Below are 72,089 nucleotides of genomic sequence, written 5' to 3' on the forward strand. Positions count from 1 at the left end.
TAACTAATTTCATATACTTTTATTAGTTTAAAAATAAGAGATAATATTATTATTTTTTGTATTTTATATTAATCAATAAAACAAAAACAAAAAGACAAAAAAAAAAGAAGAGAAAACATAAATATAGAAAAAGCACAAAGAGTGAGGAAGATAAACAACCAAAAAAAGGAAAAGAAATTAAGAGAAAAGGGACAAAAGGGAAACAATACCACAGATTAGGATTTGAGGAATTGGAGCCGTATAAATTTATATCTATAGATATATAATATAAAGCTAGGCAAGAAAAGTGATGTGACACCTTTTTACAGTGGCGGATCCAGAATTTTCATTCAGGGTGTTCGGAAAAAAGAAGAAACTAAATATACACTGTAATTTTTTGCTGAGGGTGTTCAAAAGTTAATATATGCACATAAATACAGAAAATTTACCCTATATATACACTGTAATTGTTTGCCGAGGGTGTTCGGGTGAACACCCTCGGCTCTTGGTGCATCCGCCCCTGCCTTTTTATGGCCAACATCCCTATTTATCTTTTTTGTAATTTTTTTGCCATTTACCCTCTCATTCTTCCTATTAAGTTTATGAATAATTCAATTTAGCGTGTAAATGACGTGTAAATTCCTAAGTGTCGTTAGAGGCTTTTTGGCTAAAGGATAAACCGTTTCATTGTATGAACGTGTATTAAATTCGTTACTCATGATTCTTATTCAAAAAAAAAAAAATTCCTTACTCAATTAAAGAGGGTAGCCTTTAAGAAAAATGAATGATGGAATTATCAAATTTCAGTTTCAAAACCTCTCATTTTCAGTAACTGTTCGTTTTTGGGTACTAAATGAACGAAATTAATGATGATCTTGCAAACTATATTTCGACACGGTGAAAAGATTGGGAATATCGATGGAGCAAGAAATATTTGCTGTTGTGATGGAAGCAACAGCTATTAGTACGAAGAAATTTGCAAGCAACGATTCCAGCTTCTCCAATATCAAGTGAATATCTCCTAAGCAGTGACCTCTTGCCACCACTGGCAGCACCAATAGGTGTATTAGAGCATCTTCTTTCCTTCAATTTCGTCTTACCTTACTTTGCCTCCTACGCAGGACTTTCTTTGTTTTGAGTTTCAGTACATGCATTGTAGGAAGAAGCAATCCAGGTGAGATTACAGCACGAACTGAAAGAGATTAATTCCGTGATTATTCTCATTGATTGAGTTGGTAAATATACCATAGTTACAATGTCCTATTAGGATACAAACTATACTAACCTAAAATAGAAGATTTACAAAATATTCTTTTACTACATATTTACACTATTTATCACATCCCCGCAGTCGAAACGGAAGGTTTACGAACGCTGAGACTGTCCCGAAAATCTTCAAATAAGACCTGTGGCAGTCCTTTAGTGAAAATATCGGCGAGCTGATATCGGGACGGAACATGAAGGACACGGACGTGGCCGCGCGCCACCTTTTCACGAACAAAATGTATATCCATCTCAATGTGCTTGGTGCGCTGATGTTGGACTGGATTTCCTGACAGGTAAATGACACTGACATTATCACAATAAACTAAAGTAGCCTTAGGGATCGGACAATGTAGTTCCAAGAGGAGGTTACGTATCCAGCATGATTCAGAGACAACATTAGCAACCCCCCTATATTCTGCTTCCGCACTAGAGCGGGAAAGAGTAAGTTGGCGCTTAGATGACCAGGATATCAAATTATCTCCCAAAAACACGCAATAACCCGACGTCGAGCGTCTGGTGTCTGGACATCCCCCCCAATCAGCATTAGTGTATGAAACCAAATCAGTAACTGAAGATGAGTAGAGATGCAAACCATGATCAAGAGTACCCTGAATATACCGAATAATCCGCTTAAGAGCAAGCATATGCGTATCTCGTGGAGCATGCATATGAAGACAAATCTGCTGTACGACATAAGAAATATCCGGTCTGGTGAAGGTAAGATACTGAAGAGCACCTGCAAGGCTCCGGAAATGAGTGGGATCGTCACACAGATCGCCAGAAGAGGCACTGACCTTCGGTTTAGTGTCAACCGGAGTGGAAGAAGGCTTACACGAGGACATTCCTGCACGTTCAATAATGTCCGTAGCATAACTTCGTTGTGATAGAAACATACCACCCTTGTGACGGGTCACCGCAATGCCAAGAAAATAGTTTAAAGGACCTAAGTCCTTCATAGCAAATTCTGAGCCAAGAAGGCCCATAATAGAACAGCGGAGAGCATCTGAAGAAGCAGTAAGAATAATATCATCCACATATAGTAAAATGTAAGCCAAGTAGTGCCCTTTGCGATAGATGAACAAGGAGTGGTCAGACCTGCTATTAGCAAAACCAATAGAAGAAACAAAGTCAGCAAATCTTTTATACCAAGCTCTCGGTGCCTGTTTAAGCCCATATAAGGACTTGCGCAACAAACACACATAATCGGGACGAGATAGGTCTCTAAAACCCATAGGCTGATGCATATAAACCGTCTCCTTGAGCTCGCCATGAAGAAATGCATTTTTGACACATCCAACTGATGAATGGACCAATGTTTAGATAGAGCTAGACTTAAGACAGTGCGGATCGTTGCTGGCTTCATGACCGGACTGAAAGTCTCACCACAATCAATGCCAACCTGCTGTGTTTTGCCATCACCTACAAGACGGGCTTTATGTCTCTCAAAATCACCATTAGACTTTTCTTTATGAGTAAAAATCCACATAGACCGAATAACATTCACATTAGGTGGACGGGGTACCAACTCCCACGTCTTATTTTTAATAAGAGCATCATATTCATCATCCATGGCCAATTTCCAATTCGGGTCACGTAGCGCATCCAACGGTTTACGAGGTATGGGGGACTTGGTAACCGCCGCATGTAGATTAAATGGGTGCTTGGGTTTGAAAATCCCGCGCTGACTACGAGTGACCATGCGTGTGTGGGTATTGGGCTGGACAGGTGGAGAAATGGTCGAGTTTTGCGGGGTGGTGGGAAGCTGGTGGGGGAGAGGGGCGGACTGGTCCTGCGTAGAGGACGATGGAGGCTGCTGCCCAGGTGGGGAGGGGTCGGCGTGGTCCTGAGTCACGGGCAGCGGCGGAGGGGGACAGGGCAGCGGTGGAGGGCTGGCGGCTATATGATGGATCAAGTAAGGAGAGAGGCCATCATCAAGGAAGTCATAAGAGGTGAGAACCGGAGTATGGATTTTGGAAAACGGAAATTGAGTCTCATCAAATAAAACGTGACGACAAATAATGATTTTATTTGAGGATAAATCAAAACATTTGTAGCCACGATGGTTTGGTGGATATCCCAAAAAGACACATGGAGTTGACCGAGGGTGCAACTTGTGAATAGTAGTAGACGGAAAAAGGGGATAACATAAACACCCAAAGACTCGGAGATGAGAATAAGATGGTTTCCGTTGGTAAATGACCTCTAAAGGTGATTTGTGACCCAATAGCTTACTTGGTAAAATATTAATGAGATACGTCGCCATTTGCAATGCATGATGCCAAAAAGACGGAGGAATGGAGGCATGAACAAGAAGAGTCCGGATGACATTATTTAGTGAACGAATTTTTCTTTCTGCTTTCCCATTCTTAGAGGATGTATGAGGACACGAAAGACGGAAAGACATCCCATTGGATGCACAAAATTTTCCGAATTGACTATTAGTATATTCCCTCCCATTATCACATTGGACATTCTTGATAGGACGTTTAAATTGAATAAGAATATGGGTCTTAAAATCCATGAATTTTGAGTAAACATCAGATTTTCTAGCCAAAGGGAAAGTCCACAAATAGTTGGTAAAATCATCCAAAAACAGAACATAATAACGATGGCCCATAGAACTCAAAATTGGAGAAGTCCACAAATCACTATGAATAATGTCAAATGGAAACAAAGTTTCGGAAATAGAACTAGCAAATGGCAACTTAACATGTTTACCAAGAACGCAAGAATGACAAATACTAGATGAACTAGAACTATTACATTCAATGCTTTTATTACGCCTAAGAAAATCCAAAATAGAAGCTCCCGGGTGGTCCAAACGATCATGCCAACGGGTAGAAGACAAGGCAGCAAAAGTCGACGGTGAATTGGTGGAAAATTTGAAGGTGGACAATGGATAAAGAGCACCCATACTATTACATCTCATGAGAGCCATCCCCGTCCGGAAATCCTTCACAGAAAACCCATAAGGATCAAATTCAACACTCACATAGTTATCAGTAGTAAATTTACGAACCGATATCAAATTCTTTATGAGTTTTGGCGCATGAAGGACATTGTTTAACAATAAAGGAGGGTTCGAGGGAGGCAATTTAGCATGACCACAACCTCGAATTGGAATTGAATTACCATTACCAACAACAATGCCAGTATTACGATTGCTCAAATTAAAATAAGACGAGAGAGTACCTTTTGTGGATGTCATATGGGACGTGGCGCCGGTATCCATATACTAATTCGAATCGGGTTGGTTCAACGTCATCGTGTGCATGGCCGATTCAATATCCGTCGGAGTCCATTGCGTCGGGGGGTCCGTGGCTGCATATGCCTGCTACTGTGGTCGCGAGCCCAAAATGCCAGGCTGAGCCAGCGACCTCGGGCCAGACGAAGAAGATGGCGGCTGCCACTGCTGCTGTTGCCAAGCCCACTGCGTGGTAGGATACGGGCAAGGGGGAGCCCACTGAGGCATCCAACCCCACTGCCACGGTGAGGAGGGCTGTTGCCACTGCTGCTGGTCACCTGAAGGGCGTCCTCCACGGCGTCGGCTGCCACTGCCGCCGCCCGAACCACGGCCACCGCCGTTATTATTCCCGCCGCTAAAGCCGCGGTTTTTGTTGTTATTTTTGCCCCGATGATGGTGAGAACGACCAGAATTTTCCAGATGAGAAGAGTCATCAAAATCACGTTTGGAATTAGCCACCATAGCCGCGGGCGAGTCATCGTGCATTTCAGCCAACGCCTTTTCCTCAAGGCACAAACTTGACCAAGCTTCGGAGAATGGCGGAAGAGGCTTACTTTGGCGGATGTAGGTACCCAAATTCTTGTATGCCTCTGGGAGTCCAGCCACCAGTTGGAGAACGAGGCGGTTGTCGGTCACCGGGGCCCCCACACTCTTAAGTTGATCGACCAAGGTCTTGAGACGTTGGAAATACGCCGAAGCGTTTGGAAAATCCCGCATCTTAACATAAGAGAAATCATGTTCCAAAGCAACGGCACGGGAGTTTTTGTTGTCTTGAAAAAGATTACGGAGGCGATCCCAGGCCTCCTTTGCCGATAGGTCTTCTTCGATGATTGTATGCAATAAGTCCGTGGAGATGGTTGCATATACCCATTGAAGTACCGTGGCATCCAAAGTGGACCACAACTCCTTTTCGTCGTCGGTGGTAGGAGCCTTCTCCTTTCCGGTTGGCAGAATGTGGGAAAGGACACGGTGAGACCGGGCATGAAGTTTGAATAATTCGGCCCAAGACGAATAATGATCCGTTTCCATCTCAAGAATGATTGGGATGTGATTCTTGATGTTGGAGACAGCCAAAGCAGGATGGAACTTGGTGTCTGCCATTGATGGAAGGGAAGAAAAATAGACGGAAATCGAAGAAGAAGACGTCGGAAAAGTGGGTAGAGGACGTCGGAGAATTAGGGCAGCGGAAGAGAAGGAAAAGAAACCCTAGTATCTGATACCATGAAAGAGATTAATTCCGTGATTATTCTCATTGATTGAGTTGGTAAATATACCATAGTTACAATGTCCTATTAGGATACAAACTATACTAACCTAAAATAGAAGATTTACAAAATATTCTTTTATTACATATTTACACTATTTATCAGGAACCTCTAATTGAAATTCAAAGAGTGATTTTCTCTATTGAACTTAAAAAAAAAAATTACTCTTAGCGTGTCGTCTCTGTGTGATGTTATGTGGGCTTTCCCTAAATTTGTGCAGACAAATTCGAATTTATGTGAGTGCGACTAATATTGACTTGTATAATGTCTACAGTTAGAAGTGAGTTTTCAGTATGTGTAACTGAAATTGTGCCAAAATATGTATGCATGTCAAGAATGTGCATGGAGGTGACGTGTGTGTATATGAATGTGAGAACGTGTGAGATTGTTTGGAAAGGATAACAAAGTATCTCAAGTAGGTGGCAATATGATTGACTATTTTTGTTCCTTTTCGTTTGTTTTCTTTTACTGATATCATAATAAGAAGATGAAAATTTTAATTAATTATTTCTATGACAAAGCATACAAGAAAATCAAATAGCTAGGCTCAGTTAAATGTCACTAAGGAGAAATATAAAAGTCAGTAACGTATTTATTTCATAGTTTAAAAAAATAAAAAATTCGCTTGAAAATAATATAAAACTAGTGAACTTCCCGCGCTTCGCTCGGTTAAAAGGACCTGATTATGTTTACGGAATGATCTTCTTCTAATAGTTAAATAGTTTAAAAATGATCAGACAATGGGTTGTATATAACTATGTTTTCAGCATATCCAAATTAGGGAAAAGCATCCCAAGCCAGCCACAGACATTATAAAACACATGACAATTTATAAAAAGTCATAAATTTAGCTCACCAAACTAATTAATTAGGTCGACCTGCATCATATAGTAATTACTCCTTAGAAATAAAGAAAGAAAAAGGTTGGAAGTAGAGAGATTTCAGGAAAAATATTTTTTTGATATAAATAAAGGAAAAAAATTAAAAATGTCAGAAAATAAATAAATGGACTTAAAAAACATATTTAATTTGTTTATTGCAAATTTAAAAAATGTTTTAAGCATATCCAAATTAGGAAAAAATATCCCAAGCAAGCCACAGACATTATAAGAAATACAGTAATAATATTATTAACACATGGCAATTTATAAAAAGTCATAAATTTAGTTCATCAGACTATTTAATTAGGTCGAGTTGCATCATATACTAAGTACTCCGTAGAAATAACGAAAGAAGAAAGGTTGGAAGGAGAGAGATTTCGGGAAAAATATTTTTTAGATATAAATTAAGGAAAAAAGTTAAAAATGTGAAAAACTAAATAAATGGACTTAAAAAAACATCTTCAATTTTGTTCCTTGCAAATTAAAAAATTTATACTTTTATAACTTTCTCCTAAAATGTATAACGTCATTAAAAAGATTAAAGAAAGAAAAGAAATCTTTGAAACGAGCTAGTATTTAGTAAACAATATCACGTCAAATTTTGGTATGCCCCTTCTTCTGTTCTTCTGTTTATTTTTTTTTTGGGTTGTTTAATTTTCACTGCCTGCTTCTTCTTCCCTTATTTTCCGCTTTACATGCCACTTCTCCAACAAAATTCAAAATCACTCCGTCATCTCAAAAAATTATCCTTACCAATTATTATATATTTGTTCACATTTTTCCCAATAAAATCTCAACCGAAGAATTAAAGAAAATGTCACAAAAGTTAAATATATCCAAATTAAAACCCAACACATACCATGTGAAGTTCTACTCAATGGAATGTGAAAGGATAAAAGAGTTACCATTGCAAAAGGCTTCAAGTAAGGAAAGAAAATAGGAGTAATAGAAACAGGGCATTTCAACCACGTTACATGAGTATGGCATTTCAATAACCACAAAAGCAACATCCATGAAATGGAACTATGTCTCTCTGTTTGCGATGAAGAAAATCGGCCAAACCAAATTAATGTGGATGATCTTGGCCATCAGGATCCTTGCATCTTTTTTCTTTTTTTTTGCTTTCTTATAGAAGAAATAAGTTGACAGAGAATTGGTTAAACCTCTTTTTTTTGGATTTTAATGTATATATCACGCAAAAGACATCCATAGTCATCTGATACAACAATAAGTAAAACAAATATGTATTCATTATGGGTCTCAAGAAAAAAAGTGCAAACCTCACAGATTTTTTTTTTTTTTGAAATTAACTTATGTATCAAGAACATCATATGTAAAATGGTCAAGCACATATTTTAATCTTGTCCACTAAAAGAATATATAAAACATATAACACAACTTTCACATGTATATAGTTGTGACAGTGCTCTGAAAAACTGCACTTGTGCTGAACTTGAAAAAGATAAAAGAGAAGTCCAAGGATATTGTTAAAAAAATACTCTAGTAAATTATAAAAGAGAGAAGAGTGTAACCTTAAATGAAAAGAAGAGATGGAGAAGTAGCATGAATGAGTAGACAATAAGGGGAGGAACGTTGCTAGAAAAGTCATTGCAAGAGTATTGTAGATTGCAGGGGTTCTTTTCCCCGTAAATGAGGAATGGATGCAACAATAACAACTACTCTTGGGACAGTTTCTTTCTTTAATGAACATGAAAAGACACGTTTTTTAGGCTTGTTAAATTTAAACAATTATAGAGGAAAAAAATAAAGAGAAAAGACAAAAAAAGGAGAAAATAGATAAATTGGTTTCTTGGAATTTTAGAGCGCCACATCACCGGGCCTAAGTCTTGCTTTTATATATATATATATATATATAGATTTGTATATAAAATATGACTTTTTAAATTTTATTTTTCACAAGTGAAAAAAGGGCAGCCGGTGAACAATGCATTCCGTGTTAGGGTCCGTGAAAGGGCCGCATGTCAGGAGTGTGATGTAGACAACCTACTTCAATGCAAACATTAGTGACTGCTTCTACGACTCAAACTCTTGACCTTTACGTCACACGGAGAAAACTTTACCGTTCACCAGTGAAACTTATTTAGTACTAAATATTAAAACAAGACCTAAAATGTTTTAAACAATAAAATTAACCAAGGAGAATAAAAAAAATGAGATGTTTACACCTTTTCTGACTAAATGGTCAAAGATTACAGTGTTAGTTAAAGTTCGAACTAATAGTGATAAACATTAACTGTGACTTCAAATTTTCTCCCTTATCTTCAACTCGAAAACAGATTGCATGGGAGTAATATTTCAATCATGCAAAGGAAAAGAAATCTATTACCAGAAAAATATATGTTCGAGCCATGGAATTATAAGACAATGGCGAAAGACTCTCTTTTCATTTAAAATTCTTTACTAAAGGAGAGTATCAAATTTTACTCAATGAGGATTTTCCATCGCTCTGATCAATTATCAAGAAAATACCAAATAACTCAATTGTTACTAAATTTCTCCTACTCTTTACTAATGCAGAAAAACAAAAGAATTTCTGAGATCACCGATCGCTACTCGCTAGGCTTATAAATATCTCTTATACCTTTATATTTCTTTTGGTTGTTCTTTATCTTTTTTCACATGATGTCCTTTTATTTAATTAAGGTTGAAATGTTTTTATATCTTTCAATTTTTACAAAATCTACTTTTTTGTTATTTAAACATTTAGATATTAATAAAGATCATTTCGTTAATTTTAATAGACTCTTTCATGATGATGCGAAGCGCAATCAAATTCCCTAGTAGGAAACTAAAACCAATTGTCCTCCGCATAAAAAGGCTGCTGGGACCTGCGAGCAAAGAACCTCGGGTAAATATTTTCAAGTGAAGGATCATTACGGGTAAATAAAATCATTGTGGCGGCAAATATATGTAATTAGTTTGCCTATAGAGGACAATTTGTGTTATTTTCCCAAAAAAATGAACTGGTACTCCCACTAAAATCAAAACATTTTTTTGCGCGGATTGTTCTTCTTTTGGGGTGGTCTTTAATTTTTGGCCCTCAAATTGGTGGTCTTTAATTTTTTGCCTTCGTGGAATACTCCAAAGTTCTGAGTTCGAACCCCAGCTCAGTAAAAAAAAAAAAAAAGAAATTTCGCAAAGCAGAGATTTGCCCATAGGCAAGCTATGACCGATGGGGCAGAGTTTGTAGGCAACCTCTGCCTAATGATTTTTTTTTTAAATTTTCGCCTGAGCAGGGATTTGAACCCAGAACCCTAAGGACAATAGTTGAATACTTTTATTTTGATGGACAAAAATTAAAGACCACCCCAGAATCAGACATTACTGCGAATTGCCCAAATCAAAACCCAATTATTTTGGGCTTTTGGGTCAAAGGCGGTTCCAGATCCATACTAAGGCCCATATCTTATAACACTGAAAAAACTAAAAATGTTCCTTCCAACACTACAAGCAGTAACTTGGGAGCTGCTCGTTCGAACCACCGCTACTTCCGCCGCCGTCACGTCGTTATCTCCGGCAACTCTTTGAGTTAACGGTAACAGTTCTCTTCTTCCATCCAGTTAGTAATTTACTCATTTAACCCTTTCAAACCCTATGCTTTTAGCACCCAATAATATAATGCCATTTGTGGTTTAACACGTCTAAGATATAGCTTAGCAATGAGAGAGGTTTTATTTCTGAAAGGGAGAAAATACAGTCTTTTAGCTGCATCTCAACGTTGCCTGTTAGAATTGTGTTCTAATGCAGTTTATTTTTGTTTAATTTAGTTGAATACTCGATTAGGTGGCTAATTATTTTGTTCAATCAGGAACTAAAGAGTCATGGATGATAACTTATCTGATGAATTTGGGAACTATCTTGGCCCTTTAAAACCCTATGTTTTTGTAGCCAACTATTATATTTTTAAACGTTAAAGAAATAGTTTTCTGCAGTTGATTTTTGTTATTAATTTATTAATATGGTGGGTGGGTGTGTTATTTTTGTCTAATCAGGTAGCAATTAAAGAGTCATGGATGATAGCTTATATGATGAATTTGGGAACTATATTGGTCCTGAAATAGAGTCGGATCAGGAAAGTGATAGGGAAGAGGAAGATGATGAGCTCCCCGATAGGAGTGAAGATGAGAGAGCTGCATCTGATGGTGAGCAGCCTGGTGCATCAAATGGATGGCTGGCTACTCAAGAAGACGTTGACATGGATAACCAAGTTGTCCTTGCTGAAGACAAGAAATACTACCCGACAGCTGAAGAGGTTTATGGTGAAGAAGTCGAGACGTTAGTCATGGATGAAGATGAACAGCCTCTCGAAATGCCTATAATTAAACCGGTGAAGAATCTCAAGTTTGAACTTGGGGTAAAGGATTCATCCACCTATGTTTCGACTCAGTTTCTCTTAGGTCTGATGTCGAACCCAACGTTAGTTCGGAATGTTGCTTTAGTGGGACACATACATCACGGGAAGACCTTGTTTATGGATATGCTGATTGAGCAAACACATCATAATTCCACGTTTGATCAGAACAGTGAGAAGCATATGAGGTATACGGATACAAGAATAGATGAGCAAGAGAGGAGGATATCGATTAAGTCCGTCCCTATGTCACTAGTCCTCGAAGACAGTAATTCAAAGTCTTACCTTTGTAACATTATGGATGCTCCTGGTCATGTTAACTTCTCCGATGAAATGACAGCTGCTCTGAGACTTGCTGATGGGGCAGTTTTGATTGTTGATGCCGTTGAAGGAGTGATGGTAAGTTCCTTTTCATTTCTCCGGTTAATTCACCTGTAGATGATAGCCTAGCAGCTTTCGTGTTTCAGAGAATGAGGCAAAGTTTCTATAGGATGCTATAAGGTATAGCCATCAAAGCATATGCTTCTAAAAGCTAGTTTTGTTTTATACGGGTGGAAACCTTGATTTGGCAGCCTCCGTTGTGTGTGGTGGAGTTTGTTTATGACCATATTGCTATGGTGAATTTGTAACCAAATATATGGTTTTCAACTCGTACGTATATTATGCAGACAGTAAATATTAGCAGAACTACCTGGATAGTCGAGTTATATTCCTTGGGATTACTCTACTGTAATAATAGTTAGTCTTTATACATTATAAGTTAGTAATTTTATTTCTGCCCTGCAGCATCCAGTACAGTGCTTCTGAATTACCCATCTTGACATCTGCTGGAGTTCATACATTTGTTGTGGGAATCACATAGCTGCTAGATAAGATCTAACAAAGGTCTTCATAACTAGTTAGTCATGTAAAAGAGTACTAAACCTCCACAAATGGGAGTAATAGCATACATTTCTACACCTTATTCTTAATAAATACATGAAGCACGATTTACATTTGAAGATAATATCAGAAGTATTGTCAAATAGAAATTGGTATTTTATAAGCAATGTTTTGGAATTTTTTCCCCTTAATGCCAGGGAGTTGGGAGTATAGAGTTTAAAGCGAGGTATAGAGATTTAAATAGCCTGGTAAAACATTCAACTACTGGAGTGCCCCATTTATTACTATATGATCTAGCATTGCCTGCCCGATGGAGAGTGTGAGCCCTTTAAACTAGCTGGTATGTGGCCAGGTGTGTAGAACAATGGAAGTTGTCTGAAAGGAAGTGATCATCATCATTGGGTCTTGATGTAAGCTGCTGAGGCTTTATGTGTTCTGGGAAGCTTTGCAATTTAAGGAAATGTAATATCGAAGCTTTGAGGTTCATATGGGGTATGGGTGGGTTTTTGTTGGATTAAGTTAATCAGGTAGACGAGCTGGGCGGTACAGTTTCATCTTTTTATTTAGTTTTTATATATATTTTTTGAAGCTGTACTGCTACAATTGAGTTCTATCTGAACTTTTTCTGGTACATGTACTCTGCATAGCTAGACAACTTACATTTGTTGCTTGTGTCATTCGTGACAGGTAAATACAGAAAGGGCCATTCGGCATGCGATTCAAGATCGTATTCCGATCGTTCTTGTGATAAACAAGGTATCTCGTCTCTTATATAAAACTGGTGAAGAGTCAAGTGATGTTGGCACACAATTTATTACCTCTAAAATTGCTCAAAAGTCCAGCAATGTTGGGACACTATTTATTATCTCTAATAATAATAATTTTTATTGTCCTTTTAGGTTGACAGATTGATAACTGAGCTTAAACTGCCTCCGAAGGACGCCTACTTCAAATTAAAGCACATAGTTGAAACTGTCAACAGTCAAATTACAGCTGCCTCGTCTACAGCTGGAAATGCACAAGTAATTGATCCTGCATTAGGGAATGTCTGCTTTGCAAGTGCAACAGCAGGATGGTCATTCACATTGCAGTCATTTGCCAAACTGTATGTTAAGCTTCACGGCGTTGCATTTGATGCCAGCAAGTTTGCATCGCGGCTTTGGGGGGACTTCTACTATGATCCTGACACGAGAGGTTTCAAGAAGAAACCACCTGCAAGTGGGGTCGAAAGATCTTTTGTGCAGTTTGTTCTTGAACCTCTTTACAAAATCTATAGCCAAGTGATTGGAGAGCACAAGAAGAGTGTTGAAGCAACCCTGGCAGAACTTGGAGTGACACTTAGCAATGCAGCTTACCGTCTAAATGTAAGGCCTCTGCTGAGGTTGGCTTGTAGTGCTGTTTTTGGCACTGCCACTGGGTTTACTGACATGTTGGTTCATCACATTCCTTCTGCTAAAGCTGCTGCAGCTAGGAAAGTGGAACACATATACACGGGTCCAAAGGATTCAGCAATTTACAAAGCAATGGAAGATTGTGATCCCACTGGCCCTTTGATGGTTAATGTGACCAAGCTGTATCCCAAATCAGATTGTAGTACTTTTGATGCTTTTGGTAGGGTTTACAGCGGCGAAATAATGACAGGGCAGACAGTACGAGTTCTGGGAGAGGGCTATTCACCTGATGATGAAGAGGATATGACTGTAAAAGAAGTTACAAAGCTGTGGGTATATCAAGCTAGATACAGGATACCCATAAGTAAGGCACCTCCAGGTGCTTGGGTTCTGATTGAAGGAGTGGATGCTTCAATCATGAAAACTGCTACTCTTTGTAATCTGGAATTCGATGAGGATGTATACATATTTCGGCCCCTTCAGTTCAATACTCTTCCCGTGGTGAAAACAGCTACCGAGCCTTTGAATCCTAGCGAGTTGCCCAAAATGGTGGAGGGGCTTAGGAAAATCAGCAAGAGTTATCCTCTTGCAATCACAAAGGTTGAAGAGTCCGGTGAACACACAATATTAGGTACTGGTGAATTGTACCTAGATTCCATAATGAAGGACCTTAGAGAGCTTTACTCTGAGGTGGAAGTGAAGGTGCTTCTATAACTTTCTCTTCATATATTTACCTTTGTTAGTTCTCTACTTGATTCAAGAGATAAGACTTACTTTATTGACATTAAGGACTCATATATCGAACTTAACTAATCTTGAGGTGCTTTATTGTTATGTGTGCAATATTCAGGTGGCTGATCCAGTTGTCTCGTTCTGTGAAACTGTCGTGGAGTCATCTTCAATGAAATGTTTTGCTGAAACACCTAACAAGAAAAATAAAATCACCATGGTGAGTCAGTTATTTTTTTTCATCTGTGCAAGCTGTGAAAATTGTTTCCCTCGCTGCTTACTTATATTGCTTGTAGATTGCTGAACCACTGGAGAGAGGACTTGCTGAGGACATCGAGAACGGTGTTGTAAGCATAGATTGGCCAAGAAAGAAACTTGGTGACTTTTTCCAAACCAAATATGACTGGGATCTGCTTGCTGCACGGTCTATTTGGGCATTTGGACCTGATAAGCAGGTCAGTTGTTACATAATTTAGATTACCACTTAGTTATTTTGAACTTTTGCTAATGGATCATTTAGTTGAACATATTCTGAACATATATACAGGGGCCTAACATCTTATTGGATGATACACTCTCTAGTGAAGTGGACAAGAGCTTGTTGAATGCTGTCAAAGACTCTATTGTTCAGGGGTAACTGGATTTTTTTTAGTTTTGTGGTTTTCTTCCTGCCCCAGATAATGGACTAACAAAATTTTAACAGGTTCCAATGGGGAGCTCGGGAAGGACCCCTCTGTGATGAGCCCATTAGAAATGTTAAATTCAAAATAGTCGATGCAAAGATTGCACCGGAGCCATTGCATCGTGGAACGGGTCAGATTATTCCAACTGCACGTCGTGTAGCCTACTCTTCTTTCCTCATGGCAACACCCAGGCTTATGGAACCTGTATATTATGTGGAGGTATCCTGTTTGTCTCAGAGTTTTTTCTTTTTTCTTTTTTTTTTTGGGGGGGGGGGGGGGGGGTGGTTAATGTTTGCAGCACACTTGGGTGAATGCATTTGTGATAAACTGTTTATTAAGTTCTTTGGATCACCATGTAAGAAAAGAAGGGGAGAGGGGTTTAGAACTGGACCTATGAGCTGTATAAAACACATTATTTTACTTACTAGAGCTACTGCTCTATGCACATTCATATTAGGAAAAAAGTTAACAGCGGGACTGTCACAACAGGATACTAGTGATACTCTTGCTGGGTTTATACTATGTTCAAATTGACAAGAAAGTACAATTGTTAGAGTGTTGGTTAGGTTTAATTAGTTACAGAAATAGGGATGAAATTTCAACCTTTTTTTTTTTGAAAGATGTTTTCTTATGTGAAACTAGGGCTAACTTTGTGGTGTCTTGCTTCAGATCCAAACGCCCATGGATTGTCTCTCTGCTATATACACCGTGTTGTCTCGCAGGCGTGGACATGTTACTGCTGATGTTCCTCAACCTGGGACCCCTGCCTACATTGTCAAGGTTTGATTTCAATTATCAATAGCACCTTGGGTTATTGATAGTGTTTTCGTGTTATAGCATCAGAGGTTTCTCATTTGCACACAACTTCTTTGTCCAGGCATTTTTACCTGTCATTGAGTCCTTTGGTTTTGAAACGGACTTGAGGTATCACACCCAAGGGCAGGCGTTTTGTCTTTCGGTGTTTGATCATTGGGCTATTGTCCCTGGGGATCCTCTTGACAAGAGCATTGTTTTACGACCACTGGAGCCTGCCCCAATTCAGCATCTGGCTCGTGAGTTCATGGTGAAGACAAGGCGTAGAAAGGTATACTTTCTTGCAGGGTTAATTTGAAGTTATTTACCCTTGAGGTTTTTATGGAAAACCTGATTTGATAAATCTATCCCTTTTCTTTTTAGGGAATGAGTGAAGACGTGAGCATCAACAAGTTCTTTGACGAGGCTATGATGGTGGAGCTTGCGCAGCAGGATGCTGATCTTCACCTGCAGATGATGTAGATGTCACGTAGTTGAAATGGTTTTGTGTTGAACTTGGGCGCATTCCTTTGTATGTAATGTTGCCGATAGCCATTTGAAAGGTCTTAGATCATTGAGCTCCTTGAACGACAATATATGTAATATTCCAGTACAAATTGGCAGTCCAGGATCGTGAATGGTTCCTGCCTGTCTTGCCTCTTTGAGCTGTTCGACCAACTAATATTCCAGTACAAATTGGCAGTCCAGGATCGTGAATGGTTCCTACCTATCTTGCCTCTTTGAGCTGTTCGACCATTTGTTGGTTGAACCCTTGCTATCACATTCAATTTTGCGTCTGTTTCCTCTGATCAGTAGACATTGTAGCATGACCGACATTGAGTATGAGGTTTCGGTATGCTGAAATGTAGTGAATTATTGGGCACTGGTGCAATTCTTACAGTATTTTATGGAATCACACTAAGTGTTGTTGCATCTTCTTTGGATTCTATGTATGCCTAAAGCTTGAGCTCATTCTTCGAGTTGCCAGAATTTCTTCTTTTATTTACTTTTATTTATGTATAGCATGTGATATCTTTAACTGAAAAGGCCATTGTTTGCAACCTCATTGATTCTGTCCTATAATGAGTATTCATTTTTAAACTATATAGAAGCATGAGTTTGCACCCATGTTTCGTCGTCCGTTTTCCACTTTAAAAAAAAAGTGTGGGCCCTAATTAAACATCAATCAATATTTTTTTTAAAAAAAGTGTGGGCTCTAACTAAACACCAACCAATATTAAAAAAAAAAAAAGTGAAACTCACCATTTTCAATTTCACGGAAAAAAAAAGTGGACTCCATATTAACAAAATCAAGCAATATAAAAAAAAAATGAATCCCATATTAAAAAAACAAACAATGTCAAAAAACAAAAAAGTGCATTCCATATTAAAAAATCAAACAATATTTATGTAATTTCCAAAGTATCTCATTAAATCAATAATGATGGATTCATTGCCACATGCGTATCAATCCGTTAGTGGGAGTAAATAAAATTGTTATACAGTAACATACTTAAAATACTTATATATTAAAATAAGATAGAATTTAATTACTTTTTCATTTTTTTCTTACTCTAATAAATGTGAAAAGAGATTAATGTCATAAAAGAAAAAATAATATTAAATGGAGATCAAATAATTAATAAGGTAAATTAGTGAAATTATAATTCTAATTGACGTTTCCTTAAAAACCCGTGCAAAAGAAAACATGACAAGTAAAATGAGTTAAACAAAAAATATTTACCAAAAATTAAAAAATAGTAGTTCTTCATTTAAATAGAAAATCAAATTTCTACTTTGTTTCATTTTAAACATGTAAAAACAAAATCAAGCAATATAAAAAAAAATGAATCCCACATTAAAAAAATAAACAATGTCAAAAAAAAAAAAGTGCATCCCATATTAAAAAATCAAAAAATATTTATGTAATTTCCAAAGTATCTCATTAAATCAATAATGATGGATTTATTGCCACATGCGTATCAATCCATTAGTGGGAGCAAATGAAATTGTTGTACAGCAACATACTTAAAATACTTATATATTAAAATAAGATAGAATTTAATTATTTTTTTATTTTTTCCTTACTCTAATAAATGTGAAAAGAGATTAATGTCATAAAAGAAAAAATAATATTAAATGGAGATCAAATAATTAATAAGGTAAATTAGTGAAATTATAATTCTAATTGACGTTTCCTTAAAAACCCGTGCAAAAGAAAACATGCCAAGTAAAATGAGTTAAACAAAAAATATTTACCAAAAATTAAAAAATAGTAATTCTTCATTTAAATAGAAAATCAAATTTCTACTTTGTTTCATTTTAAACATGTAAAATTAATATAATAATTTGAATTAGAATTATCCAAATCAAAATTTGATAAAAAATAATAGGTATTGTTTAGGCCCAATCTACATACATTAACAATAGAATATTTTACACCTTTAAATTAATCGAATTAAAATTCAAAGTATCAACTGATGCTTAAATATTGCTATTGTTTTATCTCAAAGAGAGGAAAATGGTTTCCTTTTAAATAGGTCTATTAATAAATTTTTGCCAACTTTGTATTCGTAACAAACACTAATATAATAAAGTTTTGGATACGAAGCACAAACTACAATGTTATATTACTCGTGTTTTGAACAATATATATATTACTTTACTACTATATAGAAGAGCCGGTTTATAAGCAAGATCGTCGTCCGTCCTTTGGTCCCACTTTTTTATTTAAGGGCAAAAAAATGACATTTTATACTTTATATTACCAACTCTTTTAAAAAATAGATAGAAATACTTTATTATATTTCTATTTTTCTACTATATAGAAGCATCGATTTACCCATGCTTCGTCGTCAGTCACTCTTAAAAAAAATGCTTCTATATACTTAAAAAAAAAAAAAAGGAAAAAAGTGGATCCCACCCTCTCCTAACTCATAAAAAAAAAGGTGGACCTCACCCTCTCCAAACTCATAAAAAAAAAAAAAAAAGTGAACCCCATATTAAAAAAAACAAGCAATGTCAAAACAAAACAAAAAAACGTGCACCCCATATATTAAAAAATCAAACAATATTCATGTAATTCCCAAAGTATCCCCATCAAGTCAATAATAGTGGATTCATTGCTACATGCGTATTAACCCATTAGTGGGAGCAAATGAAATTATTGCACAACAAAAAATATGGACACCATATTATTGTTTTTCTTCAAAAGGTTTAGTAGGCAAATACATACAATTTCCTTTCTTTTCTTATATTAGCTTGAGATCTAATCTAGATATTTAATTGCTGTATTTGTTATTCTGCTATGTCATTTATTTGTTATGATTACTAAAATAAATATACTTAAAATATTTATATTTTAAAATAAGATAGAATTTAATTACTTTTTCATTTTTATTCTTACTTTAATAAATGTGAAAAGAGATTAATATCAAATGGAGATCAAATAATGAATAAGGTAAATTAGTCAAATTATAATTCTAATTCACGTTTCCTTAAAAAACCATGCAAAAGATAACATGACAAGTAAAATGAACTAAACCGAGAATATTTACCAAAAATTAAAAAATAGCATTTCTTCGTTTAAATAGAAAATCAATTTCTACTTTGTTTCGTTTTAAACATGTAAAATTAATTTAATAATTTGAATTAGAATTATTCAAATCAAAATTTGATAAAAAATAATAAGTATTTTACACCTTTAAATTAATCGAATTAAAATTGAAAGTATCAACTGATGCTTAAATATTGCTATTGTTTTATCTCAAAGAGAGGAAAATAGTTTTCTTTTAAATAAGTCTTCTCTTTTAAAAAGTATTAATAAATTTTCGTAACAAACACGAATATAATAAAGTTTTAGATACGGAGCACAAAACCCATACTTCGTGTGTATATATATATATATATTATCACTATCCAAACACAACTACATATACATAGATACACTATAATCTAAAGTGTTGAGCCCGTGCCCAGCACGGGCATAGGTCATCTAGTTGATGTTATATGTGTGACAACACCATGTTAGATCTCTGTAGCAAGATGTAAAATTTATAATTTTTGATACTTTATAGGCACCTTATTCCTTTCTTTTATTTTCTCTTCATTTTTCCTCCCCTTTTGAGCCAAGCGTCTTTTGGAAACAAACTTTCAGCTCCACTAAGAAAGGGGTAAGGTTTGGATACATCCTAACCACCCCAGACTCCATTTGTGGAATTACACTGGGCATATTGCTATACTTTATAGGCACCAAAATTCAGCAGAAACAAAATTGTAAAACTTGCAACAATTAATTGGGAACTTTAAGCACCATTATTGGCAACAAGTTCGTTTCCCCATTAGTGACTGCAAAGCCGCCTCAGTGCATCTGTTTTCTTGCTCGTTAGTACTGTTGGTTGAAAGAAGAGGGAGCTTGAATAAACGGAGGCGCATGCATGAAGGTTTGGAACTCTTTCTATTAAACCATTCACAACAACCAAGGCATGTAGCAAGTACATAAACTTTGTTATGACATCAAAAAGGTTGGAACAAACGAACAATTCAATTTTGTCTCACCAGAAGGTGACGTTCAGTTTGAGTTTCCCTTTAGTCAGGGAACCATACAAATAGAAGAATAGTGTTTAATTTATGCACAAAAATTTGGCCACTTTGGTTGCTTCTATCTTCCTCAAGCTTTATTTCATCTTGGACTAGGTCTAAATGGGAGAATTACAAGAAAAGAACATAACCTTACCTCTTATGTATTTACAAAGTTGTCCACAAGTAACAAAGTAATCGTCATTATCGCTGTTGTTTAGCTGCAAAAAATGATATTAGCCTTGAAGCAAAGATCTTAGATTCTCAAGCCCCTCGGCAGATATACTTTTCCTTATTCTTGATCTTTGAAAAACAATTGGAGGTGGAGGCTCGGAGTGAAAACAGACCATAACTACCGTCAAGTTGTCTATGGCACCGCGTTTTTTTGCCTCGTCTACTATTTCCTTGCAACATAGCTTTACATTGTTATGCTCCTGCAGTCGTCTCCGAGCAAAATTGACAGCATTTTGGCTTAGGAAAACATCCCATATTCCATCACTACCGATAATCAGGAACTCGTCCTCCTTTGTCAAGGTCAGCAATTTCAGTTCTGGTTCCGCGCTCAATGGCCCACCCTTTTCGACCTCCTTCAGTCCTTTAATGTGCCAGTCACCTAATGCCCGGCTCACACCTAGCTGTCCATTCAAATAGCCATCATCAACAAATCCACCCAGGGATTCGATGCGAGTTCTTTCAATAACACAACAAGGTCTGTGATCCTTTGACATTTCTATAGCCAGTCCACGTCGAGATACAACTGCTCGACAATCACCAGCATTTGCCACAAGTAATGATCTGTTAATAAGACAACACATCAGTATAGAGAATTTATGAAAGCGACAAATCTTGGAATATATATATTTCTGAATGTAGCGTAGTGAGATGACTATGCAAGGGCAAAAATGATATCAACCTAAAAATTAGCTTAGTCAAAGAAAGATACATCTCAAATGTCAACTTATTAAGGCCTGTTTGGACATGAATATTTTTCTTTTTCCTTATTTGAATTTTTCTTTTCAAAATAGTGTTTGGTTATACATTGGACTAACTTTTTGAAAATGTTTTTGAAGATGAGTTCTCAAGTTTGCAAAAATGGTTTTACCATTTTTTCAAGTGAGTTTTTTTTTTTTTCCCCAATTGCAACTCTACTTTTTTCAGGTTAGAAGTTAAATACATGTCCGAACACAACTTCAACTCCCAAATATCCTTTTTCAGCTTTTTTCTAAAATAATACCTTTTTTTTTTTTGATGACATGGGAACCCGCAGCCGCTACCCTTCGGGTGCGCACAGGGTAAACCCAACTCCTGTACAATAGCTCGCAAACCACACCGGAGAGGTAAAAAATAATACTTTTTTTTTTTTTTTCAAATATCACAATTTTTTTGTCCAAACGCCTACTAAGTTTGAATCGGACTTTGATTTTTGATAGAATTAATGATACCCCTTGCTGGATATGAAATGATATTCTCCCCTAGTACCGACTACTTAGATAGGAATTAACGACTAACAGAAACCTCAAGCAAACTTCAGACTCTGTCACTTCCCAATTGAAACATAAAACCAACATAAAAAAAAAAGGAAAAAGATAGTGAATGGAACAAAATAAAAACAAGGGAAAGAGAATAAATTACCTTCCAAATATCATTGCAGTGAGTGCAGTAGTGCCCGAGGACAAAGCTGAGTCAACAGAGCATGACTTGGCAAAAGCAGCATCCGTCTCTACGAAAGATCTTGTAACCACTTTCTCAAGTTCCAGAGGAAAATCAGCATCCTCGACAATGATCTTCGGTAAGTAGTCACGAACAAACTGTGATGCTCCTTTCCCTCCATGTCCGTCAAAGACCTGTTATTAGAACCGGTTACATAACACATCATCTCAGTAAGAATAAGAATATCAAACAGAAGAAATTCCCAAGCCTGCCTAGAGAACATGGCTTATGACCTCTTCCAAACACCCCCACCCAAAAAAAAAAAAAAAAAAAAAAAAAGACCCCCTCTCTCCTCTGCTGCCCCCTCATTTTTTTTAGGAAAAAAAAAAAAAAAAAACCGAATTAGAACGACAAAGGGCTGAATATCAACAGATCGTGGCAACAAGGCCACTCTGCCACTTACAATATCACATCCACTCCCTCCTCATACAAAAGAGAAAAAAAGGAACTCGATCGCATTCTGTTCTAATTCCTATAAATTGAAGGCAACAATTACACGTGGTCGTAAGTAGGAACTAAGATATGCATTTTGTGCAGCAGTAGTTCAATTAATGGAGCTCTACTACTGCTGTTCAACATGTTCATTCCAAGTCTACTAGAAGAAAAACACATTTGTGATTCCATGGTATATTTGGTCGGATGATACCCCTAGGATTTTTAAGGGCCAACCTAGGAGAAATTTGGTCCCTTAAGTTTTTTTATAGTTCCTATAAGAGTCATTGCCTGATATGCGACTGAGTAGATTGGAGATCTCAAAACTATAGAAGTCAGTTGTCGCATAAGCTTTTCATACTTTTCTTTGATAAGTATAGTATCAGTCTTTTTTACCCAAGCTTCCCATGTTCATGGAGAAAGAGCTAAGCTAAACTTTACTGAGAGTTAAATTCAGCCTAAAAATATATGGAATAAATAGTCAAGAAAGACGTATATGATGTTCTATGAGGTGAAAGAACTTACTCCATAGAAGGAAATAGCATCCTCACCAAGTATATTATGGCCAAAATTCTTAGCTAGGTCCGAAATACAGATGTGAGTGTCTTCCATGTGAAGGCGACCTCCAATATCGGACCAATCTCCAGACCTAAGGGTCGGGAGGAAATTACTAAAGAGTATCTGTTTCCGATCTGCAATAGTTGTGTCTTCCGAAATACTTTCCAACTGCATAAAAGGAAAGAAATTAATTGAAGCAAAGAAATAGTTTGTATTCAAGCAACAATTAGCTTAGATGATGTGACAATAGAAGTGAACTTCATTGCTGATTCTGTTTAGGAAGCTACATGAGTTTGTTAGAAGCACCAAACAACCGCTAATGCAAACTCTAAATCAATCACTACATATGTTGAGAAACGAAAAGGTTCCATGGATCATACGAGACATATCTTGAAATTGTTTTTATAATGATTGAAACTATCATCAGGAAATTTCAAAGTCCACAAAAAATAGGAAAAAAGATGTACATGAAATTTAGGCTCACTGTAGCTCTGATGTAATAAGATACAAAGGTCAATCTACTAAGTTATCCAGCCAGTTTCCTACTTCAACCAAATGAAGGGTGCCTACATATGCAAATTACAAAAACATAAAACACCTACTATTCATAAATGGACCATCTAACAGGAGAGTGTGGTAAAAACACACATGACACAGAGGTGGATGGCGTCTATTACTAAAATTTCAACAAATACTAAACATTGAAACCATAATTTCGAAATCGCAACGGGTTAAATGGTAAAAACTCAGAGATTGAATCCATCAAGTAAATTATGGATCACTTATGCTGACACACACAAAGTGACAAAGAAAAAAGAAAGATTGGGAAACAAACAGTACTCAAGCATGAAATTTTCAGCATGATATCAAATGAAAAGAGACAAATAGCCATAGCTTTATAGTACTGTCCTAAGACATAAGTACACCAGAAAAATCAAATCTTTAATAATATCAACCAAAACTACAAATTAACCAAAAAAAATAAAATAAAAAAATTAATAGTATCAACCAAAGCTCCAAATTAACCAGGAAAATCAAATCTTTAATAGTATCAACCAATAAAACTCCAAATTGACCAACTTTTATGACACAAAAAACTACTAATACCAATCAACATCCATATGCAAACCAAAAAAGTCTTCCCCAATAGCTCAAAACTGAATACAATCAATACTACAGTAAAAAAAGAAAGTTCAAGAAAAATCAAATCTTGTAATAATATCAACATCACACACACACACACACACACAACACCCCCCCCCCCACCCACACACACACACACACACACACACACCCACCCACCCACCCACCGCCACACCGCCACATCAAATCTTGTAATAATATCAACATCACACACACACACACACACAACACACACCACCCACCCCCCACCCACCCACACACACACACCCACCCCCCACCCACACACACACACACACCGCCACACCGCCACACCGCCACACGCCAGCCCGCCCGCCCGTCCACACACACACAAAAAAAAAAAAAAAAAACTACTAATACTAATCTTCATCCATATGCAAACCACAAAAAAGCCTTACCCAATAACTCAAAAATGAATACAATCAATACTACATAACAAAAAAATGAAAGTACACCAGAAAAATCAAATCTTTCAACAGTATCAACTAATAAACTCCAAATTAACCAACACCGGAAAAAAAATTACTAATACTAATCAACATCCATATGCAAACCAAAAAATTCTTTCCCCAATAACTCAAAAATGAATACAATCAATACTACATAAAAAATGTTAATTACCAAAAAACTAAAAAAATGAAGGCACACCAGAAAAATCAGTACTACATAAAAAAAAAGATCCTTACTGGTAATGAATTTCTCATCAGACAAGGGCTAGAAGATGTAATTTTTTCCAAATTCTCAATTTGGGTACGTTGAAATTCAGCTTCTTTATGTAAAGTTTGGTTCTTGAAATTGTTATCAGTGTTTGAAATGTCCAAATTCTCCATACCTTCATTCACTTGCTCTGACTCTAAATCTTGAATGCACATGTTTATTTTAAGGGGGCAAGTTAAGGGGCAAAAATATAAAAATAAATAAATAAAGATTATAAAATGACTGGAATATTTAGACCAAGTAGATGAATGGATTGTTTTTATGAGTTTAAGTTGAGCAAGTTGTTTGGTATTGAGAGACAAGTGTGAAATTGTTGATGAAAGAGAAGATTCTTGGGAATATGTGATTATGGGGTTCTTGAAAAAAAAGGTTACAATTTACTTTAGTTTCTTTTTATTTTATTTTTAATTTTTTTAGGAAATCCCAGCACAACATAACCTATTCATTTTGCAATAGCTCATAAAATACACAAGATATATAATTGTATGGGCAAAATCGGTGCGACGAGCTCAGACTGAAAAGGCTGATGAGAAAAATAGATATCAGATCTTTATGTGAGAAACCAGTCACCAAACCTACTTTAATTGTAATGCATTTTTTTGTTTGTTTGTGCATAGTTCAGAAAAATATAGATATTTATGTGATATGAGGTTCTTGAAAGTTGAAAGAATAGGTTCCATTTACTTATTGTAAGGGATTTTTTTTTTTGCATAGTACAATAAAAAATAAATATTTATTCTGGATTTAAGTTATGTATACTAGTATTGTAAAGAATTTTGTACTATATTTATTTTGTATTTTTTGTTCCAGTTCATAAGAAATAGTGAGATATTTCAGGATTAAGTTTGAGATTATGTAGGCATTTCGCCATAGAAATTAAAAAAAAAACTCATTTTTTTTGAATTTTTAATATTGGAGTTGTGTTTGATCATAGTTTTAAAATAATATGTGGTTGTTGAAATATACTTATTTTAAAAAACATGGCAAAACCACCCAAAACAATTAATAAACTTAACTAGTGCGAGAAATGTAGCAACTATACTCGAGATAAGCTTATAGAGTGTTCAAAACTGATGGTTTCTTTCCATCAAAAGGCTGCAACTGGAAGGTTTACTGGTGTACACAGAAAAAATATAACATCTCTAAATATGGCTTTGTTGCAAAATTTCCACCTATTTCTTTTCTTTTAGAGGCTTTTTAGCACATGATGTTGCATGTTGTTGGAATGGAGAGCAACTGAGCAACATAAGTTACCTCTGAGCAGTGGAAAAAATTGTATGAACTTTTAGAGTAAAACTTGAACAACATAAAAACTTTTAGGGTAAAAATTGAAGGCAGAAAAACAAAAGCAATGGCCCAAAATAGAAAATGGAAAAAGTGAAAAAAGTGAAAAACAAGATTTTGGTTATTTTTCCAATTCCAAATACAACTTCGAAATGTATTTGAAATTTATATGGCCAATACACCATAAAATGAAAAAAGTGAAAAAAAATTCTAGAAAAAAGTGAATAATTCTCATGGTCAAACAGGTCCTAAACTTATCCTTTAGCCGGTTGATGGTATAACTAATTAAATTATATCTCACTTTATAGGTGGGATAAATTAGGCCTAAAATTATAATTTTGGATAACTTTGTCCATAAATCAAATGACCCCTAAGTGTTGGACGTGCATTCAGGATTTGAAATCTATAAATTCGGATTCGAAATTCTACCTTTTCCAATGATCCTACCTAACTTAGTGGATTAATTTAAAATATTTGTAATTATTTAGAATTTTTCGAGCACATACACAGGATCTAAATCAAAACTTTTGAATTAAGATGAATTCATAGGTAGACCTGACACGTATGATTTAATATGAAATAGTAAGTTAATTACAATTTTATCAGTTTATTTAATAATATTTATTATGTTTTTTTTTTTTGTGTAATTAGCAATATATACAATTTAAATTCTTTACATAGAAAGATGTTGGAATTTTCAGTTCCAGATTTTCCCATCCGAGGGTTAAAGCGTGGCTATAGCTGTGAAAGAAAAAAGTTTTTTTTTTTTTTTTTTTTTGTGTTTTTCTCTTTTGGAGATTTTAAGTTAGATATTTTTAGTTTATTGTCGGTTCATAGTTCATACCAACTTACCACAAACTTCGGGACATTTACTAGTCTTATTTTCCACTTAATTAAAAAAGATGACTTTTTGTCAACATCTGTTATCTGGATTTTTCCTTTTTATTAAATGAGAGAAAACTTCCAAAACATTGATCAATGGAGTATGTCATTTTCAAAAGAAAAAAAAGCAGCTTCTAGGAGCAAATCATTTATCTTCAAAAGAAAAAAAAGAATTTAATTAGATAAACGAAGAAGAATTTCTTTTTTCAGATTTCTTAACCATTTGTTTGTTCAATTTGAAATTCAATAAAATTATAAACAGGATAATTGGTGATTTGGTGGTTGGCTAAAATATTTTTAGGCCTATTAAACTTCATATTGTTTAATCTTTATAATGGTTCCAGTAGTAGATAATATCATCATACTATAATAAGGAAAAAACGAAGACATAAATGTACAAAGAAGGAGTTAGAATAGCAGTCTCTTTCTATGGAACTTGAAAGGAAAAAAGAGGAACTATAAAAATAATGTAGAAGTAATAACTAAAAAATAAAGACATAAATGGACAAGGAAGTAGTCAGGATGACAATTTCTTTCAAAGAAATATTCTTAAAAAATAAGAAGAATTTCAAATAAATAATTTAATATTCTCATTTCTTGCGTGCTTTTTATACTTATTCGGTTTCGCTATTTCTGTTTTTCGTACTACTTTGTATTGCTTGTCATTGTGCCGAGTGTCTACCGAAAATAGTCTTCTACCTCTCAAGATAGAAATAAAGTCTGCGTACACTCTACCCTCTCTAAACCCATTTTGTGAGATTTAACTGCGTATAACGTTGTTGTTACTTTAATTTCTTATTCATGATGGGTGTTCTTTCATATAATTAAATATAAATAAAATAAAGAGAGCTTTATCACTCCCTCAAAATAATATACAAATTAATTTAAAAGAAGAGTGTAGAAGAAGAACTTAGAAGTGGAAGAGGAATGAGATACGTGTTGCTGAGAAAACCGTGGTAAATTGAATTGCAATATACAATTGATTTTAAAAAACTATTCTACACCTATTTATTAAGAGTCAGACAAATAATTGTCACCAGAATTTTCTCTAAACGCAGGCATGTTTACTGATTTATTAAAAGCAAAGCAAAAGAAAAAAAGGAGAAGAAAAGTTAGGTAGTACTAATCCCTCTTATCATACGTTGTTATATATAGTTACTTAATAATGATACAACATAAATTTATTTGTACGGCTATCGAGTATTTATATCAAGTCAATAAATGCAAAATACATATTCACTACCTTTTATATATATATATATATATATATATATATATATATATATATATATATATATATATAACACTTAATCATAATTAAGTAATACATTCATTTTCATTTGATTTATTAATTCTTAAAATTAATGTTTAATTGGTGTAAACATCTGGTATGTAGGTAAGTATTGGAAAGAGAGTCCGGAGCCTAAAGGGTATAAAAATACACGGTATAAATCAAAAGGGGTAGCCTTTTTAGTTACAGACCAAAACGGGTATAACGTGTACCAGTCCACGTTATACCCCAATTTTTTTTCAATTGTCAGACTGATCACGGAAAAATTAAAAAAAAATTAAAAGGTATAACGTGGATCAGTCCACGTTTTACAAATATATGTTGTAAAACGTGGACTGATCCACGTTATACAAAATTATTTGTATAACGTGGATCAGTCCACGTTATACCTTTCATTAATTTTTTCCCCAACGTTTTACAAATAGTTTGTACGACGTTGCCTCTATTTAAATCATATTCGGCTGTGTTTTTAATAAAAAAAAAATTATTGATTTTTTTAATTTTTAAAGCATATAGTTAATTTCAGTGATTAACTCAAATAAATATTTTAACACATGCAATAATTAAATATGTGTTATATATGCGAACAGAAATAAAAAATAAAATATAAGTTAAATAAACGTCACACATTAACTGAGTAGTAAATGTTAAATTACATACTAACTATTAAACGGCACAAGACATGTTATATATTCTTGGAAGATTACATAAGGAAACAACGATAGTACAACTTAAGAAAAAACATAAAAACCAACAGGCAACAAGAACTACTGATTTCTGTCGGGGCAGCGATTCTTGTTATGACCTGTTTGCTTGCACGTACTATACTTTCTAGCCATGCGAGCAGGAGCTATATCCATTTCATTCCTCCTTCTAGTTGTAGTCCGCGCTCCTGAACCCGAAGTAAGTTTTGTTTGAAAAAACTTAGTGCTTGATTGTAAGGTTATTTTAGTCAACTTTATATGTACGTCGAGAAAATTAGTCAGCTTTATTTTCAAAAATTGAAACCACAGAAGTGAAATTGACATTCACAGCTACATTACCCCGGGATTTTTACGTTGAAATCTATTGCGTATCATCATATTATAAGTAAATAAAACTGAAAATTTCATGCCAATTTGGGGAAAAATTGAAATTGAACGGGATAAAAGGTGTTTTTTTTAAAATCGGCTCGGCCAAGACAAGATCTCAAAAAAATACGCAAGTTAAAAAAAAAAAACGCGTAAAACAGACGTCCGAGAGCAAATTTATGACCATCTAAAGTTTGACCACTTTACAACTAGTGTTTCAAACAAAACTTACTTCGGGCACCTTTTCAACCCCTAAAATGACGATCCGAACTTTTACGTATCCTTGATGTATTGAGCCTACATTATTGTACGTAGAAAAAAATATCAGGTTCTATATAAAATATTGACGTTTCGGAGTCTTGACACACGACTAATCATTGGTCAAAGTATGGAAAAAAACACTAAGTTTTTTCAAACAAAACTTACTTCGGGCACCTTTTTTTTAGTGCTTGCTATAGTGCAATATTTTACTGCGCTATGCAAAAAAAAAAAAAAAAAACTTTTGCACAGTATTTAGTACTTAACGTCTCCGTCTCCGGTATTTTTGTAGCATTTTTTTTGTTGGAGTATTTTGGTTCAAAATGATTTTTTGGGGGGCATTTTGGTTCCGGACTCCTATTTTGTAAAACGTTGGGGAGAAAAATATATATTAATGGTATAACGTGGATTGATCCACGTTATACAAATAATTTTGTATAATTTTGTATAACGTGGATCAGTCCACGTTGTACCTTTTAATTTTTTTTTTTAAATTTTTCCGTGATCAGTCTGACAATTGAAAAAAAAAATTGGGGTATAACGTGGACTGGTACACGTTATACCCGTTTTGATTTGTAACTAAAAAGGCTATCCCTTTTAATTTATACCGCGTATTTTTATATCCTTTAGGCTCCGGACACATTGGAAAGATCGTTTCCATAGAGTAATACAAGTTTGTTAACCATGAAAATATTTCGGTATTTACGAAAACGGTACGAAATTGATTTGGCCGTGAATATCTACAAATACTTAACTTTAGGATTTAAAATACTAATACAATATTAAAAATCCTGTTAGATGAATATTATAAATGAAATATTAATGATTCATATGCCCAAATTTTCAATTTCTTTTTACAAATGAAGCTTATGTCTAAGCTCTAAACACGACACAACTTTCACCATTCTTTTTAATTTTACTTTCAAATATATAATTTTCAACTTCTACCAAATATTATCTTAACGCTAATAAAGGCTCCATCTCCCAAATATTGTAACAAAGAAAGGATTGGATGATTATATAATCATATGTTTTAGACTTAAAACTCGAAAGCATGCGACTATACCAATAATACAAAGGGCACTTGCAAATTCTCAAAGTGCTTTGAGAAAATATAGAACAGGTACACATCCCTTCCCCCCACCTAAATCCTCACTATGAAATAACAAATCTGCTAACCTAAAGTCAAATTAAACTTCTAGGAAATAATAGTCTTATCCCTTTTGAAAGATTTAGAGTTGTACAAGTTAGCTTGATGAGTCTTATTAGTTTATCCTATATACTTATTAAAAGAGGACCTTAGATTACTTATTAAGAGAGGAAACTAGATCTAGAATCATTAATTAAAGTGAAGGCTTAATGAGGAAGTAATTAATCCGAAAACTATCTTAAAATGTAGAAGCATTAATAATAAAAAAATGAAGACATAAAAGGAGAAGGAAATAGTCAGACTAGCAAGCAGTCTCTGTGAAAACTAAAATTGAAAAACCATAAAACTATGCATATATATTTACAAATTTCTGTTATGTGAGTTTAAAAGCTGTAGCTGATAATTGATTTCAATTTCGAATATTAAAATTTTGTTTCTGTTTGGAATTCTTGCTTCTTGTTCCTCATTTTTCACATTCATCAACTCTCCAAAAGTAAGTTAAGAAAAGGTACAGAAAAGTAAATGCAGTACATCAAGTTGCACTACGAAAGTGTATTTAAAAAAAAATAAAAATTTGGACCTAAGAGTGGAGCAAATAATTGACAAGATATCTTTGTCACAAGCAAAACATGTGTATGTTTCTTGAGAACTTAGTCTTTGATGAGTAGTTGGATCCTCTTCCCCTATTACTAGTGGGGTTTAACCTATACTTATTGATTGCACAATTTTTTATATATTGTTCCCTTCGTTTCAATTTGTTTGTTTTCTTTTTTAGTTTGTTTAAAAAAAGAATGGTTTTTTTTTTACAACTCTTTAATTCGAACTTTCCATATGACATGTTTAAGATCATAAGATTAAATGTCACTTTGGTACATTCTACGTAGTCATTTGTCACTGGTGAAACTGATTCTCTCTTGTTGCATAATTGTATACAAAGCAACTGGTCAAGTCCTTGGAGAATTGAAGATATAGTCAGCAAGATCAAGCTTTTGAAGGAAACTAATCAAGTCACTACTAACCACTGCTTTTGGGAAGGCTAACAAAGTCGCAGACAAGCTAGCAGTCATGAGTCATACTGCTGGAAATACTTGTATCTACATTAACTATGATACACTATCAAGACAGATCAAAAGTCTGCTTAACACTGATAGATGGCAGCTTCTATCTTTTCGAGTCAGGAGGAGAAAATATGGTGATATGATATATGATCCACCTTGAAGCAACAGCTCTATTGCCACTTGTATAGGCTTATCTTTTTGCACACATATTAACACATTAACTAGATTACCAGTTGCTCAGTGTACTCTGCAAGGTCTAGTCCTCCTCCTTCAAATTTACCGGTTTCGACAGTTGCAATAGAATCATGACTCGTTTGAATTTTTTTTTTTTTTTTTTTTAACGTTTTTACCACATATTATATATATCCCCTCTTCCCTTCCTTTTCTACTATGAATTAACAAATTATTGACAAAAATTAAATGGCCTTGACCAATAAATTGTACCAAGAAAATGTGGTCACATGAGAGTTACTATTTTCACAATTGAAAACTCAAGAAGTGCATTAGAACGTGCTAAGAAAGCTACTCTAAAACTTTCATTTTCCTAAAATTATGCAACAACCCCTAAATATTGACATTAAGAGTAATTTTTGCCCAACTAAACGGGAAATTGTTATGAAATTAACCCTAAGTTTCTCCAACTAATAAGGGAAATTGTAATGAGGTTCGTAGTAAGATTTATATGCCTACGAAATTTTTTGTATATATTGACGTTGTAAAGAAGCTTTTACATTGTTAGATTATATTTAGTTATTGTAGTAGATAATTTGTTTTATTTTAAAGATTATATATGAATCACACTTTCTATTTTAAGAGAGGTGCCACGTCACTTCTCATGTGTGACATGACCATGAGGCTATGGCCAGAATAATATATAGATTTTCGTTATTTTTCCGCAAAAAGAAAAGAACTTTTATGTCAATATTGAATGATCGGGTCAATTGATTTTGTAGTTCTTTATAATTTTTTTTTAAAGATTTTATGTCCTTTTTATAAGAGATATTTATTTTTATACGGAAGAGATCTGAAATAACACACAAGAGATCTAAATAGATCATTTTCTTCTATTCAAAATTATACATAAGTGGCCATAAGAGACCATACTCTCCTTAAATTTCTGTATCGCAACACTCCGACGAGCTTAGAGCCTGTTTGGATTGGCTTATAAGTTGGCTTATAAGCTGTTTTTAGCTTTTTTGAGTGTTTGGCTGGCCAGCTTAAAGTCATTTTATGCTTAAAATAAGCTCAAAAAAATAATTGGACCCATTTGACTTAGTTTATCTAAAGCAGCTTATAAGCTAAAAACAGCTTATAAGCCAAAAAAAAATAAGTTGGACTACCCGACTTATTTTTTTCAGCTTATAAGCTGTAAACAACTTTAAGCTGTAAGTCAATCCAAACGGGCTCTTAGTCAAGTGATGAAAAAGAAGATAAGCAGTTTTTTTTTCTTGCTAAGAAGTATATCTCAAATGTCAAGTGAGGAAATCAGAACAGAGAAATTAACTTTTGTCATCCCAATCAACCTTCTAAGTTCTAATTATATAATTTATCAGCCTATCCTAAATTACTCATCCTACTTTTTTATTTTAATATTTTCCAAACTTGTCTGTACTTCCTAAAATATAAATCACTGTTTCTTCACTAGGTTGTTTCCGTGGGATCCTGTCCCCACAGTTTCTTTGTTCCCGAGCAGATTCATCATTATGTTCAGACGCTATCACTTCTAGGGTGAGAGTTCGGTTGTTCGATTCGATTTTTTCAAAGTTTAGTTTGGCATTTCGGTTTTGATTTTTTTTAAAGTGGATACCGAACACCGCACCGAATTAGTTCGGTTCGATACGGTGTTTTGAAGTTCGGTTCGATTTCGATTTTCTAATTCGATTTTTTTGACATTGGTTAAGCAATAGTCACCCGTTAATAATATTCAAACTTTTCCAGCTAATCAAAGAATACAGACTACAACATATCTATTCCATTTGCCAAACAAATGGGACATTGTTTGTTCGTCATCTAGCATAAACAACAACAGCAACCAGTAACAAGACTACAGACTACAACATATCTATTCCATTTGCCAAACAAATGGGACAATTGTTTGTTCGTCATCTAGCATAAACAACAACAGCAACCAGTAACAGCAGCAGCAGCCAGCAATTGCACCAACAGGCCCTACCACTCTAATGTCGTGTTATATTATCTTGACTTTGTAAGATGTACTGGGAGAAAACGATTTTTTAGCTACTAGTGAATCAGTGCATCTGTTAAATAAGTGAAAAAGGTCCAACCAAACGATTTCTTTGTAGTCCAACAACTACCAGTCTACAGCAGCAAAACAGTAACAGCAGCGGCAAAAATTCGGTTAAACCGAAAAATCGATGATTCGAAACCGAACACCGAACCAAATACCGAATTTGTTATTTAAAAAAACCGAAACCGAACCGAAAAACCGAATCCATTCAGTTCGATTTGATTTTTCGATTTTCAGTTTTCGGTATTTATGCCCACCCCTAATCACTTCCACCAGGTTTGCTACGGCTCGCGCATTCTCATGTTCGCGAGAAGCATTGCTTACCCCTGACATATTTGGTTTGGAATCACGACGATACTCTGTTATATCCCATCTTAACCGGATTAAATTAGAGTACAACATATTGATGATTTCTAAACAAATTAGCTACTTAATTTAAGAAATCCCCACCTAATTAATTCAGAAGTGAATTAGGACACCTATCGATTACTTAATATTAGCTCCGTTTAAAGTCTACTAAACTTTCTAATTAAGGGTTCAACTAATCTAAAGGGAAGGTGTTAAGCACCCTTTAAAATCCATACTAAAACGGTTAACCGGCCGGACTTAAAATAATTAAAAAAAGATATTTTTAGCCAATAAAGTATATAAATAGTAAATAATTAAATGGTTCACTACTTATAAAATCAAAGTTTAAGGAGTAAAATTAACTTTTAAAATAAGGGTTAACAAGAGAGTTGGAGATAATAGAAGTTAGTAATATCCTTAACTTACGACAGAGTTAAAAGACGTATGGAAATGATAAGGAAAATTAAATGGGCCAACAAACTCATTTCTATTCTAAGGAATCTGATTTAGACTTAAAATATCTCATGAATTAAATCACTTTATTTTTGGGGGATCAAAATGTTAGCTTATCAAATAGGCAGGTTTATAGGATTGATTACCGATTTAAACTACTCCATTAGTTAGATGTGAATTCGAGACGTTAAGTAGCAAAAGGGTAACATAATATTAAAGCACATGACTCATGCTAATTCTTCCCAAGCATGGCGAAAGAGTAGGGGGCGAGGGAGTTATTTCCACTATTTTGGTATCTTGTACATAGTCGGGACAAAAAGGAAATAACAGTTCACGAAAAGTGCCTCCATGTCCATGCTAGGAAAGAGTCTCACATTGAGACTCGGATAATGCTCCCGTTTGTGCACATGTAAAACAAAAGATGAAAAAGAAAGGTTAGAAAGAAAAATCTGGTTCCTTAGTAATACATAAAAGATAAATAACTAAAGTAGAGGGAAATAACATTCTTACTTATACAAAAATCATCCATGAAACCAAAAACACATTGTATTACGGATCAACGTACGGAACCAAACATACTAACAGTTATGTGACTCTAAACTAAATGATGACATACTACTTTAAGATTAATATTCCACTTGTATTTTTAAAAAATAATTCATAATCGGATGACTAAAGTTAGCAATATATTCTTCACAACAAATAAATAGGGACAACCAGGTCACGAATGCATTTGACATTTTTAACTCGACATTCAGAGGAGAAAATACTTTGTAAATTAACAATGCTAAAATAGTATAACAGCCTATACTATCAATCACCTTTCGACTAAATCTGGGCAGGAACCTTTCTTGGAATAGACTTTACACATTATTTCTAGCATAAATTTTTATATCAATGACAAGTTCAAGTAAAAAGGAATTTAGCACGATACATGATACATCCTACTATGCAAAATTTATGGAACATGTTTTAACCCGACTTAAAGGTAACGAGAGAGATGAAAGTTAACTCATAACTTCGAAAAATAGAGCTAGCCATTTTATTAACAGAGATGACAAGAGGAGAGAATTTTACTTATTTTGGGTGCAGTGAACCGAGCTTTGAGGTTTCAGATCTACTTTCCTTCGAATGAATTAAAACAAAACGGACAGAGATCGAGAGAGGAAAATTACTAAAGTTACTTTGAGAGATAGTAGAAAAAATATCAACAGCTTAAAATGAGAGAGTATTTTTATGGTTCCAGCTTGGTTTCGGCTGAAGGATTAGAGATATATTTATAAGCCAAAATTAGGGTTTTCAAGCTTGAAATTTGAACACACAAAAAGGTCACGGGCTGGTATTTTGGATCCAAAAGAGTCGTTTGAAAATAGAGACAAATCTCTGAAAAGTCAATTTTCTCTGAACTTAGAGAATCAAAGATCAACAATAACTTAGCCTTTTTTGTTTACTTCATCGATGAGAGAGAAGGGTGTCCTTAAATGCTAGAAGACAAAAAATGCAACAACTTCACGAAAATGGGGCGGCAATTACTGTACTATGAAAGAAAAGAGTTGGATCTTTTTCTCAAAGGGGAAGGGGGAGGCTGCTAGAAGGAATAATATGCTAGAGAGATAAAGAGACTTAATATTAGGGTTCTAGAATTTGGTATGGGCTAGACGGACTGGGTTGTTATTTGGGCTAATTTGGGGTTTATTGGTGGGCTGTCTGAAATCTGATCTTTTCCTACCTCAAAACATTTCTTTTTTAGGCTTCCTCATCTTAATAACCTAAACACTCTACAATTATAGCACATACTATTTACTACTATATATATTTATATTGTATAGCCTAAACAACATATAAAAATTATAACTAAAAACATACATATAAAGATACCAAACAAATAATACTGGTAATATGAACTATAATGGTAGTAATTAACATAGTGACCATTATTATAGCACTAATAATACCTACGAGTGATGAGTAATATAATTACAATAACAATGCTACTATTAATAGCGATAGTAATAATAATTGTACTATAAAAATATTTATAATAATAGGACAAAATAGTTTATTATTGACTAGGAAGCACAAAGAAATTAATTGGAGGAAAAGAGGGACAAAATTGGGTGTCAACATGCTCGCTTTTCTATGCGTGAGCTCTTTCTATGGATCAGGACGACACCACAACTGTCTATCCTCACAGACGACATCAAATTATTTTCCGGCTAAATCGGATTTAACCAAAAAATCAGTTAGACATTTGTTTTTATAGGGTTTGAAGACAAGTGAGCAGTATCCAATCTCGAGAACCCTTAGTATGAGCCTGGTCTAGAGTAACTTGAATCGTGATATAGGTTTTGACAAACAACAAGAAATAAATTAAGATTCAAATAGAAGAGAAAAATATTGTTTCCGTGTTCGTTCCTCATTAAAAAAGAAAATCCTCTTCTAATGAAAATAAGATCATGGTTCATTCTTCGCTAAACTACCATATATACCAACCTTGGGATTTTTCAACCCTAACATTCGTGTGATGTGACAAGACTGCAGCACAACATGCCTTTCTGCTGCGGTGCTTCTATCGAGACCTGCATATGTGACTTGAGTTGGTGGGAGTGGAAGATAGTTGTACAGATCTCGTGGTCATATTGAGTATCCGGTCTCGTGACTGGATCCGGATGCGTTTTTACCTGCATACGTCATCAATATATACTAGTGGGAAGTCCGTGCTATGCACGGGCCCAATGTTGTTTTACTATAGGCAATTTACATGATTGCCCTTCGACGTGGGTGGTCTTCAATTTTTGCCCCTCAAATTGCTGGTCTTTAATTTTTGTCCTTCGCTTAAAATATCCTGAGGTTCTGGGTTCGAACCCCAGCTTAGTCATAAAAATAAAATAAAATTCGCAAGACAAGGCTTTGCAAAATGTCTGCCTTATGCGGCAGACTTTGCCTTAAGGCTTAACTAAAGTCTATCAGAGACGACAGATTTTGCCTTATAAGGCAAACTTTTAGTTATGCCTTAAGGAAAAATCTGCCTTAAGGATTGTCGATTTTGATGTCATCTCTTCTCTACACTGTCATATCCAAAAGTTTTTTGACTTTTAAGGTTGGATCAATCTTTTTTCCTACTCCTCTACTCGTGTTTATGAGCATCACATCTGCATGTTCTATGTAAATCTTAGGCCCACTAAGGATGATGAAATTGAAACCCTGGTTTTTGGCACTCGTATTCTTCTCGACTATGATGGTTTTAACAAAATTGTCAACATAAAAAGCTCTGGCTTCTTCGCCTTGCCAAAAAATTCCTGGCCCTCTGATTTTGAAGTCTCCTATGAACAAGCAAAGAATTCCATCTCTCTTGACTGCTCTGGTACTCTTCCAACTCATTTAGGCCCCAAAAATCTGTCCTTTGAAACTCGTGTGATTGCCCACATTATTGCGACTACCATCATGCCTCGTGTTGGATCTCTTTCTACATTAACTCAGCATGATACTTTGCTTACCTACTATATAGTCAACAAGCACCTACTTCATCTGTCATCCCTTGTCCTTAATTACATGCTTGAATCTGCATGTGATCCTACAAATCTTCCCAATGGTACTCACATTATGGAAGCCTTGATGATCATCCCCCTCTCCTAGTTAAGCAGTGTTATGATTCTACAGCATTTGCCAGTATGGATTATATTTGCATTGATGATGTTCTCTGTTCAGTAGAAGGGGTGATCATAGTGGTTTGTAATTGGCCATTTTCTTCATCTGCAATTTTACCTTTCTCAACCAAATGATTAGCATCATCAAATATTACATGAATATATTCTTCAATAGATAATGTACGTTTATTGAAAACTCTATAAGATCTACAGTTAGGAGAATACCCAAGAAAAATACCTTCATCGCTTTGTGGATCAAACTTACCAAGATTAAGGGCTTGATGTGTTTGGCTCGAAACAGAGATGGCAGCCCAAGAGTGTTGATATTTGGAAAAAGGAATAATGAATTCTATTTTCCAAGAATAAGGCTAGATCTTTTAATGCGATATATCTTCCTTCCTTGATTTACACATGGAAAATCTCCAATGTCTTTGGAGCGTCTGGTCCTTGGTACTTGTTTCCTTGTTGAAGCAGATTTGATTGATCTTGAATGTCTCTTAATTGATTGCTGAGTAGTCACTTCCTTTCTTGAATGATTGACTTTCCTTTGATGCAAGGAAAGATCTCTTAATGGTACTTAGATTGAATGATTTGGCACTGCTTCGTCAAATAAGTGTTAGCTTATTTTCCTTGTTATAACCCCTTCTTGATGATTTCCTTCACGTAGCCGACTGGGCTTCACAGCTTTGTGGTTGTCCATGCTATGCATGGGCCTAGTGTCTTAGCTTGTATGTTCGATTATACTACTACGATGGAGTTTTTATTGTTTTATTTGCTTAAGCTGGAAAAACTTTATGGATAAACATATCAAATGTTGCTAGCACAATCCCAACAATTTATGTTATAGTGCATGTCTTATTTCAAATTTTTTGAGAAAATTATCTTATGCAAATTTAGAAGTAATTTAACTTAACTTTTAGTTTTACTTTTGATAACAAGTTTTTATTGTCAAACAAATGCTGTGATGTATTTAATACTAATACAAGTTTCAAAAGCTTAGTAGCCACATAAATGTTGTGGCATAATTACGATCACAAATTATAGAAATCTTTTTTTTTTCCTCCGGAATACTATCTGCTTCATAGAATAAAAACAATAATAAAACTCACATTTACATGTATGTTTTATTTTTTACTTTTCAAATAAATAAAAGAATAGAGTATATGGCAAGAATTATTTTTAGAATAATCTAATTGAGATTATCTATTGATTTTTACCTGACAAGTAAATGTGTGTATGAAATAGCTCTCAGTGGGACCCACAAGGTAAGGAAAATCCTAAGTAACAAATGCTGATGAAGTTAGAAAATGTATTGGGGAACTCATTCCTCAAGTGCAGGAAAACTAAAATTGTAAGTCTGAAATGGGAAAATAAGTTGGGGTGCACATTACTTATAACTTTCGGCTGGTACAGAAAGTGATTAATTAAGCTGAAGCGGAGCTGCTCTCTTGTAAAATGATGAAAAAATATACTCAAGCAGCAATATGGTACAATTAATACTAAAGCGTTAAAATTACATAATCCTGAAAATAACCCCGAGCTCAGCAAGCTGGCATGTCAACGGAGTGCAGCCTGCTTCAGTTGCCACTACGTGACTTCTTATATAGGATTAGGATTATTTTGCTGTCATAGAAAAGGTATCTTGTGATCCAATGTTATTTTAAAAAGACTTTTGATTCCTTAAAAGCTCAACTTTATCACTACTTTTGAACCCACTTTTAGTTAATTATGATAGAATTCTAACTTTATAACTAACAAAAAATAAAGGCATCTGTAACAATAAATATTCTTCAGTCCCAAACAAATTAACGTTCTAGTCGCTCATCTTTTTTGTCTTGTGGAAGCTGGTTTGCTTAATTGTGTACACTGATATAAGTTCTCACTGATAGTATATGAGGGGTCGTTTGCTTCGATGTATTAGTTATACAGAAACTATAATACATGAGTTGATTGTACAAGGATTAATAATATTGGGATGGGGATTATTATGCAGAGAATGTTGTTCGGTGAATAAATATTACGAGAATTGTTTTTAAAGGATACGACATTTTCGCCTTTTGATACTCTTATCCACATATTGCTAAATGTTAATACATGTATTATTATTTTATTTCCGTATAAAGTAACATATAAATTTCCCGTATAACTTACATCCGCATTAGTTAAACAATGTTTGGTTCCAATAGTCAAAGCAATACTAATTTGTATATTAAAATTAACTTGGCTTATACCTCAAAGCAAACGATCCCTTAAAGTTAAACGAGTGAGATCTAGACAATTTTTTGTTTTTGTTTTTCGTTGCTAATATTAGAAGTGATGATGGTTTGATGGACTTGGAAATCCAAATTTGCAATTAAATAGTTCCAATGGTCAACGTGAAAGCAATATAGGTATGATTTAACATATGATTACCTCCATTTTCTATGGAGAATTATTGGGCCACGAATATGGAAAGTGATGTTTTTTAGGACATTTTACTTGGTGTGAAATGGAAGATACATTATATTCCTAAGTTCCCATTTATTTGTTCGCTATACTAAAAATAAATTTTTATTTTTTACTTGTTCACTTTAGTATCTTAAGAAAAGATAAACTTTTTTTTCTTATTTTACCCTTACATTAATTACTCATTTTCAAATCAATCTCAAAGTTCAATAAGACTATACACCAATTAATATAGGTATTATGGTAAAACACACACTTTATTTATTAATTCTTAAAGAGCGTGTAAAATTAAAAGTGAACAAGTAAAAGTGAACGAAGGGAGCATTTTATTTTTTCCGTGTGATGACCTAAGACAATGGCATTAGATTTCTCCTTTTTTGGTGCTTTTTGAGACAAAACAAGAAGAAGATAATAAAGCTTTACACGATGTTAATGATATTTTAATCTTTCCAAAATTCATTTTTCCAAAAAGAACAAAAAAGGAGTCAATTTTCATGCTTTTTTCGATGGTCCATACCTAGTCTAGTTATTGGTTGGCATGTACAAAAGAGGAATCTGGAACCAAAATGCTATCAAAAAAATTATTTTGAATCAAAATATCTCAATAAAAAAAAAGTTACAAAATTACCTTTAGCGCAGTAAAATACTGGGCTAAAACAGTTTACGGAAACGGAGCCGTTAACTGCTTTAGCGCAATATTTTGCTGCGCTATAGAAGCAGTTAAAAAAAATAAAATTTATATAGAACTTTGGCCAACTTTATTTTTTGCAACACTTAGTGTTTTTTTTTCCATACTTTGACCAATGATTAGTCGTGTGTCAACACTCCGAAACGTCAATATTTTATATAGAACCTGATATTTTTTTCTGCATACAATAATGTAGGCTCAATACATTAAGGATACGTAGACGTTCAGATCATCATTTTAGGGGTTGAAAAGGTGTCCGAAGTAAGTTTTGTTTGAAAACTTTATGTTTAAGTGTTCTATATACATAGACGTCCATTTTTGTTTGAAGACTTGCTGTCATTAGCTTAAAGTTTTTTATTTTTAGGGTTTAGATTTAAGTGTATTATTTTTTAAAGCGTAACTTTATTTCGAATATACGCGGTTTTTTGCGCTCGGACGTCCGATTTACGCGATTTTTTTTGCAACATATTCGAAATAAAGTTACGCATTAAAAAATAAACACTTAGTGTTTTTTTCTATAAAAAGATCGCAAAATCTTATTTTAATTAATCTTTTCTTTGCAACCAACACTTAGTGTTTTTTCCATACTTTATATAGAACCTGATATTTTTTTTTGCGTATTATAATGTAGGCTCAATACATCAAGAATACGTAAACGTTCGGATCGTCGTTTTAGGGGTTGAAAAGGTACCCGGAGTAAGTTTGGTTTAAGGTTTAAGTGTTTTATTTTTTAAGGTTTTGATTTAAGCGTGTTATTTTTTAATCAAGACATAACTTTATTTTTAATATAAATATAATTCTAAAAAATATAGGGAGAAAACTAGTTGAAAAGTGGTCTAACTTTAGATGGTCATAAATTTGCGCTCGGACGTCCGATTTACGCGATTTTTTTTTTTGATTTTGGGTATTTTTCCGAGATCTATGCGGACAAACTGCAGCAAGGCTGTTTGGCCGAGCTGATTTTAAAAAAAACACATTTTATCCCATTCAATTTCAATTTTCCCCCAAATTGGCGTGAAATTTTCAGTTTTATTTACTTATAATATGATGATACGCAATAGATTTCAACGTAAAAATCCTGGGGTAATGTAGCTGTGAATGTCAATTTCACTTCTGTGGTTTCAATTTTTGAAAATACAGCTGACTAATTTTCTCGACATATAAAGTTGACTAAAATAACCTTACAGTCAAACACTAAGTTTTTTCAAACAAAACTTACTTCAGGTACCTTTTCAACCCCTAAATCGACGATCCGAACCTTTACGTATCCTTGATGTATTGAGCTTACATTATAGTACGCAGAAAAAAATATCAGGTTCTATATAAAATATTGACATTTCGGAGTCTTGACACAGGACTAATCGTTGGTCAAAGTATAGAAAAAAACACTAAGTGTTGCAAAGAAAAGATTTATTAAAATAAGATTTTGTGATCTTTTTATGGAAAAAAACACTAAGTGTTCCTTAAGTATTTATTTTTTAATGCGTAACTTTATTTCGAATATGTTGCAAAAAAGAATCGCGTAAATCGGACGTCTGAGCGCAAAAAACCGCGTATATTCGAAATAAAGTTACGCTTTAAAAAATAACACACTTAAATCTAAACCCTAAAAATAAAAAACTTTAAGCTAATGACAACAAGTCTTCAAACAAAAATGGACGTCTATATATATAGAACACTTAAACATAAAGTTTTCAAACTAAACTTACTTCGGGCACCTTTTTAACCCCTAAAATGACGATCCGAACGTCTACGTATCCTTGATGTATTGAGCCTACATTATTGTATGCAGAAAAAAATATCAGGTTCTATAAAAAATATTGATGTTTCGGAGTCTTGACACACGACTAATCATTGGTCAAAATATGAAAAAAAACACTAAGTGTTGCAAAAAATAAAGTTGGCCAATTTTTTTTTTTTGGTACTGTTTCTATAACGCAGTATTTTACTGCGTTATAGATTTTTTTTTAACTGCTTCTATAGCGCAGCAAAATACTGCGTTAAAGCAGTTAACGGCTCCGTCTCCATGAACTGCTTTAGCGCAGTATTTTACTACGTTAAAGATAGTTTTGTAACTTTTTTTTGTTGGGGTATTTTGGTTCAAAATGATTTTTTTTTTGGGCGTTTTGGTTCCGGACTCTACAAAAGAATCACTTTCGATTAGAGCATCCAGTAGTTGATGTTCTGTTGGTAGGTGTTTTCGTTTGCAACTTTGCATTTATATATATACTAGATGGCCTATGCCCGTGCTGCGCACGGGCCCAACACTTCGGATTATAGTGTATCTATGTATATATAGTTGTGTTTAGATAGTGATAATATATATATATATACACACACACAGTTTCAAAATACGATTAATATAACATTGTGGTTTGCGCTCCGTATCTAAAACTTTATTATATTCATGTTTGCTACGAAAATTTATTAATACTTTTTAAAAGAGAAGAATTGTTTAAAAGAAAACTATTTTCCTCTCTTTGAGATAAAATAATAGCAATATTTAAGCATCAGTTGATACTTTCAATTTTAATTCGATTAATTTAAAGGTGTAAAATACTTATTATTTTTTATCAAATTTTGAATTGGATAATTCTAATTCAAATTATTAAATTAATTTTACATGTTTAAAACGAAACAAAGTAGAAATTGATTTTCTATTTAAACGAAGAAATACTATTTTTTAATTTTTGGTAAATATTCTCGGTTTAGCTCATTTTACTTGTCATGTTGTCTTTTGCGTAGTTTTTTAAGGAAACGTAAATTAGAATTATAATTTGACTAATTTACCTTATTCATTATTTGATCTTCATTTAATATTAATCTCTTTTCACATTTATTAGAGTAAGAATAAAAATAAAAAAGTAATTAAATTGTATCTTATTTTTTAAATATATAAGTTTTAAGTATATTTATTTTAGTAAACATAACAAATAAATGACATGGCGGAATAGCAAATACAACAATTAATATTTTGAAGAAAAGTAATAATATGGGGTCCATGTTTTTTGCTTGCAATAATTTCATTTGCTCCCACTAATGGGTTAATATGCATGTGGCAATGAATCCACTATTATTAACTTGATGGGGATACTTTGGAAATTACATGAATATTGTTTGATTTTTTAATATATAGGGTGCATGTTTTTTTTTTTTTTTTTTTTGACGTTGCCTTTTTTTTTTTTTAATATGAGATCCACTTTTTTTTTTCATGAGTTTGGAGAGTATGGGGTCCACCTTTTTTTTCATGAGTTTGGAGAGGGTGGGGTCCACCTTTTTTTTTTTTTAAGATTGACTGACGACGAAGCATGGGTAAATCGATACTTCTATATAGTAGAAAAATAGAAATATAATAAAGTATTTCTATCTACCTTTTAGAAGAGTTGGTAATATAAAATATAAAAAGTCATTTTTTTACCCTTAAATAAAAAAGTGGGTGGGACCACAAAGGATTTTTTTACCCATAAATAAAAATGTAGGACCGAACACGGACGACGATCTTACCTCTATAAACCGGCTCTTCTATATAGTAGTAATAGTAAAGTAATACATATAATTTTTTTTATCAAATTTTGATTTGGATAATTCTAATTCAAATTATTATATTAATTTTACATTTTTAAAATGAAACAAAGTAGAAATTTGATTTTCTATTTAAATGAAGAATTTCTATTTTTTAATTTTTAGTAAATATTTTTTAATTAGAATTATAATTTCATTAATTTACGTTATTAATGATTTGATCTCCATTTAATATTATTTTTTCTTTTATGACATTAATCTCTTTTCACATTTATTAGAGTAAGGGAAAAATGAAAAAGTAACTAAATTCTATGTTATTTTAATATATAAGTATTTTACGTATGTTGCTGTACAATAATTTCATTTGCTCCCACTAATGGGTTGATACGCATGTGACAATGAATCCATCATTATTGATTTAATTGTTTGATTTTCTAAGCACTTTTTTTTAACATTGTTTGTTTTTTTAATATGGGATTCACTTTTTTTTTAATCTTGCTTGATTTTGTTAATATGGGGTCCACTTTTTTTTCCCGTGAGTTTGGATGTGGGGGGTTCTATTATTTTTTTTTTTAATACTGGTTGATGTTTAATATGGGTCCATGAAGAACTTCTATTTTTTAATTTTTAATAAATATTTTTTGTTTAACTCATTTTACTTGTCATGTTGTTTTTTACAAGATTTTTTAAGGAAACGTCAATTAGAATTATAATTTCACTAATTTACCTTATTAATTATTTGATCTCCATTTAATAGTATTTTTTCTTTTATGACATTAATCTCTTTTCACATTTATTAGAGTAAGGAAAAAATGAAAAGTAATTAAATTCTATCTTATTTTAATATATAAGTATTTTAAGTATGTTGCTGTATAATAATTTCATTTGTTCCCACTAATGGGTTGATACGCATGTGGCAATGAATCCATCATTATTGATTTAATTGTTTGATTTTTTAAGCACCTTTTTTTTTAACATTGTTTTTTTTAATATGGGATTTACTTTTTTTTTAATATTGGTTGATTTTGTTAATATGGGGTCCACTTTTTTTTTACTGTGAGTTTGGATGTGGTGGGTTCCACGTTTTTTCTTCTCTTTTTTTTTTTTTTTTTTTTTTTTTTTTTTTAATACTGGTTGGTGTTTAATATGGAGCCCAATTTGTTTTTAATATTAGTTGTTGTTTTTTAATATATGTGGGGCCATATTTTTTTTTAAACTTGGAATGGACAATGGACGACGAAAAGGAGCCGGTTGGACGACGAAAAAGCAGCCCAACCGGCTCTTCTAAATAGTTAGAACTAGGAATATATGTCAGTGCATCTTACTAGGAATATATGCCCGTGCATCATGTTTATTCACTTTAATTAGCCAGTCTTTAAGGTTTGTATTTTGGAAATAACTTTTAAAAATATTCTAATTGTTATTGTATATAGCAACATATATAAAATGTATTTTATGTACAATCACTTTAGTTATAATTAGAAAATGGAGTTTAAAATTAAAAACATATGATGAAACTAAGTCTTTGATATGGAAAGAGTCGGACTTTTTTCTCATTGTCATGACAATGAAAGTTGTTCATCAATGTGAAAAAGAAAATTAGTAAGAAAATGAGGGAAAATTAATATTTTGATTCTAGATCTTTTCTTTTAAATTCTTTAATATCATACATTTATACCGATAGGTTGATATACATCTCAATTAACTAACTGTTCAGATCCAAACATAAAAACTATTATTGTATATATTGAATTTTTTAAAAGCAAAACTAATAAAATATTTTTATTAAATTAATTAAAATTTTTTTTATAATTTTTTGTATTAACAACTATAGATAAAAAGAATTGTTACAAAGAAATAAAAATTAGAAAGATATATGTTATATCGTCAATCACCAAATTTTAATTCCGAAATGAAAATATAAAGTAATACATTTTATAAATGTAAAGAAACAATAATCAGAGAATGCAAATGAGAGTAAAATAAGTAAAGTATTGACAAAGAAGGAAAATAGAGATAAAAGTCACTCCCTCCCTTCACTTTTACTTGTCCACGTTGACATATCAGGAGAAAGAAATTTTTCTTCTTCTTATTTTACCCTTCACATTAGTGACTCATATTCAAATAATTTTCTAAGGCTATTGAGACTATACATACACCAATAAATATGGATATTATGATAAAATATATACTTTATTTATTAATTCTTAAAGAACATGAAAAGTCAAAAGTAGACAAGTAAAAGTGCACAGAGGGAATAAATATGTGTAGAAAAATTAAAATTGAAGTGCATATGTCTATACATGAGAAGAGAATAAATACTCAATACTATGACATATGTCCAAGTGGGATAAAAAAGTAGTTGGTTAAAGTGGACAATGTATATAACTTTTGGTACAACTTTGCATTGCTATTGTTTGTTAAAGAAGGAAAACAGGGATAAAAGTCACTCCCTCCGTTCACTTTTACTTGTCCATGTTAACATATTGAGAGAAAGAAATTTTTATTCTTATTATTAATTTTACCCTTCACATTGATTACTTATTTTTAAATCATTTTCCAGGGGTATTGAGACTTACACCTGTTTACCCCGGATTCGGATAATCAATTAAATTTGTAAATGGGTATAGGATATGTGCTTCGTTCTTGATGTGTGTTGGATAAAGAAAGTAAATATTTGAGAGCACCTCAATAAAACGGCTAAAGATGATAGTTGGCTAGTAACACAAATGTCTGTGTATAATGTATGATACTTGATGGATTGAATGCAATAACAACAATAACGAGTGGCCTTGGCCGAATCAAATAATGAGAGACATTGTATATATGAATTCTTCTATTACAAGTGTTCTTGGAAAGTAAAAGGAGCCAACCCCTCCAAAGGAGGGGGATATGCCCTATTTATAGTAACACTCCCATGGTTCTCCTAGAGTTAATAAAATAATGACAACAAGGACTGTTCTGCACGGATTTGGTGGGATTGGACTGACGGCGCCGCCTGACATACGCAAGGTAGGTAGTTGACTATTGCAGGACGCTACTGGCGCGTAGCCCGCACACACCGATCACACGGACCAACGGCTACTCGGACTAACGGCCACGAATGCTCGGGTCATCAGGCTTGGAAGTTCTAACGATGTCGAAGGCAGACCTGTCGGTGCTCATGCCCAGCTCCGGTTCAAGCATTACCCCGGTCTAGGGTGAACGATATCGCCACCCCATTCCCATTCCTTGCTTCGGCTTCGTTCTCCCGGTTTGTCTCGTATCCGGTATTCACCGTATACAGATAGCCCCCACACTACCCGAATCTCTGATCTATCGGAGTAACGGGGAGTGGATAAGTTCCTAAACCGATGACTCTCTCATCCCGACCTTACCTTAGTATTTTGGCGGGAACGAGCGCGTAGCGCATGCCCTTTATCGGCCACGTGTCTCAACCCTGGTGGTCCACTTCTGTCAACCGCCTTTTTCACGTCGTTTCGAGTCGCTTCAAATTAATGATGGGGCACGTGGCGCCATCTGATTGGTCGTCCTCGGTAACCGTTTCTCTCCCAACATGCCTATATAAGGCCTCCTACCCCTTCACTTTATCATTTTCACGTTTTGCATTCTGTTCAACCCTACTTCAACTCTGCGTTTTTTTCTACTTGCTCCACACACAACCAACTTCATATCTGTCCTCCCTATTGATCTGTTGCTTCATACTGTGTGCACAAGAGTCAACCTTGTCACTGCTGCTGTCGAGTATCCTTTGTTCGAGCGTTGTTGTTTCAACTTTGCCTTTTATTGAACCATCAGTTCCTTCGTTCTCCTTAAATTCCTCTCTTCGGCCTTCTTTCTTTCATATTTTCAGGATGTCCGAATCAACTTCCCATGATGCCCCATTGATATCGTCCGCGGGAGCCGAGCCTGCGTCCCCGGTTAAATTCGAGCCCACGACATCGGATAACATACCGGCCAAATTTAATTTCAACAAAGACCTTGAGGTCGAAAAGCCTTCCTCCGTTTCAGACAGGGGATTCGACGTGAGGCGGTATCCCTCATCCATCACCGAGGAGAAGCTTGACATAGTCCGGGCCGATTGCGGGTGGGACACTCGTCCTGTTCGGGTCTTCGCCCCCGGACCTGGTGAATCCGTTACCGACCACCGTGAAGGGTTTTTGTATGTTTACACATACCCCTTCACTCTCAAGCTCGACCCTTCGGTGGATCCGGTCATTCTCGATATGTGCCGCATCTACGACGTTACGTTGGCCCAGATTGGCCCAAATGTTTGGAGGGTCATCGAGTGTCTCTGGTCATTGGCCAACAACGCCGAGAAGGAGTTCACACTAGCCCATCTGATACGCCTATACTCCCCGAGGCTGTTTCGGGGTGGCGTAATGAAACTGGCCAAGCGCAGCCGGAATCCGTTCTTTGCGAAAATGGACGAAGACAGAGACCAGGGATGGTTGGAGCGATTCGTCCGGGTGAAGACCGAGGACATAATTCCAGCCGAGCATATGCCTTTCCCGGAGAAATGGAATAACAAGCGTAAGTCCCAAGCCTCGAATAATTGCCTTGGTATTGCTTTGTCAAATTTTGATTCTTCCTTCACACTGTTTCTCCTTTACTTTTGCCAGCCAATGGGTACGTTCCTCCGGTCATCCGGAATCTGAATGACTGGGTTACAGTGCTTCTCGCCCAGCATCTCTATGACGACCGGACATGGGCCCACTTGTCCCGTGGCCGATGGATCGCCCAAAATCACGGTAGCCCTCTATTCTTATTCTGTCGTATTCTCCTTTACTCGTTTCGTCCTCTGATTTCTGCTAACATCTTGTCTTTTCAGGTTTTCCTAAGGGCTCGGTAGCCCCCTGGTCAGAATCGGGGACCGCCCCTCTAGCATCGGCGCCCGAATTTGACAAAGCGGGTTCTTCCCGCGTCCTCTCCGATGTTGCAAAAAGAAAGCGGCCCTCCGAAAAGGGGCAGACGCCGAAAGGGAAGAAGGCAAGGAGTGTTGCCCACCTTTCGAGGGAAGAGGCAGAGCCCGATATCATTGTTCGGAGAGTCGGCTCCGTTCCCACCGTGGCTCCAATACCGGAGGAGGCGGTCTCCGTTCCGCCCCTTCCTTCCATTGGAGCAGGCCTCTTGGTTCCTGCTCCACATCCAGGTGCGGAAGAAATACTTTCACCAGCTCCTCTTCGGTCGATTGACTTTGTCGACATTTCAGGTGAAACTTCTTCGGAAGATGCTCCCCTTCAAAGAAAAAGGTCCGGGGAAGCGGTTGCTGTTGAAGCCGATAAAAGGACCGAACCAGCACCGAAGAGCGAAGCCCCCACAGGCGCGTGTCCGTCTCCCGAGCACGAGCCTGCTGCAACTGTGGAGCCCTCGGCCTTTGCCGAATTTATTGAGGCTGCTCCAAGTTCATCTACCCCGGCTACGCGGGTGGATGATTTTGATGATATGTTCTCGAGAACCCCCCCCCCCCCCCCCCGCTACCGGAGAAGTAACGGGCTTTGGTCATCTCCCTATTCCTCGGGCCACAAGGCCGGCCAACCGGATCTCCGAGTCAGGGGCCAGGGACAGCTTGGTAAACATCTTCCCGGCCCCGAGCGTGGAGCCAAGGAGAACCAGATCGGCCGTAGTCACCGTGCCCAAGGACTGCAACTTTCTGTCGCGCCCGGTGGGCGTAGCGAGCTATTTACGACCCCTTATTTCTGACTCGGACAAGCGCAAAATGACCGGGCTCACTTGGCAGTGCCTCATTAACGAGGGTATGCATGCAAGTAACTGGGTAAGCTCTTCTGCTATCCTTGTACAATTTATCTATGGATTTTATCCTCACTTCGCCTTAGTCTTCTGACTTGTTTTACCTGTAGAGTGTGGTGTTGGTCAACGAAGCCTTCATCCGTGCCCAACATGAGATAGATGATCTTCGAGGCCAACTGGATGCCCAAGGCCGAGAAACGGAGAAATACCGGCATCTCCTTCAGGAGAAGGAGGAATAGTTCAATCGGGCAGCCGTGCTGGCCAACCTTCGTCCAGAGCTCGATGCGGCTAAGGACTAAAACTGTCGTTTGAAGAGCGAGCTAGCCGCTATGACCGATTATAACCGGAGCCTTGAGGCTGAAAAGATCGGCCTTAGCCGGGATAAAGCCCAATTTTCTTCGAGGCTAGATGAGCTGGAGACCACGGTTTCCCGACTCCGGAGGGAGCTGGACTCGGTGAATGCTGATGCAACAACCCTGGCCGAGAAGAACTGGCGGCTTGAGTCCGAGGCTGCTTTGTCCGACGAGCGCAGGAGGGTGTTTGAAGAGAAAGCCGAGGAGCGATCTCGGATATGCCAAGGCCTAAGAACCGAGCTAGAGGAGGCGGCTATTACCAACGATGCCCTTAAGGCCGAGCTGGACGCAGCAATTGGTAGGATAAGTGTCCTTGAGGGGGACCGGGCTGATCTGGGAGCAAAACTGTCCAAGGCTGAGGCCGACTTGGAAGAAACATGGAGAAGCGTTGAGGCGGCCGAGGCTCATACTGCTATTGTTGCCGAGTATGAGAAGTGGAAGTCTCGGCGGATCACCCTCGACCAAGCCGAGCATGGTCTCTCGGATCTCCCGGCCCTGATACTCGAGACCAAGAAGATGGAGGAAGAAGCCGATCGTGCCCTCGGGTCCGAGTCAGACGACTCCGAGCGAACTGAGTCCGAGCATTCAACCACGTCTAGTCATGCCGGATAGTATGGGGCTGGTGCCTTGCTTTTTGCTTTTTGCCTTTTGCCTTTGTAGGACTTTGTTTTTCTTTTGATGTAAGGGACATCCGTTGTATAAATACAAAGTGCATTTTTCTTGCCTCTTCGTTTGAATGTTTGTTTACTGCTTTTGCTATAGCTGTTGATCTGTTCTAGGACCGGCCGACTCATAGTCATTAATTCATTGTGCCCGCCGGTTTTATCCGATATTTTGGGGCCAGTGGCTTGCCAAATTTTGGCTTGGATCATAGTGATCTCGTTGCCTTTGTCGAATTTCGACCAAGGTACCCGGCGTAGGGTATGCGAATGAGGCAGCGTCGAGATACGACGGTTATCGACTGGGCAAAGTATATTTAACCGAGAGCTGTTTTCCCAACTTTTGGTAATTTGTATTTGCAAAACTATTTGCATATATGAGAATTTTAACTCTTTCTTGCTTAGCCGTAGCAAACGTAAAATGGGACACGATTCATTGTGATCGTTTGGTCCTTACATCGGAGGATATGGCCGGTGGCCGGGCCTTAGTTTTGCTGTAGCAAAAGTTGAATGGGACACGATTCATTATGATCGTTTGGGCCTTACATCGGAGGCTATGGCCGGTGGTCGGGCCTTAGTTTTTCCGTAGCAAATGTTGAGTTTCTCCGTTTGTTGTAATCGGTGTCATCTTTGGTGTGGCATAGTACTCCCCTAGCACTTGTCCGATCTCCGAGGTCGGGTGAGTGTTATTATGTCCCCAATCGGAGGGTGCGACACCGGGTATTCGGGTACTTGCCCTTCATATTCGTTAAGTAACACGTTGTACTTGTTGCCTCGTTAATAACCTTGTCGGAAAACCCGCTTTGGGACAAAACCATACTAAGGAAAAGAGTGCAACACGTGTTTTCAGATCTGGGTTCTAATTTTGTCCCACTCTTGCCTTCCTGCGAAAAAAGAGAAAAGTTAACGAGAGAATACGGGGGGATCGTACCTTAGCAGTAGTATCTCTTTAGGTGGGCCACGTTTCAGTTATTACGCAGACGCTGCCCGTCCATGGACTCCAACTGATACGACCCTTTGCCCGTTATACCGGTTATCTTGTACGGGCCTTCCCAGTTCGGAGCCAGTTTTCCCTCGTTGGGGTTCTTGGTGTGCAAGGTAACTTTTTGAAGTACTAAATCCCCAACTTGGAAATGCCGAAAGTTGGCTCTTCGGTTGTAATATCTCTCCATCCTCTGTTTTTGGGCCGCTATGCGGACCGACGCTCTTTTGCGCAATTCATCCGCGAGGTCGAGCTTCACGGTCATGGCCTCCCCGTTTGAATCTTCGGTGGTATACCTGAAACGGAGGGTCGGTTCGCCAACCTCCACGGGGATGAGGGCTTCGGCTCCGTAAACCAATGAGAACGGGGTTTCCCCCGTGCTCGACTTGGATGTGGTTTTGTAAGCCCACAACACCTCCGGGAGTATCTCCCTCCAATGATACTTCGATGCTTCAAGTCTCTTCCTCAGATTTTGGATTATTGTTTTGTTCGTTGATTCTGCCTGTCCATTTGCACACGGGTGATACGGGGTTGACACGATTTTTTTGATCTTCAACCCCACGAGGAAACTGTTGACCTTGCTACCCACGAACTGGGGGCCATTATCACAGGTTATCTCGGAGGGAACGCCGAAACGGCAGATGATGTGGTCCCATATGAAGTCGATGACCTCCTTCTCCCTTATCTTTTCGAAGGCCTGCGCTTCAACCCACTTAGAAAAATAGTCAGTCATAAACAAAATGAAACGGGCCTTACCTGGTGTTTTACCCTATTTTTACCAAAGGCTAAACAAAGCACAACTTATGGAACTCTGAAGAATTAATTATGTACAGAGTCGCCACCTAGCATTTAAGGTATACTAGGGTACCTATAAATTATTAATATATGCAGCTTAACATGGTCTACGAAAATAAGTGAGATTTTAGGTAAGGGTTCAAATTATTCCGAAGGGAAGGTGTTAGTCATCCTTCAGAATCCACAAATGTGGTTCCCGGCTGGACCAATTTAACTATACGAGGGATGTGTAAAAGGCTTGATTATTATTTACAAAAATTAATAGAATTTAGACTAAGAATAACTAACATGAATGTTTATGTAGTAAAAGGTGTAAGTATTTACATATGTATAAAAATACGCATTACGTGATAATTTATAAGTAAATAAAGTGCGCAATTACAGTGACTAAAAATTTTAGCTTTAAATGAATATATTATAAAGGTATTTACTTAACAATGAACGATTTGCTTCTGAATGAAAAAAAAAGATTTAAACATATGTGATATAAAAAATTATTTAAAAAGGTTATCTGCAACTTAAGAGCTTGAGTATGTGAAAAGGTATAAGGAACGGACATAAAATTATTCTGCACGCAAGGTGAGTTAACTAATTTAACTAGTCAAGTATGTACACCTAATCAATTAATTATGAGAGTATATTTTAAAACCTAAATATTGAGGCAAATCACCCTATTTATTTACTTAAGTGTGCTAAGCTACTAAATTAAAACTCTAGCGAAACGTGATAACTATAAGAATATTAGCTACGAAAAATAATAACTGTCTAATGTTAATTTGTCTAAAACACATAAAATTTAAATCACATAAGCAGATCATAAATAAATACCACCAACCTGCACCCTAAAAAGTAAAGTTTCACTATATTTTATAGTTGCATAATTTAAGAATGTAAAAAAAATATATAAATAAAGAGTTTAAAAAGTTATTTGAACTTCTTTTGAGTGTCATCTTCAAAAGTAACTTCGGATGCCTGCATGAGACTTAATAAAAATGTTAGTAAGAGAATAAATAATTATCGGATGAATTAAAAAAAGTAATGAATAAACTTAAAATAAAAAAACCCGTCTTTGTACATGAAAGGCCTTGGAAATCGACGGAAATTTCTTCATCGGCCAACTTGACCTATCACATAATCAGCTTACTTATCTCAAGTTCGCTGTAAGATTACATAGCTAAATTTGTGAAGCTAGGTTGCAAATATCATCAGAGATAAGCATTGCACTTATTTGGCTTACACAAGACAATCCTAAAGTTACAACCTATTAACCAGACCTGCCCACCAAAGCTCGCGCTATGAGAAATCTACAGACAGCACACTGCTGACATGCACCACAAAACTATAACATTCGCATAGCCTGCAATTCCTTTATGCTTATTAGTACAGGACGCCAGCACGTGCACATAGCACCTAAACACCAGCTTTTTCACAGAGATCCATTAAGTCCAAAGTCTATATAACTGAGCAAAAGAATGAGGTACTAGAAATAAAAAACCAAAGATTTAGCGAGAACCCATTTCCTGGCAAGTGATTTTGAATGCTTCAAACAAGTTCTACCAAATGGAGAATTAGCAAAAGGAATGAATCAGGACAAATGAGAGAAAATGGGAATCAACTTAGCAAATAGCTATATCAAAGAAAAAGAAAGCAGCCTTTTCCCTGTTACATTTTAAAGAACAGACCATTCCACAAACAAGTAAACTCAATATTCAATGAGCCAGGGACAAGCAAGGTGAGCTGTTTGCATTAGTCAAGAAAATAAAGTATTGAAGAAGGGAATGGTCACAATATAGCTAGCAAGAAAACAAAATGTGGGTGTGGGTGAAGAACACAAAGCAAAGGGATAGAGAGTGAGAGGAGTATAACTGACGATGTCGTCACGGAAGAAAACTCTTAGGTGGAGGGATGCTTGGCGTTCACTGCTCCGGCGTCGTGAGTTCGCCGGAGCGGGCAGTGGGTGAGGGAGAGAGGGAGACGAAGGGGGGCTGTGCGATGGGAGGAAGAAGCAGTGGGGGGTCGTGGAGTGGTAGTGTGCGGGCTGGTGTGCACGCTGAAGGTGGGCGGGGCTTCGCCGGAGCTCCGGTGGCGGCTGTGGAAAGAGGAGGGAGGGAGAAAAATGTTTAGGGTTTTTCAGGTTCTTGAATCTGATGTTGTGTGTGTAAATATGTGTAGAATATGAAAAATTAAATGAACCCCCTCTCTTTTCTTATAATATAAACAAACACCCCTTTTTATGCCCAAAACTAATGAAGCCATACCCCTTTGTCCCCAACCCATCATCTCAATTAACTCTTTTTTTTAAAAAAAAAAAGAAGTGATGAGATCTTGACTTGACCAAATTTTACTCTGCGTTTAAAAATTAATTACTCCGATTTTCTCTGCACTGTCAGACTGTACTAAAATATAGTTAATTAATACATGTATAAATAATAACGCAAGTATAAAATATAAATATTAATGTCCATGATATGAAAATGTATTGCTATAAAATTAAGAAAAAATTATTAATTGCACAAAAAATGGTAGTATTACGCTGTACATGTGCAAAATAATGATTCTTGAAAAAATGACAATAAATTGAGAAAATTCCTAAAATAAGGATAATCATCAATAAATTGTTGAAAAAATGTAAATATGTGTAAAAAATAATGTATTTCGTGCTCTTTAACGAATCAGGGCCCCCCAAAACGTTAATTTTAAGCACGTCGAGCCAAAATTAGGTGTCAACACCTGGTGCCCGAGGTAACGGACCCACAATGTCCATTCCCCACTTCTTGAAAGGCCAAGGTGAGATGACCGAATGCAGCAACTCCCCGGGCTGGTGAATCATCGGAGCATATTTCTGACACCCGTCACATTTTCGGACAAAACTTTTTGTATCCTCGTCCATCCGGTTCCAGTAATAACCGGCCCTGACAATTTTTCGAACCAAAGCCTCTGCACCGGAGTGGTTGCCGCAGGTTCCCTCGTGTACCTCTCTTATCACGTACTCCATTTCACCGGGGCCCAAACACTTGGCCAGAGGACCGAGGAAAGAGCGTCGATACAGTTGGCCGTCCACCAAGCAAAAGCGGGCAACCTTGGTCCGTAGCGATCGTGACTCCTTTGGGTCATTTGGGAGCTTACCATCACGCAAGTAGTCGATGTACTTGTTGCGCCAATCCCAGGTCAAGCCCATTGTGTATATTTCAGCGTGCCCGGTTTCTATGGCCGTGTTCGATAAGTGCACCGTTGCCCCGAGGTCGATTTCCTCCCCCTCGACCGAGGATCCCAACTTTGCTAATGCATCGGCTTCGCTGTTCTGCTCCCTTGGTACATGCTGCATGATCCATTCTTTGAATTGATGAAGTACCACTTGGGTTTTTTCGAGGTATCGCTGCATCCGTTCGTCCTTTACCTCGAATACTCCGTTCACCTGGTTCACGACCAAAAGCGAGTCGCACTTTGCTTCGATTTTTTCGGTTCCCAAGCTCCGAGCTAATTCCAAACCTGGAATCATAGCCTCATACTCAGCTTCATTGTTAGTCAGTCTAGCAGTTCTAACTGACTGTCGGATGACCTCCCCGATCGGGGTCCTAAGGACAATCCCGAGTCCGGAACCTCTAAGATTCGAGGCCCCGTCCGTATGTAGAGACCAAACGCCCGTGATCTTTCCCGAGGTCACCAAAAGTTCCTTCTCGACCTCGGGGACCATGGCCGGGGTAAAGTCTGCCACAAAATCGGCCAAGATTTGGGATTTGATGGTTGTTCAAGGTTTGCACTCGATATCGTAACCGCTAATTTCTACAGCCCATTTTGTTAATCTACCCGATAACTCGGGTTTATGCATGATGTTTTTTAAAGGGTAAGTGGTTATTACACATATGGGGTGGCATTGAAAATAAGGTTTGAGCTTTCTGGAAGCGCTTACCAATGCTAATGCTAGCTTTTCCAAATGGGGATAACGGGTCTCTGCATCCCCCAAAGTTTTACTTACATAATAGATAGGGAATTGCGTACCTGATTCTTCTCGGACCAAAACGCCGCTTACCGCCATTTCGGAGACTGCTACGTAGAGAAAGAGCGGCTCATCGGCCTTCGGTGTGTGCAGTAACGGGGGGCTGGACAGATACTTCTTCAACTCCCTTAGGGCTTCTTGGCACTCCGGTGTCCAATCGAAGTCGTTCTTCTTTCTGAGCAAAGAGAAGAAACGGTGACTCTTGTCCGAGGACCTCGAAATGAAGCGACTCAGCACCGCTATCCGCCCGGTGAGCTTCTGTACCCCCTTTATGTTGTTCACGACCTCGATGTCCTCGATGGCCTTGATCTTGTCCGGGTTGATTTCAATTCCCCGGTTTGACACCATGAACCCCAGAAATTTACCGGACCTTACGCCGAAGGCACACTTCTCCGGGTTTAGTTTCATGTTGTATCTGCGGAGTACATCAAAGGTTTCTTGCAAATGTTTTAAATGGTCCTCTGTTTCCAGGGAGTTAACAACCATATCGTCAACATAAACCTCCATTGTTTTTCCTATTTGTTCTTCGAACATCCCATTAACTAGGCGTTGGTAAGTTGTACCGGCATTTTTTAATCCAAAAGGCATGACGTTATAACAGTAAGTCCCACAACAGGTGATGAAGGATGTTTTCTCTTGATCCTCCGGGTGCATCCAGATTTGATTGTACCCGGAGTAAGCATCGAGAAAACTTAACATTTCATGCCCGACCGTCGCATCGATCATTCTGTCGATGTGAGGCAATGGAAATGAATCCTTCGGGCATGCCTTGTTTAAATCCTTATAATCGACACACATTCGAAGTTTATTACCTTTTTTGGGACCACCACCACGTTAGCAAGCCAATCCGGGTATTTCACCTCCCGGATGGAGCCTATATTCAAAAGCTTTGTTACCTCGTCTTTCACGAAGGCGTGTTTTTGCTCTTGTTATATCCCGTATTTTTGAACCTCGGAGCATCTGCTGGGGTGGGGCCCACATACCGAGATTTTTTTTGGAACATCTGAAAAGTCATATGAATCACATATGTAAAGTTACACACAACTCATGAAGTACCTTTGGACCAAATCAAAGTGGAAACCCTCCAAACGAATATTTTTAAGAAAACGTTTTCGGGTGACCTGACTTTGGGGGGCAAAAACTGTATTATAAGTTTGGAATTTCGAAAATACCTTGAAATAGAAGTTGTAGATAATTGAATTAGCTTTCCATCCATAGGTCGTGGGTTCCCAGGTGACGTCGGTACAAGGAGATATGAACATTTTAAGGTCGAAAGGTCAGTGGGCTAGGCCCAACTCGGGACCAACCGAGTTGGCCCAAAAAATGAAAAAAAAAAAATTCAGGCCCAAGTGAGGAGCCATTCGGCCATGGTCCATAAAAAGGATCCAAGCCCATGGAATTAAGTCATGTGGTCAATGAATAAAAGACCACTTAATCATCCAAATTCCATAGAACTTTCAAGAGAAAGAATAGGAGGAAAAACAAGAGAAAAACAAGAACAAAAAGAGGGCATTTCGGGTTTGGCCATAGAAAAATCACCCCTCAAAATCTTGCCTCTAAAATTATTTTCTTGTTGAATTCCTACTAAATTAAGTGTCCTCTACAACTTGGTGTAATTGTTTTGGAAGAAGGAGCACTTATTTCTTTAAGTTGACAACTTGTTCAAGTGAAGAAGTTTGTAGAAAAAGGTAAGAATCAATTCCTTTTTCTTATGTTATGAAGGTTTGTTTATGTTGTGGTATGTGGAAATGAGTAGAAATTATGGAAATAAGGAAGTTTGCAAAGTGGGTATGTATATATATATGTAGCCATGGGTGTATATATGTTGTATACATATATGAGTTGAATTTTATGTTGCATTCTAGTTGTGGTTATGATGGAAATTATATTGGGAATGAAAGTTGAATGAATTTTGGTTGAAGTTGGAATGTAGATGATTATGTCACTTTAGAATAATTTTGTGATATTATGGAAATGAAGTTGTTAAGATGTGAATTATGATTATGGTTGATGAATTTGGAAGTTGGAAACTTGTTATGAAGTTGTATGCCAAAGATTTGATGTTTTGCATAAGTTATGATTTTGGCGGAAGATTGTATATCATGTATATCGAGTGTATATCTTAAGGAAAACGATATGAAATGTTTCTAGAACTATATGGTGATGATCATGATGGTTGTTGAATATGAAATTATTGATCTTAGTTGAAAGTTGGGTTGAATTGAAGATTATGTCAACTTGTGAGAAAAATGACTAGTTGAAGGATATTTGTGTTTTTAATGTTCATTGTTGATATTGTTGTTGTCGTTTGGGTTGTTGTTGATGATTTATAGCCGAGTTGAATTCTCGGGGTGTCATATGTATAGGGGAAGTGCTGCCGAAATTTCGGTAGGCAAATATGCTTAAAGTTGAAATAATGGCATTAATAATTCACAATTGGTAAACTTGACCAATTGCAGTTTTTCGACGAAACGGGAAGTGAGTTTGGAAAGGCTTAAGGAGCGCGAAAGGTATGTAAAGCAAACCCAATTCTTCCCTTGGCATGCCCTTAGTGTATTAGGGTCGGATCCGGGCCTCGAAGGACCTCTTGGCCCTCGGAATCCGCAAGACAAAATTTCAGTTTTTCCTTCAGTAGAATTGAACCATTTTGATACGCTTTTTCTGAAATTATGCAATTGTGCTCTAAGTTACTCAGAAAGTCATAGAATGTCTGTATAACCTTCGTAGATGATATTATATGTTTAGAGGGCACAATTTGAGCCCGCCACCTTATTTGTTCTGAGGCGGGCCCACTATTTATGTTTTTGCCCCTAATGTGTTAAAGCTTCCTTTTTAAGCGATTTTTGAAAGAAATGTTTTAATTACCCTACTAATCGCTTAACGAATATTATTTTAAATATTCTGTTAAATATTATAAATTATTTTGACACTCGGAATGACTTCGGGAAAGTTATACTTCTGTAATTTATTATGATATCCGAAATACATTTATTATGATTCCGTCCGACCCCATTGGATTTGTTTGTCTTTGATACGCTTCATCGAGTCTTTGAAAACATTTATTATATTTTTAAATTGCATTAGTCTCTCACTACTCCATTCGTGGATGTCCCAATGTTTCCCACACTGAGCCCGGGCCAGGATATGTTGTCAAGCGTAATTCTCTGCATTGTTCGCCGCGTCCCGATGTGAGGGGGCAGGTATACGCGTACATGGGTCTGTGGAGTATGATGTGCCATGTCCGCCTATTCTGATCTGATCTGTATGGCCATTTTGATATGACATTATATGATACGGGGCCACGCCCCTTTTTCTGATTCCTCTGTATAGTGGCACCAGCGTCGGGAGGGTGGCCACATTCTGTCTGCCGAGTCCCGTGTCAGGGACCGGATATGATATGATATGACATATGTTTCTGTACGCATTCTGTCTGTTTTGGAAATATGCATTTGACACTCTGGATTCTGTACTCATTTTCTGTAACCATTATGATTTGACTTCTGTGATTCCGCTTTACATATTCAGTACATATTTCGTACTGACCCCCTTTCTTCGGGGGCTGCGTTTTCATGCCGCGCAGGTACTGACGACAGGTTCGCTGATCCACACGTTTAGGATCCTATTTTTGCTATTTGGGGCGCTCTCTTCTACAGAGCCCATCTTTTGGTACAGTCTGTCACTGCTATCTAGATATGTACTTTGTTCAGGGTATGACGGGGCCCTGTCCCGTCTTATGATTATGATATGTTCTGTAGAGGTCTGTGGATACATCTGTGTGGGTTCTGTACATATGTTTGGGATATTCTGTTCTGTGATGGCCTTATCGGCCTATGTGTGCCAAGTCTGCTTTTTTGCTAAGTTCTGTAGCGACCACTAATATTATTATTATATTATTATTCTGTTAATATGCTAATTTGGGGTATCGGGTACGTATAGGTGCCCAGCTCGGGCACTGGTCGCGGCCCACGGGGTTGGGTCGTGACAACTCTGACATGGGCCTTCTTTTTTGCTTCACCGGTTGAAATTTTCCGTCCAAGCTGAGTTTGTGGGACGCTATTTCCGGTGATATACCTGTCATGTCTATATGCGACCATGCAAAGCAATTGGCGTTAGCTTGAAGAAATTCAATTAATTTACGCCTGAGCTCCGGGGTAAGCCCCGTGCCAGGTATACCTTCCTGTCCGGTAAGAACTCGAACAAAATGATCTGCTCCAGCTCCTCCACGGTTGACTTGGTCGCGTCCGAGTCATCCGGCATGACGAAGGATCTGGGCGTCCTGAAGTCATCCTCTTCATGTACTGGATCCGGTCCAGTGCACTTTAATTGCTATTGGGGGACCTGCCCTCCGGGTTTACCCTTCTCTTCCTGAGCCGGCTTCTCGTCTACTGCGAGCATTTCCTTTGTTGCGGGCTGCTCGCCCCGGACGGTTTTCACCCCCTCCGGAGTGGGGAATTTCAGCAATTGATGCAGTGTTGAGGGAACTGCCTTCGTGCTATGTATCAAAGGTCTGCCCAATAACGCATTATATTTCATGTCCCCTTCGATCACATAGAACATTGTTTGCTGAATGGTGCCATCCACGTTTACGGGCAATGAGATCTCTCCCTTCGTGGTTTCGCTAGCCATATTGAACCTGCTGAGTACCCGAACTACCGGCACAATCTTATCGAGCAACCCTAGCTGTTCGACCACTCCCCATCGGATGATGGCAACCGACTGACGTATACAAACTGCAAAAATAAGCAACTAAAAAAGGAATGGATTGCTACCTATGCCTAGATCACGGATAAATGGAAATTTTATTGATCAGACCTTTTCAATTGTAGACGATACTAAATCAATAAGGTATCGATTAGATCTAGAAATGAATCAACAGAATCTTCTTCATTTTAGGATTTTAGGTTTAAATTATTCGCTTTTGTGAATGACAAAAATCTACCTTTTGGCCGAGCTACCGGGGTCAACCAAAATTCGTTTAACTTTAGTTTTAAAGACAAGTACAGAAATTACCAGTGCATCGTTGTGCGGCTGAACGATGCCTTCCGCGTCTTCGTCATCGAAGAAAATAGAGCCCCTGGTCAAATGGTCTCGGATGCGTTTTTCATGAACAATTGTGACCTGGGTCCGTTTCATTACCGGTTCCCGAGGGACGTCAATACCCCCAACTATCATGTTGATCGTATGCTGGTGTTCGACCGGTTCGACCCTTCGATGAGCTTCCCGCTCTTTGTAGTGACTTTTGACTCGCTCTCTCAATAGATCTCGAAGGTGGCCGTTTTTTAATAACCGGGCTACCTCTTCTCTCAACTGGCGGCAATCCTCAGTTTTGTGACCATGGTGATACTCACACACCATGCTAGGATCCCGCTGTCCCGGGTCTGACCTCAGTGGTTTCGGCCATCGTACATCCGGTACTCGGCCAATAGCCGATACAAGGCCCGAGGTATTGACGTTGAAGTTGTACTCCGAAATCTTCAGCGGACCCCGATGGTTGACAGAACTTCCGGCGTCGCTCCTGAACGAGAGTCCCCGGCTGTTTGACGGACGCTCGACCCGCTTGCTACCTCGACCGGAGAGGTGGTTTGGGCTCTCCTTTGACCCGTCCGACCTGGAGTTTGGTCTCTCCGGGTGGGAGTATGGCCGAAACCTTTCTTTTGATAATTCAGACTTCATCTCATAACCCTTCCTCGACTTCTCGAAACCTCTATCCACTTTTAACTTTACCGGGGAGAGCTCGAACTGATCATCCTCTACCCGAATCTTCGATTCATACCGATTGTGGACATCGGCCCATGTCACGGCCTCGTATTCCAGCAAATTTTCCTTCAACTTGGCCGAGGCAACTGAACTTAGCATGTTGAGCCCTTTTGTGAAGGCTTGTGCGACCCATTCTTCTGGCACCGGGGGTAGTTCCATCCGTTCCCTCTGGAACCGGGTGACGAACTCCCGTAGTAGCTCATCGTCCCTTTGATTTATCCGGAATATATCGGCCTTGCGGGCCTGCACCTTTATGGCACCGGCATGTGCCTTTACGAAGGCATCAGCGAGCATTTCGAAAGAAGTGATCGAGTGCTCGGGTAGATGGTCATACCACGTCAACGCTCCCTTCGACAGAGTTTCGCCAAATTTTTTCAGCAATACCGACTTGATCTCATCTTCTTCCATATCATTACCTTTTATGGCACAAGTATATGAGGTCACGTGCTCGTGCGGGTCCGTGGTGCCGTCATACTTCTGTATGTCGGGCATTTTGAACCTCTTCGGGATCAGTTTCGGGGCCGCACTCGGTGGAAAAGGCCTTTGGATGTACCTTTTCGAATTCGGCCCCTTTAGTAAAGGTGGAGCCGCCGGTATCTGGTCCACCCGAGAATTGTATGTCGCGACCCTCTTTTCGGTCGAATCCACCCGTTTCGCCAAAGTATCGAGCATCTTTAGGACCTCTGTCAAGGAACCGGCTCCGGAGCCGTCGCTCTCGACCATTCGTACTTCGTTTCTTCCGGTTCCGAATGTACCCTTTGCCTTTGCCGGCCCTGCTTCACCCTTTCCGCTCTGCAGTTGGGAAATTGCTAACCCTTGCTCGGCGATTGCCGCCCTCTGCTCCTGTAGCATTTCAAAAATTAAACGTAAGTTAATGCCGTCGTTTGGCGCGTCCGGTTCTCTCCGGCCCCTATCCCGGGATATCGTAACGGAATGGTGAGGGTTGAGAGGATCGGTGGCCGGTAGGGCGGCGTTCTCTTGATCTACGGTATTTTGCCGGTTGAGTCCTTCCCTTGAATCAACGGGGTTCGGCAATGCCCGCAGTCCGTTCCCTTCGTTTTCCGCCACGATCTCGGTATTATTGACATGACCGGATTGTTCGACGTCAGCCATTCAGACCGTTTTCACAGAGATGGGTAGGGACGCTTTTGGTTTCGATGAGTATGGTAGAAATCAAGGCCAAAGATCACTATTATCCTAGCCCCACGGTGGGCGCCAAACTGTTTACCCCGGATTCAGATAATCAATTAAATTTGTAAATGGGTATAGGATATGTGCTTCGTTCTTGATGTGTGTTGGATAAAGAAAGTAAATATTTGAGAGCACCTCAATAAAACGGCTAAAGATGATAGTTGGCTAGTAACACAAATGTCTGTGTATAATGTATGATACTTGATGGATTGAATGCAATAACAACAATAACGAGTGGCCTTGGCCGAATCAAATAATGAGAGAGATTGTATATATGAATTCTTCTATTACAAGTGTTCTTGGAGAGTAAAAGGAGTCAACCCCTCCAAAGGAGGGGGATATGCCCTATTTATAGTAACACTCCCATGGTTCTCCTACAATATGAGTTAATAAAATAATGACAACAAGGACTGTTCTGCACGGATTTGGTGGGATTGGACTGACGGCGCCGCCTGACACACGCAAGGTAGGTAGTTGACTATTGCAGGACGCTACTGGCGTGTAGCCCGCACACACCGATCACACGGACCAACGGCTACTCGGACTAACGGCCACGAATGCTCGGGTCATCGGGCTTGGAAGTTCTAACGATGTCGAAGGCAGACCTGTCGGTGCTCATGCCCAGCTCCAGTTCAAGCATTACCCCGGTCTAGGGTGAACGGTATCGCCACCCCATTCCCATTCCTTGCTCCGGCTTCGTTCCCCCGGTTTGTCTCGTATCCGGTATTCACCGTATACAACACCAATAAATATAAATATTATGGTAAAATACATACTCCCTCGGTCCCATATTATTTGCCGCTTTCCCCTTTTGTACGCCCCTTAAGAAATCATAAATAAAAGTTGTATTTTACTATCTTACCTCCATATCTCTCCAATAAATATATTCTAATCAAGATTGACTAATTTCAAGAACATTTATTACTAAGGGTAAGATGAGAAAGATTTAATTAATTTTATCTTGATTTTGTAAATGAACAAGTAATTTGGACATATATTTTTAGTAATGTGGCCAAGTAATATAGAAAGGAGAGGGTAGATGAGGAAGATTTAATTAATTTTATCTTGATTTTATAAATGAACAAATAATTTGAACATATATTTTTAATAATATGGCCAAATAATATGAGATATAGATTACTGATTATGGACGGAATTATAGAGAACATGAATTAAAGTGGACCGTGTATATTAATTAGCACTGTGTAGAAGTAGAAGGAAAAGAAAGACCACGCAGGGAAGAAGAGAAATGGGTTTACTTCCGTATGATATATTGAATTATTAGAAATTAATCTGAGTCATTAATTTAATTATGAAAAGGGGGACCGGAGGAACTTGAGGGAAGAGGCACTGGAGGGGAGCCTCTTCCCCCACCTTATGTGTTCGAGAATTAAAATTGAAGTGTATGTATGTATACAGGAAAAGAGAATAAATATTCAGTACTATGACAAATGTTCATATGTGATAAAAAAGTAGTTTACTAATGTGGCCAAGGCACTGGAGGGGAGCCTCTTCCCCTACCTTATGTGTCGGAGAATTAAAATTGAAGTGCATGTGTGTATACAGGAGAAGAGAATAAATATTCAGTACTATGACATATGTTCATGTGGGATAAAAAAGTAGTTTACTAATGTGGCCAAGTAATATTAGACGGATGGAGTGCTTCATTTATTAATTCTTAAAGAACTTAAAAAGTCAAAAGTGAACAAGTAAAAACGGAGGAAATAAATGTGTCGGAGAATTAAAATTGAAGTGCATATGTATATACATAAAAAGAGAATAAATATTCAGTAATATGACATACTCATATCAATATGGAATAAAAAAGTAATTGATTAAAATATATAATTTATATAACTTTTGGTAGAGACATTCATTGTTGTGTTAGAGTCCGTTTGGATTGACTTATAAGTTGCTTATAAGTTACTTATAAGCTGTTTTCAACTTTTTTGAGTGTTTGACTGACCAACTTAAAGTCATTTTGTGCTTAAAATAAGCATAAAAAAATAATTGGGCCCATTTGACTTAGCTTATCTAAAACAGCTTATAAGCTGAAAACAGCTTATAAGCCAAAAAAAATAAGTTAGACTACCCCAATTTATTTTTTTTAGCTTATAAGCTGTTTGAGGCATAAGCCCATCCAAACAGGCTCTTAGTAGAAGAGAGACACTCATAATTAATGTTGATAAAGGTAGTGATGTGCTCCACGTGAATATCTAAAGAAATTGGAATCCACGTGTCCTTACAGTGTGATTTATTGGCAAAGTTTATAGTACAATTGAAAATGCTTTTGTACAATTTCTTAGTGCTGTGTTCGACCTCTTATTCCATTTATATATATATATATATATATATATATATATATATATTACACAATAGCGAGGTTTACTCTGTACACACTTGAAAGGTATCGGTAGCGAATTCTTTGTCATTAAAAAAATAATCTACTGACTTATAAATTTTGTGTCATTTTTTTCTGCCTCATATATATATATATATATATATATATATATATTATCCTAATTTTTTTTTAATATAACTAGTTTTCAATACTAAGTAAGCTCCTCATCGCATGAGTAAGAAAATTCAGCTACAGAAGGTAAAGAAAGGGGCGTTCAGCCACTTGACCGTAAGGAGGGGGCTCACATCAATGATGAAAGCCACATGGAATATATCTCAACCTTTTTAATTGTTCATAGTAACAATTTATTTGATTGGACAAATAATTAGAATTGAGGAACCAAAGCAGGCAAATTTCCATTTAGTTGCGGAATCTTGAGGCGGTTTCATTTGAAAAATTAATAATATCTCTATCTTATTTTATATGATACTATTTAAGAAGCGTTAAATTTAAAGTAGTAATTGAACTACTCTATTATATAATCCTAAATAATAAAGAAAGATAAATATATAAATTAATAATTGAAAGTAGGTTTGACAAAATATCACATTAAAACTTAAACTAAATTAGTTAAATAGTGTAACGACAACAACAACAATAACATATCCGGTGAAATCTCACAATGTAAAATCTGGAGAGAGTAGAGTGTACGCAGATATTACCTACTTGAAAGTTTAAAACGTTTTAACAATGAAAGTGTCATGCAAATTAGATGAAGTAACAGGGTATCTATTATTTTTTTGTGGCTTTGATTTAGGGCATTCACACATTTGAACGGTGGAAAATTAAAAGAACATATCATTGGATTCTTGGCGTGGCCTATTTTTTGTCCATTAATGATCTTTGGGATCCAAACCTTAAATAAAAATGAATGATGAGGGAAGTCAAAAAGATATTACTAGTAAAGGCTCTCTCTTTTACATTATTAATAAAATAATAAGGTTTTTTTTTTTTACACTCATTTTGTTGGTGTATATAATTCAAGTAGAGTAATAATGTTTGAGTATCCCAAATATGCCATCTCATAATTTCATTAAAATAAGAGACATTTTTAACCGTAAAGGACAATTGGGTCCAATAAGTGGAAGGGGGACCATTCTTAAGGGAAAATGACAGAAATGGCCGACCGGGTGAAATTAATCCCACCCGATGGCCCAAGTTTCCTCAAACCCAATTTGTAGCCCGCCCAACCCATTTACTACCAAAAAAAAAAAGTGTTATCTTAGCCAAAAAAAATTATCCCATAATAAGTGTCATCTTAGGAAACCAAGATATAAATTGGCTTGTTTTTTCCAATTCTACCCTTAGACAAAAAATGACAAGTTAAAGTAACATCTAAATGATGATTAGAAAAGCCACATAGTAACTTGATATTGTTGGATTCCCAATGTCAAAAGGTTTACTACTTGTGCATGCTCTAATCAAGAGGAAAAAGTTTATATAAGGGTAATTTGATAAACTTCACATTGCATTATTGGTTTCTTAATATGCTTGTTTTTTGATAAGGTGACACTTATTATGGGACGGAGGGAGTATGGGTATCTACCAACCAAACTTTGACCGATACAACTAGGTTTTCTTCTATTTAAATTTTACAGTATAGTGTTTATTTTCCTTCTTTCACACAATAGAAAACCCTAGGTGATATGAATATATATATATATATACGCCAAAAAAGCTCGTCACATGTACCCGATGAAATCACTATGATTATTCTCTCAAATTTACCTGTTAATCCCTCTTACAATTCAAGTGTGTTTCTAAGCCATGCGTTCTTGGATTTCAAGCCCTAAATTCGAGCCCTCCAATCAATGGCGACAAGGAGTGATCGCTATGTTAGTGAGTTCCTTACTATTCATAAACAAACAACTCACCTTGGAAGAGCTCATTCATCCTAATTTCATGATAGGGCATGATGGGGCTTCTATAGAAATTAAAGTTGTATGTTATTGGGTTCTTGTAATGGTCTTATACTTGTCAATGTAAACGAGCATATCTACTTGTGGAATCCTGCCACCCGATTTTGCACAAAAGTGCTTGAGCTTGACCACTTCAACTCGGATGTCTATTTTCCATGGAATTTATTTCGACTCTTCCAAGAATTTTTACAAGGTTGTACTGGTCATGCGCCACTACACCCCATATACTAATGGAGCGTTTGTCGTAGTTGCTAGTCTTGAAAACAAAAGATGGAGGCAACTCGAACTCCCTTATGATATCCTCTGAGTCTGTGATGGGATTTCACTGCATGGACAAATCCACTACAGGGGAAGGGTAAAGTCTTACTTTAGTGAAGACTACTGCAGCGAAGATGAGACTAACAAATTAATTTATTTTGATCCCATCTCTGAAAAGTTTCACATGTTTCCTAATATGGAAACCAATACCAAGATTGATTCTGATTGATAGTAGTTACCTTAATTAGTTGATTCAATCTTGATTTTGATCTTCTTTTGATTGCTTCCAGAACGTTCATAATTCTAATTTTATTTCTTTCTTTTTCTGTTGTATATTTCCAATTATTATCACCCATTATATTGTATATAAACACCACTTGGTTCAGTAAATAAGATACAACAACTTCTCTGATTATTCAACTGTCATATGGTATCAAGAGCCATTGCCTAACAACTTTTTTTTTTCGATCCATGGAGGACTCTCAATAGTTAGGATCACCCTCTCAAGAATCACCGACAGAACTGCATAATTCCGGACACCAGACTTCTAGTGTCTCGATCATATCTCTTCCTAATTCCTCTAGTGAATCTGCTCATCTCCTCTCCATTAACACCACTGCCTTGGCACCCATAAAATTAACCTCCAGCAATTATCTTTCTCGGCATACCCAATGGGATTCACTACTTGTTGGTTATGACCTTGAGAAATATATTGAAACCTCACCACCTTCTCGACCCTACACACTTTGGACACGCCAAGATAAACTCTTACGAAGTGCTATTATTGCTACACTTTCTCCAGAGATCGTCCCATATGTAATCTCTTCCAAAACTTCATATGATGTTTGGCTGACCCTAAAAAACCTTTATGTGACACCAAACAGTGCTCATCTCATAAGTTTGCGTGTTAGTTTTTCCAAACTGTCCAAAGACAATACCCCTATTACTGCTTACATCCAAAATGCTCGACAAATAGCTGATCAACTAGCATCTGCCGGTGCTCCAGTAACTCAAGATGATTTGCTTTTACACATTTTAAATGGCTTACCACCAGAATATGATCTCATAGTTGCTGCCATTCAGGCTCGCGACACACCAATTTCTCTAAAAGAGTTACATCAAAAACTTTGTGACTTTGAGTCTCTTCTTCATCGCAAGGGCCTAACCACCACTGTCCCAATTACTGCCCACTTTGCTGGTCGACAAGGCAATTCGCAAACATCATCCACCAATCGTTCAAATAAAAGAGGCGGATCTAATAATTTTCAGTCTCGTGGACCCTGGAACCAGAACAAGGGAACAACGCTTTTCTCCAACTCCAATATGGTTTGTAAATTGTGTGACAAGCCTGGTCACATAGTTAAAAGTTGTCACCGCCTACTTGGGGCTGTCCCGCGGCTTAGCAACTTACCCATCAACAATAACCGGCTCCCAAAAACACCACAAACCGCTAACTTTGCTAGTCCTGCAACCAACTCTCATTCTTCTGAGATTGTGGACTCGGGCGCCTCTAGCCATATCACCAATGATCTCTCAAACCTTTCTCTACACAATGACTATGATGGTAGCGAAGATGTTATCATAGGGGACGATAAATCTCTTTCCATTAGCCATATTGGTTCCTCCAAATTGCCTTCCACATCCCTTAACTTGCATGATGTATTGTGCGTCCCTGATATGAAAAGAAATCTAATTTATGTTTATAAACTTTGTTGCGATAATAATGTTTCAGTTAAGTTTTCACCATTTAATTTTGTTGTGAAGGATTTATGCCCGGGGGAACAACTAGTGGAGGGAAAGCCTAAGGATGGAGTGTATGAGTGGCCAACCAACCACCCAACTGATGACACATCTTCGCTTTCTCAACCTAGCCCTAGTGCTCATGTCGTCTCCACCAACTCTCTTGAACGTTGGCATCAACGCCTCGACCATCCTTCTTTAAAAAATTTACGCTATGTTTTTTCAAGATTGTCATTTCCGAAGTCTAGTTTACAGGAATCTTTCCATTGTAATTCCTGTCATTGCAATAAAATGCATAAACTACCTTTTTCAGTTTCCTCTCTTCAAAGTAAAGCTCCTCTAGAACTTCTCTATACAGATGTTTGGGGTCAAGCTCCAATTCAGTCCATTGACGGTTTTAGCTATTATTTGATATTTGTCGATCATTTTGCTAAATATATATGGTTTTTTCCATTGAAGAGGAAATTTGAAGTTTTTGAAATTTTTCCTAAATTCAAAGCAACAGTTGAAAAATACTTTCAAAAGTCCATTATCTCTATTTATAGTGATAATGGGGGTGAATTTCGTAAACTTCAATCATTTTTGGAAATACATGGCATCTCCCTCTTTCTTACACCACCTTATACCCCCGAGCATAATGCTTCGGCTGAGTGACACCATCGTCGTATTGTAGAGACAGGGCTTACAATGCTTTATTTAGCTAGTCTACCATTATCGTTATGGTCGTTTGCTTTTTCTACAACCACATATCTTGTAAATCGCATGCCTACACCAGTGTTAGATAATGACTCACCTTATTTTCGCCTTTTCGGTCGAGACCCTAATTATCTAAAATTGCGGGTCTTTGGTAGTCTGTGTTACCCTTGGCTTAAGCCCCTTAGAAAACATAAATTAGCAGCTTGGCCTGCGCCGTGTATATTTTTAGGGTACAGTAAAAATCAAAGTGCATATATTTGCTTTGATTTTACTGCATCTAAATTTTATATTTCACAGCATGTTAGATTTGTAGAGGATACATCTCCCTATAAATTTATTGATTCTACATCTTTCAAATTAGACCAAGACTAAGTGCAAAGCTGGCTACCCAAGCATTATGAGATCCCTTCTTCTTCTTCACCTTTCCATCCTATATCTCTACCTTCCCATTCGGTTGGTAGCTCGAGCACCCCAGAATCTGCAGAGGACTCTCCATCGAGCGACACCCAAGGTACAAATACGTCACACAATATAGTGGAAACTAATCATGAGACAGTATCGTTCCCTCCCTCTGTTGATATTCCCAACCCCGACCCTTATCCAACC

General features: G+C 36.7%; 2 protein-coding genes across 3 annotated transcripts; one reads left to right on the forward strand and one right to left on the reverse strand.

The window, feature by feature from the left end:
* The first annotated feature begins 10,035 nt into the window (after nt 1–10,035).
* Nucleotides 10,036–16,484, forward strand: LOC132603077 (110 kDa U5 small nuclear ribonucleoprotein component CLO). Its single transcript, XM_060315958.1, has 11 exons — nt 10,036–10,191; nt 10,649–11,406; nt 12,577–12,645; nt 12,789–13,982; nt 14,131–14,229; nt 14,306–14,464; nt 14,557–14,642; nt 14,713–14,911; nt 15,362–15,472; nt 15,570–15,776; nt 15,869–16,484. Exons 2-11 carry the CDS (start codon nt 10,666–10,668, stop codon nt 15,965–15,967), a joined length of 2,964 nt encoding a protein of 987 aa, XP_060171941.1. The 5' UTR covers nt 10,036–10,191; nt 10,649–10,665; the 3' UTR covers nt 15,968–16,484.
* A 3,485-nt stretch (nt 16,485–19,969) lies between these two features.
* Nucleotides 19,970–25,037, reverse strand: LOC132603078 (probable protein phosphatase 2C 27). 2 transcript variants are annotated; one of them, XM_060315959.1, is made up of 4 exons: nt 24,610–25,037; nt 22,730–22,930; nt 21,695–21,906; nt 19,970–20,857 (listed from the first exon to the last, which is right to left on the reverse strand). In XM_060315959.1, the coding sequence occupies exons 1-4, from the start codon at nt 24,793–24,795 to the stop codon at nt 20,299–20,301; spliced, it is 1,158 nt and encodes a 385-aa protein (XP_060171942.1). In that variant the 5' UTR covers nt 24,796–25,037; the 3' UTR covers nt 19,970–20,298. The 2 variants fall into 2 exon arrangements, with proteins under 2 accessions (XP_060171942.1, XP_060171943.1); XM_060315960.1 differs by having other exon boundaries at nt 24,756–25,031.
* Nucleotides 25,038–72,089: the final 47,052 nt, after the last annotated feature.

Source organism: Lycium barbarum, chromosome 7 (genome assembly GCF_019175385.1).
Source record: "Lycium barbarum isolate Lr01 chromosome 7, ASM1917538v2, whole genome shotgun sequence".
NCBI lineage: Eukaryota > Viridiplantae > Streptophyta > Magnoliopsida > Solanales > Solanaceae > Lycium > Lycium barbarum.

Coding starts and splice junctions, on each gene's coding strand:
- LOC132603077 (XM_060315958.1), top strand. CDS start 10,666: ATGGATGATAGCTTATATGATGAATTTGGGAACTATATTGGTCCTGAA. Junction 14,912..15,361: donor AACCTGTATATTATGTGGAG/GTATCCTGTTTG, acceptor GTCTTGCTTCAG/ATCCAAACGCCCATGGATTG. Junction 15,473..15,569: donor CCCCTGCCTACATTGTCAAG/GTTTGATTTCAA, acceptor TTCTTTGTCCAG/GCATTTTTACCTGTCATTGA.
- LOC132603078 (XM_060315959.1), bottom strand. CDS start 24,795: ATGTGCATTCAAGATTTAGAGTCAGAGCAAGTGAATGAAGGTATGGAG. Junction 22,931..24,609: donor TGATGAGAAATTCATTACCA/GTAAGGATCTTT, acceptor CCTTTTATGCAG/TTGGAAAGTATTTCGGAAGA. Junction 20,858..21,694: donor ACTGCAATGATATTTGGAAG/GTAATTTATTCT, acceptor TCTTATTAACAG/ATCATTACTTGTGGCAAATG.